The sequence below is a fragment of the Triticum aestivum genome, chromosome 6B (genome assembly GCF_018294505.1).
Source record: "Triticum aestivum cultivar Chinese Spring chromosome 6B, IWGSC CS RefSeq v2.1, whole genome shotgun sequence".
Taxonomy (NCBI): Eukaryota; Viridiplantae; Streptophyta; class Magnoliopsida; order Poales; family Poaceae; genus Triticum; species Triticum aestivum.
This window is the reverse complement of record NC_057810.1, coordinates 546,207,365-546,279,453: the sequence shown is the minus strand read 5'-3', so window position 1 is coordinate 546,279,453 and position 72,089 is coordinate 546,207,365.

Here is a 72,089-nt window from a genome sequence, read left to right as displayed (position 1 = left end):
CGTCACCGGCTGACTCGTCAACGTCGCCGTCCTCCAGCCCGTTGCAGGCTGCTCCGTCGACCTCGGTGGTTCCTGTGTCCCGACCACATACACGCAGTCGCAGTGGCATTTTCAAACCTAAGGAACGTAAGGATGGTACGGTTGCTTGGTTGGCTGCTTGTTTGGCTGCTGCTGTTGCGGATCCATCTTCTGAGCCTCGCTCATATCAGGCTGCCCTGCGCATTCCACATTGGCGAGAGGCTATGGAGCAGGAGTTTCATGCTCTTCTTCGTAACAAGACATGGACTCTCGTTCCTCCACCACCACGGGTAAATGTTATTGACTCAAAATGGGTATTCAAAGTGAAGAAGCATTCGGATGGATCTATTGAGCGTTACAAAGCGCGACTTGTTGCTCGCGGTTTTCGGCAGCGTCATGGTCTTGACTATGAGGACACCTTCAGTCCTGTCGTCAAGCCTACCACTATTCGGCTTCTTCTCTCCATTGCTGTTTCTCGTGGTTGGTCACTTCGTCAACTTGATGTGCAGAATGCTTTTCTACATGGATTTTTGGAGGAAGAGGTTTATATGAAACAGCCGCCTGGTTTCTCTGATCCTGATCGTCCTGACTATATCTGTCGTCTTTCCAAAGCACTATATGGTTTGAAGCAAGCTCCTCGTGCCTGGCATGCCCGCCTTGCCTCTGCCCTTCGTGCTCATGGGTTTGTGCCGTCTACTGCTGACACTTCGTTATTTCTTCTACAGAAGCCAGAAGTCACTATGTATCTTTTGGTATATGTCGATGATATTATCCTTGTCAGCTCTTCTCAGTATGCTGCTGATGCTCTTGTCTGCTCTCTTGGTGCTGATTTTGCGGTCAAAGATCTTGGGAAGCTTCACTACTTTCTTGGAGTTGAGGTCACTTCTCGTGCTACTGGTCTTGTCCTTACGCAGAAGAAGTACTCCTTGGAGTTGTTACAGAGAGCTGGCATGCTGAAGTGCAAACCGACCACCACACCCATGTCGTCTACCGACAAGATAACAGCTGTTGATGGTGAGCTTTTGTCTCCTGCGGATGCCACAGAGTACAGGAGCATTGTTGGTGGACTTCAGTACTTGACGATCACGAGACCAGATATCTCTTATGCTGTTAACAGGGTTTGTCAGTATCTTCAGGCTCCCAGAGATACTCATTGGGCTGCTGTTAAACGCATTCTTCGTTATGTTCAGTTCACCCTGACATTTGGTATGCATATTCGGCCGACTTCCTCTCGGGTCCTTTCGGCCTTCTCTGATGCAGATTGGGCTGGTAGCCCAGATGACAGGCGATCCACGGGGGGTTATGCAGTATTCTTTGGCTCTAATTTGATCGCCTGGAGTGCTCGGAAACAGGCTACTGTGTCACGTAGCAGTACTGAAGCTGAGTACAAGGCTGTGGCTAATGCTACTGCAGAGATTATTTGGGTGCAGTCTTTGCTTCAGGAGTTGGGTTTGTCTCAACCACAGCCTCCTATTCTTTGGTGTGATAACATCGGTGCTACATACCTTTCTGCAAATCCAGTATTTCATGCCCGAATGAAACACATTGAAGTTGACTATCACTTTGTACGGGAACGTGTATCACAGAAGCAACTCCAGATCAAGTTTATCTCATCTAAGGATCAACTTGCAGACATCTTCACTAAGCCTTTACCGCTGCCACAGTTTGAGGCTTGTAGGCGCAATCTTACCCTTCTCAGTTCTTTAGAAAGTGGCTAAGATTGAGGGAGTGTGTTAGACTATGTATAGCTTCTGTACCTATGTACGTATATGGTACATATTGTAACACAACCATTATATATAATGAGATAAGCCACCCCTAGACGGTTGTGATGATTCCCCAAAACTTATTGTCTTACATACCTGTACCCCAATCCGACAGAGGGCGTTCCAGTGAAGAAGATTGTGTGCTTACGGGACCTGCCGAGGATCCTGAAGATGTATACTTAGTACTAGCTTACAAGTGGCATTTAGCTTGTAGCAATACTTGCGACGTAGATTTTTTCGAAAAGGGGGTTTCCCCGGCCTCTGCATCTAGCGATGCATACGGCCCTCTTTATTAACTAAATAGGTGTCCATAAGGTTCGAAAGTCTCAAATCTGGAGATAAAAGGCAGCTCACACAGAGCGCAAAAGGCTAGAAACACATACTAGCCAAGAACAATGCGCCACAACCGGCTGGCTAGAATAAGACAGGTAAACTAATTTCCTATCCCATTACATGACCTCCATCCAAACCGGTTGAAGATATCCCGAGTTACCGTCTCCCATCGGATACACGCAGTAACCAAATGCTCCCTGGCCTCCATCGTAGTGAGTGGCGACCACGAACGGATCAGTGCCGTAGCTCGGAAAATAACCTGCAAAAAATGAACCCGTGATGATCTGTTAAACACCAAATCATTTCCGCACAGCCAGATGGTCCACAACAAAGCGCTAACTCCAACCCGAATATGTCTTGCTAAATTAGTCTCAAACCCATTAAGCCAACTTCCAAATAGCGCATTAACAGTATTGGGTGGAGTGATATTGAAAGTAATGTGAACCGTCCGCCAAAGAACCTTGGCCAGCGGGCAATCAAAAAAGAGATGCTTAATCGTCTCGTCCTGGTCACAGAAACTACACCTAGTAGGTCCTGTCCAATTACGCTTTAATAGGTTGTCCTTTGTTAGAATCACTTGTTTATGAACAAACCACATAAACACTTTTATTTTCAAAGGAACTTTGACATCCCAGACGTTCTTGGAAGTTGGAATGGAAGTCACATTAATGACATCAATATACATTGACTTAACTGTAAATATTCCAGACCTAGTCAAACTCCAGCGTAATTCATCAGGTTGGTCAGAAAGTTGAACCTCCATCAGTCTCCTAACTAAATGGAGCCAAACCTCCCACCGATTGCCCGCAAGCGCTCGTCTAAAGTGAATATTAAGGGGGATAGACTGAAATACCGTCGCCACTGACACCTCACGTCGTTGAGCAATACAATATAAAGACGGATATTGAACGGCCAAGGGTGAATCGCCAAGCCAAGTATCCTCCCAGAAACGTGTAGTAACCCCGTCTCCAAGTACGACTGTAGTCCTATTAAAGAATAATTGTTTGACTTTCATTAGTCCTCTCCAGAAATGCGAGTCAGTCAGCCTAACCGTTACCTGAGACAAGGTTCTAGAATGAAGGTACTTGCTACGAAGGATCTGTGCCCACATGGCGTCAGTCCCAGAGGCAAGCTTCCAGAGCCACTTGCTGAGAAGGCATCTGTTCTTAACCTCAAGATTCTCAATACCAAGCCCTCCTTGGTCTTTCGGTCGACAGATAATATCCCATTTAGCTAGCTTGTATTTCCTTTTAAGTTCATCACCCTGCCAGAAGAAACGTGATCTATAGAAGTCCAGTCTTTTCCTCACACCCACTGGGACCTCAAAGAACGATAAGAGAAACATAGGCATACTCGTGAGCATCGAGTTAATCAAGATTAGTCGTCCTCCGTATGACATGAGTTTACCCTTCCAGCAACTCAGTTTCTTCTCAAATCGGTCCTCAATACACTTCCACTCTCTGTTTGTCAGCCTTCGATGGTGAATGGGAATACCAAGATAAGAGAATGGCAAGCTCCCCAACTCACATCCAAACAATTGTCTATAAGACTCCTGTTCGTCATTAGCTCTACCAAAGCAGAACAGCTCGCTCTTATGAAAGTTAATCTTTAACCCAGATAATTGTTCGAATAGGCATAACAACAGCTTCATATTTCTCGCCTTGGTCAAATCGTGCTCCATAAAGATGATTGTATCATCTGCGTATTGAAGGATGGATACACCTCCATCAACAAGATGAGGAACCAAACCACCCACTTGACCATTGTCCTTAGCCCTTCCTATCAAGATTGCTAACATATCCACCACAATGTTAAACAGGATAGGGGACATTGGATCTCCTTGCCTGAGGCCTTTATGAGTCTGGAAATAATGACCTATATCGTCATTCACTCTAATTCCCACACTTCCTTTTTGCGTAAATGATTCCACTTGCCGGCGCCATGCCTCGTCGAAACCTTTCATACGCAGAGCCTGTTGGAGAAACGGCCACTTGACCTTATCATACGCTTTTTCGAAATCCACCTTAAAAATACTTGCGACGTAGATAGGAATAGAGTAAATTGAGAAGTGTAAGAGCATCTCTAGCCCATCTCCTAAAAGGCTATAGAAGTATAAAGTTTATTTTACTCTTCTAACCGACACCTATCTGAACTCCTAAACTTTATAGTGGAGTGAAAAATTTACTCTGCCTCCTAAAAACACTCGGCCTCGACTACACGGAGTAAACTTTGCGGCCTCTCTACCACCTCCCCACTCCCACTGCTTCATCACCGGCGCACCTCCCAGTGACCGTCCACCACCCCCGCCGCTACCTCGCCGCCTTCCTTGGCCCGCCGCCCTTCTTCCCGGTATGAGCCCTTCGCCGGCCATTGTCGGAATCGAGATGAAACGCCGCCGCCGTCGCCTCAACCAATTCGTCGTATTTCCCTTGGATTTTTTTCCTTGTTGGTGGCCGCCGCATCTGACCGTGCTTACGCACCCTTCCAGGTTATTCCCATGCGTCATTGCCCGCTAGTTTGGTCTAAACGTAGCCGGTCGTCCGGTGCACCACCACCATGTTGCAAGTGTTCGACGGTTTGCCTAGGTGAGTATTTTTCATTTCTTTTTGTTTTGGTTTGTTTCGTACAATTGAATTAAGCCGAGTCGGTTGACTTAAAGATGAAGAGGCTGAGAGAGATAACCTTCGAGGACTCATTGTCATCCGAAGAGGAACAAGACGATGATGACCTCGAAACTGTTCTTGGTATGATTTTCAATTATGATATCGACGGCCGAGGAGAGGATCACAGTTTGACCACACACAACTCAATCGTGATAGAACGGAGGGCATGCCAACATCAGGAGATATTATTTGCTCCTAATTCAACATATCTGAAGAAGTATTTTCACAGGCGCTTTCGTATGCACACAAGTCTTTTTCTCACTGTTCGAAAAGCCGTTAAGAAGTATGACGATTGGTTCAAGCTTAGAAGGAATGCATGGGAGAGATAAGTGCAAGTCCTATGATGAAGCGCGTTGCGGTTGTTTGAGTTTTGGCATATGGGTGTTCGGCCGATGCAATTGACGACTATGTATGCATTGGAGAAGACACGATCTTGGAGGCCGTTCGAAGATTCACAAAAGCAGTGGTTGTTGTTTTTGGACCACAGTACTTGAGGGCACCCAATTAGGAAGACATCGAGAGGCTTATGGCACAAAGTGAAACAAGAGGATGGCTAGGGATGTTTGGATCAGTTAATCGTATACATTCAACCTAGAAGAATTGTCCTACAGGGTGGAAAGGTCAGTACAAAGTCCATTGCAACGATCCAACGATCATTCTTGAGGATGTTGCATCGGAGGATCTATGGATATGGCATTCATTCTTTGTATTGCCTGGCTCTCACAATGACTTAAATGTCCTGTTGAGATCACCCCTATCTGCTAGATTTAATGCAAAATATGCTCATCCTTGCAACTATACGGTCAATGGTCGAGACTACACGATGGGTTACTACCTTGAGGATGGCATCTGTCCTCCATGGGCCATATTTTTTTTAAACGGTTCACATCCAAAAGGCAACAAAAGATCTCACTTCGACGCACGTCAAGAAGCGGCTAGGAAGGATGTGGAGAGAGCTTTCTGTGTGCTTTAGAAGCGCTTTGCAATTGTCTATGGCCCTGCCGAGTACTGGAGCTCTAAGGTTCTATGGCAAATCATGACTTGTTGCATCGTTTTGCATAACATGATCACTGAAGATGAGAGATATATGTTTAAGAACTTTTGGTAGATCACCAATGAAACTCATGTTGGGCCATAGCACGATCCAAATAGGATCTATACATTCCTTGAAGCGCATCGTAGGATCAAGATCCGACAAGTTCATACCTAGCTCCAAGATGATCTTGTTGAGCATCACTGGCATCTTTATAGCACTTCGTAGTTGTGCTTCTACCATGTTATTTTCTTCATTTAAACTATTTGGTGTGTTTGAATCTGAATAATTCAGTTTGTAAACTTTGAGTTCGGTTTGTAAACTATATTCTTGATTTGCATGAACCTTCGTTATTATATTTGGTTTTTATTTGTGTGCTAATATGTAGTTGCAATGTAAACTACAATTGAAATAAGTTGGAAAAAACAATATTTTCTTCCATTATATTTAGGGATCGGCTAGGTCCTGCCAAAAGCTAGTGGAGTAAATTTACTCCACTAAGCTTTACTCAGTGGTTTACTCCTCTATTTTCAGGGGATTGCCTAGAGATGCTCTAAGTACACCATTCGTGAATTTTGAAAGTTAATTTGGGTCAAACTTGCAGAAGAGCATCAAGTGTGGCCTAAAGTGAGAGCATTGACGTTCGTAGAGATGCAGAATTTTTCCCATCCTTAGTTCAGACTTATGAAAAATTACTTCATTTAGTCTAGCTAAAGCGGGCTTGAGAATACCTGAGGGTTCGCAGAAACAAGGGAAGAAATACAAAAGAATCAATAGGGAGGAGAGGGGCGGTCAGAGTGTTGTCACAAAAATTACAGGAAGTAAAAGGAGAGGGGTGGGATGGAAGTTGATGAGCAAACTGTCATGAAGAAGGGCATGGCCGAAGAAATAGTTGGAATAGCCCCACGGAAACCAACAAGACGGGGTTGTCATATCAGCCCTACAGAAAGCGATGAAGATTATAGCTTGGAATTACCAAGGGTTAGAGAACGCCCGTGCAGTTCATAGCCTCCTAGAGCTTGGGAGGCAATTTGTGCAATAAGTATCCAGGCCAAAAGGTTGTGTCTCAAGCCTATTGAAAACCTGGCGACTCACACTTTTGGGCTGGTCTAATGGCGGGAAATAAACATCTTTTCCGCTTTGTATCATTTGCGATAAAAGATGGGTCAGAGATTAGTTTCTTGGAGGACAACTGGCTAGGCAATGCCAGCCTCCGAGAACAATATCCAACTTTGTACCGCATTGTTCACAATAATAATGATACTCTTGCGCAAGTGCTTAGTTCTTTCCTGCTGAATTTTTCTTCAGGTGGGATTTAATTGGTCCTTGTCTTATGTCATGGCAAAATTTGTTATCCTGAATGGATTTGATTAACCTGACATGAGGACGGGGCATGTTTCACTGGAATCTCATCAAAATGTGCCCTTCACAATCGACTCTATGTATTGTGCCCTCACGCACTCAGAGGTCCCAGTGGATAATAACACAAGAAAATTTGGAAGTCAAAGATACCACTAAAGTTAAAATCTTCATGTGGTATCTTCGTAGGGGAGTTGTGCTAACCAAAGAAAATCTCGCCCGTTGCAATTGGCAAGGAAGCGAGAAATGTACCTTTTGTACACCTGTTAAGACAATCAAACACTCTTTTCAAATACCGTCCAATCTATATCCTCCCACAAGTGTTGCCAATATTTTTAGTCATTGGTTGGATGATATTCCAAATAGGTTCAAAATGCTAATAAGTGTCTGAGTGTATGCGTTATTATGGTTGCCATGGCTATGGAGAAATGATTTGGTTTTGAATGTTAAAAACTCTATTCCTTTGCAAGCAATTTTCCGCTATATGCACCGGCTTAGTACATGGTCTATGCAAAACCAAACGGAGTACTCGTTGTTAAGTTGGTGTTTATGCGGCCGAAGCGGGAGGCCATGGAGGTTTTTACCTAACATGAGTAGAAGCATAACCTTTGGATCGGTCCACCACCACCTTAGACATAGGCAAGCGATGGGTAAATCTCTACTACCTAAACGAAACAGAGTGTTCCGTCTCCCGTCTTACATCCCCCACCCCTTCGTCCATCCTCCTCGTATGACCCCCTCCCTCTCCCAAGCTTTCATCTTTGGTAATCAAATAAATCTTTGGTAATAATCAGATCAATCTTTCCTTTGGCAACGCAATGAAGTCTCGGGCGGCAATCAATTTCTTCTTTACTAGAAGTACATGGTAATACAGTGAATGCAGGGAAGGAATAAATCGTGGTAGGTAATCAAGCGAGGAGCCCTGCGGTCGCCTTCCTCTTCTGGTCTATCCATGCCTCCCGTATTGGTGCCCTCCCCACCTTTCGTCCCTCCTCTCCCATGGAGCGTCGTCGCCCCATTTCCTATGTCTTCTTGGACTGGCGCCAGCCGCACCCTATCTCATGCCCTCTCCTATCTCTCCTAGAAATAATGGTGGGGGCGATTGTTAGGGCCCCTATCTGAAGAACCGCGAGGCTACACCATCCTACGACGATGGTGTCATGGCATGGGCCGGCCAAGGTCGACGGCCCAAAGCCATAAGGTGTAACTGAAGACTGGCATGAGAGTTCGAGGCCCAAGTGGAAGAGAAGGAGCAAGCAATACAGAGAGAACATCTATATGAGGAAGTAGAGGAGAAGGAAGCAAGAGTTGATTAGTAAGAAGCAAAACATATTTCTCTTATTTGACAGTAACTCTCCTCCCCTTACCCCTTCTCTGGAAACTCAAATCCTCCCTGAGGAAGATAAATCCTAGCTCGTGCATAACAATTGGTATCAGGAGTCGATTCCTTCCTCGTCGATCCTTGCATGATTGATATGTCTCCAATGTATCTATAATTTTTTATTGTTCCATGCTATTATATTATCTGTTTTGGATGTTTTATATGCATTAATATGCTATTTTATATTATTTTTGGGACTAACTTATTAACCTAGTGCCTAGTGCCAGTTTCTAACTTTTCCTGATTTTTGAGTTTTATAGAAAAGGAATACCAAACGAATTCCAAACGAGCTGAAACTTTACGATGATTTTTATGGACCATAAGAAGCCCACGGATTATCGCAGATGGACCAGAGGAGCCACGAGGCATCCACAAGAGTGGAGGGCGCGCCCCCCTGCCTTGTCGCTGCCTCGTGGACCCCCTGACTTGTCCCCGACGCCAAAAATTCCTATAAATCCAGAAACCCCAGAAAGAAACCTAGATTGGAAGTTCCACCACCGCAAGCCTTTGTAGCCATGAAAAACAAATCGAGAGCCCGTTCCAGCACCCTACCAAGGAGGAAACCATCACCGGAGGCCATCTTCATCATCCCGGCGGTCTCCATGACAAGGAGGGAGTAGTTCACCCTCGGGGCTGAGGGTATGTACCAGTAGCTATGTCTCTGATCTCTCTCTCTCTCTCTCTCTCTCTCTCTCTCGTTCTTGATATGGCACGATCTTGATGTATCGCGAGCTTTGTTATTACAGTTGGATCATATGGTGTTTCTCCCTCTCTATCTTCTTGTGATGAATTGAGTTTTACCTTTGAAGTTTCATTATTATCGGATTGAATACTATTATGGATTTGAGAACACTTGATGTATGTCTTGCGTGCGATACCCATGGTGACAATGGGGTGTTGTAGGATTGAAAGTATGTCTAGAGGGGGGTGATTAGACTACTTGACCAAATAAAAATCTAGTCTTTTCCCAATTTTAGCTCTTGGCAAATTTTAGCAACTTAGCATAAGTCAAGCAATCACAATACAATTCAAGCAAGTATGCAAAGAGTATATGAGCAGCGGAAAGTAAAGCATGCAACTTGCAAGAAAGTAAATGGGAGGAGTTTGGAGGGAGCAAACACAATGTTGACACGGAGATTTTTGGCATGGTTTTGATAGGTGGTGCTATCGTACATCCATGTTGATGGAGACTTCCACCCATGAAGGGTAACGATTGCGCGAGTCACGGAGAGCTCCACCCATGAAGGGTCCACGAAGAAGCAACCTTGTCTATCCCACCATGGCCATCGCCCACGAAGGACTTGCCTCACTAGGGTAGATCTTCACGAAGTAGGCGATCTCCTTTCCCTTACAAACTCCTTGGTTTAACTTCACAATCTTGACGGAGGCTCCCAAGTGACACCTAACCAATCTAGGAGACACCACTCCCCAAAAGGTAATAGATGGTGTGTTGATGATGAACTCCTTGCTCTTGTGCTTCAAATGATAGTCTCCCCAACACTCAACTCTCTCTCATAGGATTGGTTTTGGTGGAAAGAAGATTTGAGTGGAAAGCAACTTGGGGAAGGCTAGAGATCAAGATTCATATGGTAGGATTGGAATATCTTGGCCTCAACACATGAGTAGGTGGTTCTCTCTCAGAAAATGAATGCTGGAAGTGTAGGAATGTTCTGATGGATTTCTTCACGAATGAAGAAAGGGTGGAGGGGTATATATAGCCTCCACATAAAATCTAACCATTACACACAATGTACCAAACTCGATGGGACCGAATCAGAAAACTCGGTCGGACCGATTTAGTTCATAATGTGACCGTTAGATATTTCGGTGGGACCAACATGTCAACTCGGTGGGACTGATATCATTAGGGTTAGGGCATAACGTAGTCTTGATTTGACCGATTACACAAACTCGGTGGGACGGACTGTGGTAATAAGCTAACCAGAGAGTTGGTCAGGCAAACTCGGTGGGACCGATTCACTCATCTCGGTGAGACCAAAACGTTACGAAAAGGAAACGGGGAGTTTGCATTGTGAACTCGGTGGGACCGATCGCTCATCTCAGTTAGACTAAAACATTACGAAGGGAAACATGGAGTTTGCAATCCCATATCGATGAGACCGAGATCCCTATTGGTAAGACCAAAGTGACTAGGGTTTCTAGCAGTGGCAATGTCAAATGAACTCGGTGGCGCCAGATAGATCAAATCAGTGGGGACCAACTTTGACTTTTGGTTTGGGACATATGTCGATATGAGAAAGTGGTTGAGGGTATTTGGAGCATATCACTAAGCATCATGAGAGCAAGCAAGCCATTAAGCAACACCTCATCCCATTTTAATAGTATTGGCTTTTCTATGGACTCAATGTGATCTTGGATCACTAAAAGTAAAATGTAGAGTCTTGATCTTTAGAGGTTGGGCTAATCCTTTGTCCTTAGCATTTTGAGGGGTCCACATTTCTAATCCATTCCATGCCAATCATTGAACTTTTCTGAAATATTCATCTTGAAAAGGAATTAGTTCAATGAGCTATATGTTGTTAATCATTACCAAAACTACCCAGGGATAGTTGCACTTTCAATCTCCCCCTTTTTGGTAATTGATGACAACATGTAGATCAAAGCTTCGACAAATGATAATAAGATTGAAATACATCGTCGCTTTGAGAAGTATGTGATAAGTAAGAGCTCCCCCTAAATTTGTGCATTATTTAAGATTTGCTTTCGAATGCAAATGCACAATTCATGGGTCACTCTTCCATGTCACATACATCTTGGTGGAGCGCTCAAAATGATAGCAATTAAAAGCATGCACTCATCACCAAGCAAAGCGAATGATCATATATGGATATAAGAGATAATACCATCCAAGCAAACATTAAAGTAGCATATGATCAAACACATGATTATACAAGTATCTCACACAAGGACAAAATGTATCAAACACACAATAAAGTTCAAATAGCAAGAGAGACAAAAAAACAACACTCCCTCTCGAAGCCTATGATCTATACATATTTATCCCCCTTTGGCAACAAGTTACCAAAAAGTTCAAATATGCATAGTGATATGTGTCTCTCAGGATTGAGCTGTAGCTTTGGGAGTAGGTTTGGGCTTAGATGTAGCAGCCCCTGACTTGATTGAATCTCCCATAAGCTTTGGGGACTTGGGTGCTGGTGCAGCATCCTCTTCCTCTTCCTCTGAATCCCTTACCATAGTTGATTTTCCAAGAACCTTTGCATGTGTGGTTCTTGCCCTCTTCTTCTTCTTGTCATCTCCAACTGCTTCACCGTCATCTAATTCTATAGTGAATTTCATGGTTTGTCCTGTTGGAACTTTTCTTGGCTTTGATGTTGGGACTCTCCTTGTTGGTGCCTTCTTGTTCAACCCTGGCTTGGTTGAAGCAGCAGTGCCATATTCTTTCTTCATCACCTTCTTCTTTGAAGTGGCCTCATCCTCAACAGCAACATAGTCCACATCCTTAGAGTCTGAGGTTTTCTTCTTCCTTGTTCTGGTGGCTGCCTTGGGTAAGTTACTTGGTGTGCTCCCGCTGCCCTCATCATAGCTGCTTGAGGTACTAGTGCCCTCACTCAGATGCACTTGCTCTTCAGATCTGTTCTGGCTATCACTCTGGTCAGACATCTTGGCAGGCAAACTGACAACAAACCCTGTGAATAGATATAGATGAGGTAGAGTAGATGAGCATCACAAAGTGCAGAGATTTTGCAAAACAAATGAGTCAAAAACTTAGTTTTAGTTCTCTACTGAAATGATCTCGGAGCTACCGAATTGATAAACTCGGTGATACCGAAGCAACATTTGGAACCTAAACTAGTGAACTCGGTCAGACCGAGTCACAGTTCGGTGGCACCAAGATTGCCAGGGTTTCACAAAGAATTGAACTTTGTCACACCGATTTGCAATTTTTTGTCAGACCGAAAACGCATGTGCAATGGCCTAAGCCAAATCGGTGAGACCAATTTCTACGGTCCGGTCAGTCCGAGATGAGTTTAGCGGATACTTAACCCTAAATTTCCGAACCAAACTAAGCTTAAGGAGCTTTTCTCTGGATAGATTGATTGCATATGTGGCAAGAATCATGGCATTGATCTTGTGCTTAGAAGCGGAGGTAAAAAGACAACACAAGGAGACGAAATCATACCCTAGTTCGGTCGGAGTTCGCTACGGTGGCAACGGTGGAGCAGATTGCCATTGACGGAGACACAATCCAGCGGCAGGAGGTCGCTGGCGGCAAGGAGACGATCCGGAGACCCGACGAGGCAGAGCAGGACATGCGCGGGCTGAGGGGTTTTGAAGAAATATCCCAACCCTATCGGTGTGACCGAGTGGAACGATTCGGTGGCACCGAGATGCAGAATCGCAAGCGGTTGCTGCAAATCGGTGTGACCAAAATGTTCAAATCGGTTGCACCAGATGAGAACCTAGATCAACTTAGTGAACTCGATGTGACTGAGGGAGTCCTGGACTAGGGGGTGTCCGGATAGCCGAACTATCATCATCGGCCGGACTCCAAGACTATGAAGATACAAGATTGAAGACTTCGTCCCATGTCCAGATGGGACTTTCCTTGGCGTGGAAGGCAAGCTTGGCGATACGGATATGTAGATATCCTACCATTGTAACCAACTCTGTGTAACCCTAGCCCTCTCCGGTGTCTATATAAACCGGATGGCTTTAGTCCGTAGGACGAACAACAATCATACCATAGGCTAGCTTCTAGGGTTTAGCCTCCTTGATCTCGTGGTAGATCTACTCTTGTAACACACATCATAAATATTAATCAAGCAGGATGTAGGGTTTTACCTCCATCAAGAGGGCCCGAACCTGGGTAAAACATCGTGTCCCTTGTCTCCTGTTACCATCTGCCTAGACGCACAGTTCGGGACCCCCTACCCGAGATCCGCCGGTTTTGACACCGACATTGGTGCTTTCATTGAGAATTCCTCTGTGTCGTCACCGATAGGCTCGATGGCTTCTTTGATCATCAACAACGACGCAGTCCAGGGTGAGACCTTCCTCCCCGGACAGATCTTCGTATTCGGCGGCTTTGCACTGCGGGCCAATTCGCTTGGCCATCTGGAGCAGATCGAAAGCTACGCCCCTAGCCGTCAGGTCAGATTTGGAAGTTTGAACTTCACGGCTGACATCCGCGGGGACTTGATCTTCGATGGATTCGAGCCACAGCCGAGCGCGCCGCACTGTCACGACGGGCATGACTTAGCTCTGCGGCCGGACAGTAACCTGGAGGCCACTCACGAGTCCGCTCCGATCTTCAATTCGGAGCCGGCTGCGCAGATCGAGGACGGGTGGCTAGACACGGCCTCGGGGGCTGCAACCTCTATGGCGATAGAGCCGAACACTGACCTTGTCCCTCATGAAGCTCGTGACTCCGAGGTGCCAGACTCCTTGCCGGACTCCGAACCTCCTGCGCCCCCTCCAATCGAATCCGATTGGGCGCCGGTCATGGAGTTCACCGCTGCAGACATCTTGAGTTCGCTAAAGTATCTCTCGTTATTAGGAGAGCCCTGGCCGGACTGCGGTCAGGACGGTTGGGATGCGGACGACGAAGAAATTCAAAGCCCACCCACCACCCACTTAGTAGCCACTGTCGACGATCTAACCGACATGCTAGAGTTCGACTCCGAAGACATTGACGGTATGGACGACGATGCCGGAGACGACCAAGAACCAGCACCTACTGGGCACTGGAAAGCCACCTCATCACATGACATATATATGGTGGATATCCCAAAGGATGGGAATGGCGAAGGAACAGCGAAGGATGACCCCTCCAAGAAACAGCCTAAGCGACGGCATCAGCGGCGCCGCTCTAAATCCCGCCACAGCAAGAATGAAGATTCCGGCACCGGAGATAATAACACCCCAGACAGTGCGGAAGACAACCCACTCCAGCAAAATTCAGCACAGGAGGACGGAGATGCCAGCCCTCATGAGAGAGCGGCAGAAGAAGAGGTAGGGGATTATATGCCTCCCTCCGGAGACGAGGCAAGCCTCGACGACGACGAATTCGTCGTGCCTGAGGATCCCGTCGAACAAGAGCGTTTTAAACGCAGGCTTATGGCCACGGCAAACAGCCTCAAGAAAAAGCAGCAACAGCTTAGAGCTGATCATGATCTGCTAGCCGACAGATGGACTGAAGTCCTCGCGGCCAAAGAGCATGAGCTCGAACGCCCCTCCAAAAGCTACCCTAAACGCAAGTTTCTCCCCCGATTAGAGGAGGAGGCGTATGAACCCGCATCACCAGTAGACAATACGGCTGACCGACCACCCCGTGGTCGCGACAGAGAGGCCTCTAGGCCCTTCACTAGAACCGTACCCCGGCATCGCTCGAAAAGCACAAGGCCACAGGGGAATGCTCTGGACTTGCGAGATATATTGGAGGATAAGGCAAGACAAGCAAGATCGATCTATGGATCGCGTGGGCGCCCCATGATACGTGACGACAACCGTCGCGACGGACACAGTAAGTCCAGTCGGGCCGAACAAAATAGACAAAACTCTTTTGAGCTCCATCGTGATATCGCCCAGTACAGAGGCGCCGCACACCCACTATGCTTCACAGATGAATTAATGGATCATCAAATCCCCAAAGGGTTTAAACCCGTGAATATTGAATCTTACGATGGCACAACAGACCCCGCGGTTTGGATCAAAGACTATCTCCTTCACATCCACATGGCCCGCGGTGACGATCTTCATGCCATCAAATATCTCCCACTCAAGCTTAAAGGACCAGCCCGGCATTGGCTTAACAGCTTGCCAGCAGAGTCAATTGGGAGTTGGGAAGACCTGGAAGCCGCATTCCTCGATAACTTCCAAGGCACGTATGTGCGACCACCAGACGCTGACAACCTAAGCCATATAATTCAGTAGCCAGACGAATCGGCCAGACAATTCTGGACACGTTTCTTAACCAAGAAAAACCAAATCGTCGACTGTCCAGATGCGGAGGCCCTCGCGGCCTTCAAATATAACATCCGCGACGAGTGGCTTGCCCGGCACCTGGGACAGGAAAAGCCGAAATCCATGGCCGCCCTCACATCACTCATGACCCGCTTCTGCGAGGGTGAGGACAGCTAGCTAGCACGCAGCAACAACCTCAGCAAAAATTCTGGCAGTCCGGATATCAAGGACCGTAATGGCAGGTCGCGTCACAACAAAAACAAACGCCACATTAACGGCGATAATAGTGAAGATACGGCAGTCAATGCCGGATTCAGAGGCTCTAAACCCGGTCAGCAGAAAAATCCATTCAAAAGAACTACTCCGGGTCCGTCCAATTTGGACCGAATACTCGATCGCTCGTGCCAGATACACGGCACCCCCGAAAAGCCAGCCAACCACACCAACAGGGATTGTTGGGTATTCAAGCAGGCAGGCAAGTTAATTGCCGAAAACAATGACAAGGGGTTGCATAGTGATGATGAGGAAGAGACCCGACCGCCGAACAATAGAGAACAGAAGGGTTTCCCCCCACAGGTGCGGACGGTGAACATGATATACGCAACGCACATACCCAAAAGGGAGCGGAAGCGTGCACTCAGGGATGTATACGCGATGGAGCCAGTTGCCCCGAAGTTCAATCCATGGTCCTGCTGCCCAATCACTTTTGACCGAAGGGACCACCCCACCAGCATCCACCACGGCGGATTCGCCGCATTGGTTTTAGACCCAATCATTGATGGATTTCACCTCACCAGAGTCCTGATGGACGGCGGCAGCAGCCTGAATCTGCTTTACCAGGATACAGTGTGCAAAATGGGCATAGACCCCTCAAGGATTAAACCTACCAAGACGACCTGTAAAGGCGCCATACCAGGTGTAGAAGCCAATTGTATAGGCTCAGTTACACTGGAAGTGGTCTTCGGATCCCCGGATAACTTCCGAAGCGAGGAGTTAATCTTCGACATAGTTCCGTTCCGCAGCGACTATCATGCTCTGCTCGGACGTACCGCGTCACGCGGTGCCGCACTCCGCATACCTCAAGCTCAAGATGCCAGGCCCTCGAGGAGTCATCACGGTCAATGGAAACACTGAACGCTCTCTCCGAACGGAGGAACATATAGCGGCTCTAGCGGCAGAAGTACAGTGCGGCCTCTTAAGGCAATTCTCGAGTCCTGCCATTAAGCGACCGAACACGGCTAAACGCGCCCGGAGTAACCTACAACAAGACCACCTGGCACGTTCCGAGCACACGTAGCAGTGCGGCCCCAACCCCAGCCCCTGCAAAACGTCAAGACAGGTCCTTCGCGTACACCATTACGCTCTAAAGATACCATGGGCATGGGGAGAGGGGCACGACCACGATAGGCCCAGAATGCGGCTCAACCACACCAAGGGCTCTCAAGTGTGTCGCTTTTTTTTCTTTTCTTTTTCCTTTTTATTTTTACCCACAGGACTCCGTTCGTCAGAGGCCCTGTCCGGCAGCAGACCTGCCGAACTCACGATGCAACAACCAGGGAAGGAGAAAGGCTACAACGAATATCCAGGTGGTCTCCATTACGAGCATTAAATCTGTTTTATGCACCATTCCGCAGCCTACCCCTGGAAGGGGACATGTTTAATAGTCCCATCCCTTGCTTATCGCACCATTTGTATCGTTCTGCATTTACAGCAGTTTTTCTTGAATAAGTAATGCAGCACCTTTTTGCTTCCAATTGCATTTCTTTCTTATACATATGTTCATTTATGACATGTTGCATTCGTACATTTTGGTAGGGCTAAATACACCAGGGGCTTATGTTTCCCGCATCATGGTGTGATAAGTCCGAACACTTTCACAAGTGCGGCACCCTGAACTTATAGCATTATATGCATCGGCTCCGAATCATGTCTTGGGTCAATAGTTGGGTTTGCCCGGCTCCCATGTTTTGGTACCTTATGTTCCGTTGTATCGGCTAAGGTAGCACTGGGAGAACCACTGCGATTGCGCCCCAGTTGAGCTAGGCAAGCGCCTCAGTGGAGAAAGCTAAAACTGACCGTCATGATGAGGCGAGAGTCGGTCGCTGTTCGAGAGGTTTTTTGTAAGTCCCTAAAGACTTATGCCGCTTAGAGCGAGGAACCGGCTTTGTCCGGCCCAAGCGTGGATAGCGCCCCAAATTCGGCCTTCCGGAGACTAGGGGCTTCGCCGAAATTTAAAATTATAGAATTCTATGGCTAAGTGACAGTGTTCAAGCATTATAAGTCCGGTTGCCTTGTTCTTTGTGTTGAGCGCCTCCCCAGATGGACCCAAAAATGGGAACAAGAGTGCTCAAGTTTATCCCGAACACCCCAGCACTCGTGGCATGGGGGCTGAAGCCGACGACTTGCCATCTCTCAGATTTGATAAACAGCCGCACAGAAGGTAATATTTTAAATTAACAAGCGTTGCTTAGCGCATATGAACTAAGTTTTCAACGCACAGGATAACAAAAATGCGAGTCTACTCAAATATTACATCTTTGGAGCACTCACCCGCAATAATGCGGGCACCCTTCAGGATACTCTTATAATACATCTCGGGCGTGCGATGCTCCTTGCCCTGCGGTGGCGTTCGTCACAAGTTTCTGAGCATCCATCTTGCCCCAGTGCACCTTTGCACGGGCAAGGGCCCGACGGGCACCTTTAATACAGGCGGAGTGCTTGATGACTTCAACCCATGGACACGCATCCACCAGCCGCCGCACCAGGCCGAAGTAGCTCCCAAGCATGGCCTCCTTCGGCCACAGCCGAACTATGAGGCCCTTCATGGCCTATTCGGCCACCTTGTGGAGCTCGACCAGCTGCTTCAGCTGGTCGCTAAGGGGCACCGGACGTCCGGCCTCAGCATACTGAGACCAGAAGACCTTCTCCGTCGAGGTCCTCTCCTCGGCCCGATAGAACGTGGCAGCATCGGACACGCTGCGAGGAAGATCTGCGAACGCTCCTGGAGAGCTCCGAATTCGGGTAAGTAACAGCTAATTAACACTCACATGCTTACTTTGCATGAAAAATGCCTTACCCGCTGCTATTTTCTTCAACGCCTCGATTTCTTGGAGGGCCTTGTAGGCTTCGGCCTTAGCGGCTTTGGCACTCTTAAGAGCCGATGCAAGCTCAGACTCTCGAGTCTTCGAGTGATGCTCCAGGCTCTAATGTTTTTCCACGAGATCCTGGAGCTCTTGCTGTACCTCCGCCACCCGCGCCTCCTGCTTCTCTCGCTCGGTGCGCTCCACGGCCACATTACGTTCGGCCGTAGCCACCGCCTCCTTCAGGGCCGCCACCTCGTTAGTGGCCCCTGCAATACCCACCTTATCCTTGTCATTCTTCTTGCAACCAAAATCCTTTTCTGTAAGGTACAATTTTAATAAGGTGTTGCTCACCTTCCTTGTCCTCGAGCTACTTCTTGGCACGGCCGAGCTCGTTCTCGGACCGCTCGAGGCTTTGCTTCAAAGTATTGACCTCCGCAGTCAATGCGGCAAAGGTCAGCAGCGCAGCCTGCAATCCCATATTGACATATTTTTTATGACTCCTGTGTATATCTTTTTAGATCCTCAGTCCGGCTTTTCTTTCCGAACACCGAACCGAGCATCAGGGGCTACTATCTATGTGTTACGATTTTACATATATCAAAATTCTTACCTCAAAGCCTGTTAGAAGGCTGCTGCAGGCTTCGGTCAGCCCGCTCTTGGCAAGCTGAACCTTCTGAATCACCGCACTCATAACAGTGCGGTGTTCCTCTTCGATGGAGGCGCCATTGAGCGCCTCCAGCAAGCTATCCGGCGTCTTCGGTTGGACGGAGGCTGCCGGCGTCACGGTCTTGCCCTTCTTACGAAGGGGCCGCCCGCCGGACTCTGGAGCCACTATGGGTTCCGTGGCCGAGTCCAGTGCAAAGTCTGGGAGGTTGTTCTGCGACACCTCCGGGGCCTCCTCCTCCTGGTGGGTCCCTTCCCGGGATCCCACCTCAGCATCGTCCGCATCACGGGGGGTGGAGGCGGTCGGAAGAGAATCCATATCCGACGCACCTAAGGACCCACTCGACGAAGCGGGAAGATCATCCTTGGGCGGACTGCAGGGTTGTATGCGGCATTAGAAAGACATTATGTGGCGAAAAGAAAAACCATGAAGTTATTCGGGAGTCCGGATACTTACGATCTCACCAGGGGCTTGGCCCTTGGAGGCCAGTCCTCGTCGTCGTCGCTGGCGTTGGCAGAGCAGTCCGGGGAAAGAGTTTTTCCCTTCTTGGACCCTTCGGCCTCCCTTGTTGGGGAGGCCTTCCTTTTCTTCCCTTCCCCCGCTGGGGGAGAGGCTTTCTTCTTCTCCTCCTCGCCTTTGTGAGAGGAGTCGGCCTCGGAGTCATCATTCGATAACACCTGAAAACGGGAACTCTTCGGAGTGCCCGTGGCCTTCTTTTTGGCCTTCTTCTCCGGCACCACGTGGGGTGCCGGAGCCAGCAGCCCCGTTAAGCGGGCGTCCGTTGGGTCCTCTGGCAATGGGGCCGGACAGATAGTCTGTTCGGCCTTCGTCAGCCAGTCCTGTCAAAGGAAGGGGAGTTTAGATCCCGCATAGAGTCAAACTATGGAAAACAAGCATCCCGTAAAGGACAAAATCGCTTACCTCGTCAGCTGGACACTGCGAGCTGAATCCGCGATCTTCGGTAGCGGATGCGGGGGCCTCGGCACCCTTAAACAACACCTTCCAGACATCTTCGTATGTAGTATCGAAGAGCCCGCTCAAAGTCTGGTGCTGCGCCAGATCGAACTCCCACGTATTGAAGCCCCGTCATTGGCACGGGAGAATACGGCGGATGAGCATGACCTGGACTACGTTGACAAGCTTGAGCTTCTTGTCCACTAGCTTTTGGATGCAGGCTTGGAGTCCGGTCAGCTTCTCCGAATCACCCCATGTCCGACCGCTCTCTTTCCAGGAGGTGAGCCGTGTGGGGATGCCAGATCTGAATTCGGGGGCCGCTGCCCATTCAGGGTCACGCGGCTCGGTGATGTAGAACCACCCCGATTGCCACCCCTTAATGGTTTCCACGAAAGTGCCCTCGAGCCAAGTAATGTGGGACATCCTGCCCACCATGGCGCCTCCGCACTCCGCTTGACTGCCCTTCACAACCTTCGGCTTGATATTGAAGGTCTTGAGCCACAAGCCGAAGTGGGGCTGGATGCAGAGGAAGGCCTCGCACACGACGATGAACGCCGAGATGTTGAGGATGAAATTCGGGGCCAGATCATGGAAATCCAGGCCGTAGTAGAACATGAGCCCCCGGACAAAGGGATGGAGTGGGAAGCCCAGTCTGCGGAGGAAATGGGGAAGAAATACTACCCTCTCATGGGGCCTGGGGGTGGGAATGAGCTCTCCCTTGTTGGGGAGCCGGTGCGCGATGTTGCTGGACAGATATCCGGCGCTGCGCAGCTTCTGGATGTGCCCCTCCGTGACGGAGGAGGCCATCCACTTGCCTCCCGCTCCGGACATAGTTGGAGGAGGTTGAGGTGAGATGTGCGGACTTGGGCGCTGGAGCTCGAGTTCGCGGAGATGGATAAGCCAAGGAGGAAGAAGGCGCAGGTAAAAGGGTTAGATCTTTATCCCCTTATATGGGCGGACAAAAACATGTGTTCCCACCGGCCTGATAAAACTCGCTTATCTCCCAAGCGCCGCAATTAATGGCGCGGTTGGGTTACCCACGTCTGTATTGATGGGAATCCCGAAATAAGGGGAACATGATCTCTGCTTCGACAAGACGTGCCAAGGAAACCGCTTCGCTAAACACGCTGAGGTGGTACAACAAAAACAATTCTAGTAAAGGCTTGGTAGTGGTGTGACGTCACGCCACCAAATACGTTAGCAGATTGAACTTGTGTAATATTATTCTCTCTACGGTGGTACATGGAATTCATTTTGCAGAGCCGGACACTATCCTGGTGTTCACAATCTTCTATAAATTATTCGAAGAAGGAACTCGCCTTGCAATGCCGAAGACAATATGCGCGCCGGACTCATCGTCATTGAAGCCTGGTTCAGGGGCTACTGAGGGAGTCCTGGACTAGGGGGTGTCCGGATAGCCGAACTATCATCATCGGGCGGACTCCAAGACTATGAAGATACAAGATTGAAGACTTCGTCCCGTGTCCGGATGGGACTTTCCTTGGCGTGGAAGGCAAGCTTGGCGATACGGATATGTAGATCTCCTACCATTGTAACCGACTCTGTGTAACCCTAGCACTATCTGGTGTCTATATAAACCGGATGGCTTTAGTCCGTAGGACGAACAACAATCATACCATAGGCTAGCTTCTAGGGTTTAGCCTCCTTGATCTCGTGGTAGATCTACTCTTGTAACACACATCATCAATATTAATCAAGCAGGACGTAGGGTTTTACCTCCATCAAGAGGGCCCGAACCTGGGTAAAACATCGTGTCCCTTGTCTCCTGTTACCATCTGCCTAGACGCACAGTTCGGGACCCCCTACCCGAGATCCGCCGGTTTTGACACTGACAGTGACCAAAATGGATGACTCGGTCATACCGAAATGCACAAAGAGGTTTTGGAAGTTTAAGTCTATGACGAATCAGGGACTCCGAGTTCTCCTCACACAGAGTGGTTCGAATCTGACTTGATCAAACTTTGTGATGTAGCATGAATAGAGTTTGAGACGAGAAAAGGCGTAGATAGCTAGAGAAGGTTCTTAGGCATTCTTTTCCATCCACTTGGCAAAAAGAAAAAGGCCAAACAACCAAAGCAACAAGTGGATGTCCCCGAATGAGTAAAATATGCAATCTGCATGCTCACACAATAAAAATATGGCAATTGAAATATGTGGCAAAGCATGCACAAACACTCTAGCATCTATCAAGCAATTTGCGATGACTAGGTCATCTATATATGAGTATATTGACTTAGGAGTCAAATGAGAACATTTGATCATAGGTCATACTCATCGTTTAAGCACAAGTGGGGTTACCACTTTTACATAAAGCATTGTTGTGTTCACATCTTTGGAGTTGCTTTAGCTCAATTCTTAGAGTAAAGCTCCCCCTAGATGTGAGATCACCCCTAAGAGGGATGGATTAACCTTGGGTTTTGTCGATGATGACTTCATGTAGGTGTTAAAGATGTGGACGCTCAATGTCGATGTAGATCATTCAGAGAAATCCATTGGAGTGAGTTGCACTTTCAATACCTACACGGGTTAGTCCCACAAGGAACAAGCAAGGATATCCATAGACATAGAATGATGTTCACACAAGATGATGTCCATGAAAGCATTAGGTTACCTTGTCCCTTGTCTTACCAGCAAGAGGGTTTGTGACTCCTTGAACTAGTGCAAGATATGGAAGTTGTTTGCACTTGTTCTCGCCAAAATGATATGAGTGAAGTGTGTTGGTGGAGTCACCCTCAAGCACTTCTCTAGTTCTTCTTCTTCGGGATACACATCATCTTGATGGGAATCCTTGGGGTTGTAGTTGTACTTGATGAAGTAGAACTCGATGTAGTCTTGGGAACCCACTTGACCAAGGCCTTGGGAGCTTCTTCAAATGCATCAATCTCTTCTTGAAGCTTGTCCTTGCCTTTTTGCTTGTGGTCTTGTGGTGGAAGATCATCTTGAGCTTGTGTCCCTTAGAAAGAAGTAGGATCATACTTCTCTTGTTGAGGAACAAACTTCGTCTTGGGGTATTGATCTTCCCACTCAACTCCAATGACATTGAACTTTCGTTCAAAACCAACACCTTGATTCTTCCGGTGCCTTCCTTGCTTGCGTACAATTTCCTCAAATTTCTTACTTCTGGCAAGGCTCTTGTAAACATCTTTCTCTATAATTCCCTTCAATAAGCTATTTTCTTGCTCAAGTGTAACTTGGCTAAGATAATCATTAGTGGAATCAAGAGAACTACTAGAAGCAACAATATTGGATTTAGCATGATTATTGTTACTACTAGAAGAAGAATCTTTCTTACTTTTGTTGTTAGATTTAACTTGTGGCATATAAGTAGACAAGAGTAAATGCTTGGCAATGTAAGAAGAACTTTTCTTGCGAAGATCATCATTGATTGCCTTTAAAAACTCATGCTCTTGCTCAAGGTTGAGATTTTCAAAGCGTAACTTCTCATGAGTCTTTAAAAGTTCTCGATGATCTTCCAAGGTATTTTCATGAGCTAACTTAAGAGTGTTTAGTTCTTTAGTTAGACGCTCAATCTTCTCCTTATCATTGTCATTCGTTTTAGCATGATTAATTGACGTTTCATCAGAGTATTCATCACTAGAGTTGTTAACAAGTAAATCATCATCACCTAACAAGTCATCTGAAGGAAATATGCCCTAGAGGCAATAATAAAGTTATTATTTATTTCCTTATATCATGATAAATGTTTATTATTCATGCTAGAATTGTATTAACCGGAAACATAATACATGTGTGAATACATAGACAAACATAGTGTCACTAGTATGCCTCTACTTGACTAGCTCGTTTATCAATGATGGTTATGTTTCCTAGCCATGGACAAAAGAGTTGTCATTTGATTAATAGGATCACATCATTGGGAGAATGATGTGATTGACTTGACCCATTCCGTTAGCTTAGCACTTGATTGTTTAGTATGTTGCTATTGCTTTCTTCATGACTTATACATGTTCCTATGACTATGAGATTATGCAACTCCCGTTTACCGGAGGAACACTTTGTGTGCTACCAAACGTCACAACGTAACTGGGTGATTATAAAGGAGCTCTACAGGTGTCTCCGAAGGTACATGTTGGGTTGGCGTATTTCGAGATTATGATTTGTCACTCCATTGTCGGAAAGGTATCTCTGGGCCCTCTCGGTAATGCACATCACTATAAGCCTTGCAAGCAGTGTGACTAATGAGTTAGTTGCGAGATGATGTATTACGTAACGAGTAAAGAGACTTGCCGGTAACGAGATTGAACTAGGTATTGGATACCGACGATCGAATCTCGGGCAAGTAACATGCCGATGACAAAGGGAACAACGTATGTTGTTATGCGGTTTGACCGATAAAGATCTTCGTAGAATATGTGGGAGCCAATATGAGCATCCAGGTTCCGCTATTGGTTATTGACCGAGAATAGTTCTAGGTCATGTCTACATAGTTCTCGAACCCGTAGGGTCCGCACGCTTAACGTTACGATGACAATTATATTATGAGTTTATGAGTTTTGATGTACCGAAGGAGTTCGGAGTCCCGGATGAGATCGGGGACATGACGAGGAGTCTCAAAATGGTTGAGACGTAAAGATCGATATATTGGACGACTATATTCGGAGTTCGGAAAGGTTCCGAGTGATTCGGGTATTTTTCGGAGTACCGGAGAGTTACGGGAATTCGCCGGGGAGTATATGGGCCTTATTGGGCTTTAGGGGAAAGAGAGAGGAGAGGTTGGGCTCCCCCCAAGGCCTAGTCCGAATTGGACTAGGGGGAGGGGCTGCGCCCCCTCCTTCCTTCTCTTCTCTTCCCCCTTTCCTTGACTCCTACTCCTAATACTTGGAAGGGGGGGAATCCTACTCCCGGTGGGAGTAGGACTCCTCCTTGGCGCGCCCTCCTTGGCCGGCCGCCCCCTCCCCCTTGGCTCCTTTATATACGGGGGCAGGGGGGCACCCCATGACACACAAGTTGATCTTCATGATCGTTCCTTAGCCGTGTGCGGTGCCCCCTCCACCATATTCCACCTCGGTCATATCGTAGCGGTGCTTAGGCGAAGCCCTGCGTCGGTAGAATATCATCATCGTCACCACGCCGTCGTGCTGACGGAACTCATCCCCAACACCCTGCTGGATCAGAGTCCGGGGATCGTCCTCGAGCTGAACGTGTGCTGAACTCGGAGGTGTCGTACGTTCGGTACTTGGATCGGTCGGATCATGAAGACGTACGACTACATCAACCGCGTTGTCATAACGCTTCCACTTTCGGTCTACGAGGGTACGTGGACAACACTCCCCCCTCTCGTTGCTATGCATCACCATGATCTTGCGTGTGCGTAGGAAAATTTTGAAATTACTACGTTCCCCAACAGTGGCATCCGAGCCTAGGTTTTATGCGTTGATGTTATTTGCACGAGTAGAACACAAGTGAGTTGTGGGCGATACAAGTCATACTGCTTACCAGCATGTCATACTTTGGTTCAGCGGTATTGTTGGATGAAGCGGCCCGGACCGACATTACGCGTACGCTTAGGCGAGACTGGTTCTACCGACGTGCTTTGCACACAGGTGGCTGGCGGGTGTCAGTTTCTCCAACTTTAGTTGAACCGAATGTGGCTACGCCCGGTCCTTGCGAAGGTTAAAACAGCACTAACTTGACGAACTATCGTTGTGGTTTTGATGCGTAGGTAAGAACGGTTCTTGCTCAGTCCATAGCAGCCACGTAAAATTTGCAACAACAAAGTAGAGGACGTCTAACTTGTTTTTGCAGGGCATGTTGTGATGTGATATGGTCAAGATGTGATGCTATATTTTATTGTATGAGATGATCATGTTTTGTAACCGAAGTTATCGGCAACTGGTAGGAGCCATATGGTTGTCGCTTTATTGTATGAAATGCAAATGCCCTGTAATTGCTTTACTTTATCACTAAGCGGTAGCGATAGTCGTAGAAGCAATAGATGGTGTAACGACAACGATGCTACGATGGAGATCAAGGTGTCGCGCCGGTGACGATGGTGATCACGACGGTGCTTCGGAGATGGAGATCACAAGCACGAGATGATGATGGCCATATCATATCACTTATATTGATTGCATGTGATGTTTATCCTTTATGCATCTTATCTTGCTTTGATTGACGGTAGCATTTTAAGATGATCTCTCACTAAAAATTATCAAGAAGTGTTCTGCCTGAGTATGCACCATTATGAAAGTTCTTCGTGCTGAGACACCACGTGATGATCGGGTGTGATAGGCTCTACGTTCAAATACAACGGGTGCAAAACAGTTGCACACGCGGAATACTCAGGTTAAACTTGACGAGCCTAGCATATAACAGATATGGCCTCGGAACACGGAGACCGAAAGGTCGAACGTGAATCATATAGTAGATATGATCAACATAGTGATGTTCACCATTGAAACTACTCCATCTCACGTGATGATCAGACATGGTTTAGTTGATTTGGATCACGTGATCACTTAGATGACTAGAGAGATGTCTGTCTAAGTGGGAGTTCTTAAGTAATATGATTAATTGAACTTAAATTTATCATGAACTTAGTCCTGGTAGTATTTTGCAAATTATGTTGTAGATCAATAGCTCGCATTGTTGCTTCCCTATGTTTTGCTTGCCTATGTTTTTATATATGTTCCTAGAGAAAACTATGTTGAAAGATGTTAGTAGCAATGATGCGGATTTGATCAGTGATCTGAGGATTATCCTCGTTGCTACACAGAAGAATTATGTCCTTGATGCACCACTAGGTGACAGACCTATTGCAGGAGCAGATGCAGATGTTATGAACGTTTGGCTAGCTCAATATGATGACTACTTGATAGTTTTGTGCACCATGCTTTATGGCTTAGAACCGGGACTACAAAAACATTTTTGAAACATCATGGAACATATAAGATGTTTCAAGAGATGAAATTGGTATTTCAGACTCATGCCCGTGCCAAGAGGTATGAGACCTTTGACAAATACTTCGCCTAAAAGATGGAGGAGAATTTCTCAACTAGTGAGCAAGTACTTAGATTGTCTGAATACTACAATCGCTTGAATCAAGTGGAAGTTAATCTTCCAGATAAGATAGTGATTGATAGAGTTCTCTAGTCACCATCACCAAGTTAGTAGAACTTTGTGATGAACTACAGTATGCAAGGGATGACGAAAACGATTCCTGAGCTCTTCGTGATGTTGAAATCAACAAAGGTAGAAATCAAGAAAGAGCATCAAGTGTTGATGGTTGACAAGATCACTAGTTTCAAGAAAATGGCAAAGGGAAAGAAAGGGAACTTCAAGTAGAATGACAAGCAAGTTTCAGTCCCGCGAAGAAGCCCAAAGCTGGACCAAAGCCTGAAACTGAGTGATTATACTGCAAAGGAAATGGTCACTAGAAGCGGAAATGCCCTGAATATTTGGTGGATAAGAAGGATTGGCAAAGTGAACAAGGGTATATTTGATATACATGTTATTGATGTGTACTTTACTAGTGTTTATAGTAGCCCCTGAGTATTTGATCCTTGTTCGGTTGCTAAATATTAGTAACTCGAAATAGGAGTTACAGAATAAACAGAGACTAGTTGAAGGGGAAGTGACGATGAGTGTTGGAAGTGGTTCCAAGATTGATATGATCATCATGACACACTCCCTATACTTTTGGGATTAGTGTTAAACCTAAATAAATGTTATTTGGCGTTTGCGGTGAGCATGAATATGATTTGATCATGTTTATTGCGATATGGTTATTCATTTAAAGTCAAAGAATAATTGTTGTTCTGTTTACATGAAAAAAACCTTCGATGGTCATACACCCAATGAAAATAGTTTGTTGGATCTAGATCGTAGTAATACACATATTCATAATATTGATGCCAAAAGATGTAAAGTTGATAATGATAGTGCAACTTATTTGTGGCACTGTCGTTTGGGTCATATCGGTGTAAAGCGCATGAAGAAACTCCATAAAGATGGATTTTTGGAATCTCTTGGTTATGAATCATTTGATGCTTGCGAACCGTGCCTTTTGGGCAAGATGACTAAAACTCCGTTCTCCAGAACAATGGAACGAGCTACTGACTTGATGGAAATAATACATACCGATGTATACGGTCCAATGAGTGTTGATGCTCGTGGCGGGTATCATTATTTTCTGACCTTCACAAGATGAATTGAGCAGATATGAGTATATCTACTTAATGAAGCACAAGTTTGAAAAGTTCAAAGAATTTCAGAGTGAAGTGGAGAATGATCGTAACAAGAAAATAAAGTTTCTGCAATTTGATCGCGGAGACAAATATTTGAGTTACGAGTTTGGTTTTCAATTAAAACAATGTGGAATAGTTTCACAAACTCATGCCACCTGCAACACCACACCTTAATGGTGTGTCCGAACGTCATAATAGTACTTTATTGGATATAGTGCAATCTATGATGTCTCTTACTGATTTACCACTATCGTTTTGGGGTTATGCATTAAAGACAGCTGCATTCACTTTAAATAGGGCACCATCAAAATCCGTTGAGACGATGCCTTATGAACTGTGGTTTGGCAAGAAACCAAAGTTGTCGTTTCTTAAAAGTTTGGGGCTGCGATGCTTATGTGGAAAAGTTTCAACCTGATAAGCTCGAACCCAAATCGGAGAAGTGCGTCTTCATAGAATACCCAAAAGTAACTATTGGGTACACCTTCTATCACAGATCTAAAGGCAAGTTATTCGTTGCTAAGATGGATCCTTTCTAGAGAAGAAGTTTCTCCCGAAAGAAGTGAGTGGGAGGAAAGTAGAACTTGATGAGGTAATTGTACCTTCTCCCTTATTGGAAAGTAGTTCATCACAGAAATCAGTTCCAATGATTCCTACACCAATTAGTGAGGAAGTTAATGATGATGATCATGAAACTTCAGATCAAGTTGCTACAAAACCTCGTAGGTCTTCCAGAATAAGATCCGCACCAAAGTGGTATGGTAATATTGTTCTAGAAGTCATGTTGCTAGACCATGATGAACCTACGAACTATGAGGAAGCGATGATGAGCCCAGATTCCGCGAAATGGCTTGAGGCCATAAAATCTGAGATAGGATCCATATATGAGAACAAAGTGTGGACTTTGGTTGACTTGCTCGATGATCAGCAAGTCAAGTTAAATAAATGGATCTTCAAGAGGAAGACGGACATAGATAGTAGTGTTACTATCTACAAAGCTCGACTTGTTGCGAAAGTTTTTCGACAAGTTCAAAGGTGTTGAATACGATGAGATTTTCTCACTCATATCGATGCTTAAGTCTGTCCGAATCATGTTAGCAATTGCCACATTTTATGAAATCTGGCAAATGGATGTCAAAACTGCATTCCTTAATAGATTTATTAAAGAAGAGTTGTATATGATGCAACCAGAAGGTTTTGTCAATCCTAAAGGTGCTTACAAAGTGTGCAAGCTCCAGCGATCCATCAATGGACTGGTGCAAGCATCTCGAAGTTGGAATATACGCTTTGATGAGTTGATCAAAGCATATGGTTTTATACAGACTTTTGGAAAGGCATGTATTTACAAGAAAGTAAGTGGGAGCTCTGTAGCATTTCTGATATTATATGTGCAAGACATATTGTTGATTGGAAATGATATAGAAATTCTGGATAGCGTAAAAGGATACTTGAATAAAAGTTTTTCAATGAAAGACCCCGGTAAAGCTACTTACACATTGAGCATCAAGATCTATATAGATAGATCAAGACGCTTGATAAGTTTTTTCAATGAGTACATACCTTGATAATTTTTTTGAAGTAGTTCAAAATGAAACAGTCAAAGAAAGAGTTGTTGCCTGTGTTGCAAGGTGTGAAGTTGAGTAAGACTCAAAACCCGACTATGGCAGAAAATAGAAAGAGAATGAAAAGTCATTCCCTATGCCTCAGTCATAGGTTCTATAAAGTATGCTATGTTGTGAACCAGACCTATTGTATACCTTGCTCTGTGTTTGGCAAAGGAATACAATTTTGATCTAATAGTAGATCACTGGACAGCGGTCAAGAATATCCTTAGTGAGGACCAAGGAAATACTTCTCGATTATGGAGGTGATAAAAGAGCCCGTCGTAAAAAGTTACATCGGTGCAAGCTTTTACACCGATCCAGATGACTCGAAGTCTCAATCTGGATACATATTGAAAGTGGGAGCAATTAGCTGGAGTAGCTCCATGCAGAGCATTGTAGACATAGAATATTTGCAAAATACATACGGCTCTGAATGTGACAGACACGTAGACTAAACTTCTCTCACGAGCAAAACATGATCATACCTTAGTACTCTTTGGGTGATAATCACATAGCGATGTGAACTAGATTATTGACTCTAGTAAACCCTTTGGGTGTTGATCACATGACGATGTGAACTGTGGGTGTTAATCATATACAGATATGAATATTGGTGTTAAATCACATGATGATGTGAACTAGATTATTGACTCTAGTGCAAGTGGGAGACTGAAGGAAATATGCCCTAGAGGCAATAATAAAGTTATTGTTTATTTCCTTATATCATGATAAATGTTTATTATTCATGCTAGAATTGTATTAACCGGAAACATAATACATGTGTGAATACATAGACAAACATAGTGTCACTAGTATGCCTCAACTTGACTAGCTCGTTTATCAATGATGGTTATGTTTCCTAGCCATGGACAAAAGAGTTGTCATTAGTGATATGCTCCAAAACCCTCAACTACTTCCCCACATCCACAAATGACCTAAACCTAAAGCCAAAACCGGTCACACCGATTCTTTCTATCCGGCGCCACCGATTCCAAAAGTCATAGCAACTGCCACAAACCCTAAGCAAATCGGTCTTACCGATAGGGATCTCGGTCTCACCGAGATGGGGTTGCAATCTCTCTGTTTCCCTTCGTAACGTTTCGGTCTAACCGAAGTGAGCGATTGGTCCCACCGAGATTGCAATGTAAACTCTCTGTTTCCTTTTTGTAACATTTCGGTCTCACCGAAAAGAGCAAATCGGTCCCATCAAGTTTACCTGACCAACTCTCTGGAAAGCTTATTACCAAATCGGTCTCACCGAGTTTGTGTAATCGGTCTCAACGAGATTATGTTATGCCCTAACCCTAACCGAATCGGCCTCACCGAGATGCATGTCAGTCCCACCGAAAATCACTAACGGTCACTAGGTTTACTAAATCGGTCCGACCGAGTTTGACGATTCGGTCCCACCGAGTTTGGTAAATTGTGTGTAACGGTTAGATTTTGTGTGGAGGCTATATATACCCCTCCACCTCCTCTTCATTCATGGAGAGAGCCATCAGACTAAACCTACACTTCCAACTTACCATTTCTGAGAGAGAACCACCTACTCATGTGTTGAGGCCAAGATATTCCATTCCTACCATATGAATCTTGATCTCTAGCCTTCCCCAAGTTGCTTTCCACTCAAACCCTCTTTCCACCAGATCCAAATCCTATGAGAGAGAGTTGAGTGTTGGGGAGACTATCATTTGAAGCACAAGAGTAAGGAGTTCATCATCAACGCACCATTTCTTACTTCTTGGAGAGTGGTGTCTCCTAGATTGGCTAGGTGTCACTTGGGAGCCTCCGACAAGATTGTGGAGTTGAACCAAGGAGTTTGTAAGGGCAAGGAGATCGCCTACTTCGTGAAGATCTACCGCGAGTGAGGCAAGTCCTTCGTGGGCGACGGCCATGGTGGGATAGACAAGGTTGCTACTTCGTGGACCCTTCGTGGGTGGAGCCCTTCATGGACTCGCGCAGCCGTTACCCTTCGTGGGTTGAAGTCTCCATCAACGTGGATGTACGATAGCACCACCTATCGGAACCACGCCAAAAACATCCGTGTCTCCAATTGCGTTTGAATCCTCCAAACCCTTCCCTTTACTTTCTTGCAAGTTGCATGCTTTAATTTCCGCTGCCTATACACTCTTTGCATGCTTGCTTGAATTGTGTGATGATTGCTTGACTTGTCCTAAAATAGCTAAAATCTGCCAAACTATAAAATTGGGAAAATGTTAAGTTTTTATTGGTCAAGTCGTCTAATCACCCCCCCCTCTAGACATACTTCAAGGTCCTACAATTTCCCTAAGTTTGATGGGACCGATTATCATGCCTGGCTTGATAATTGTGAGCTATATTTTGAGATTTATGATGTGTTGGAGGCAATGAAGGTCAAATTTGCCTCTCTAAACTGTGTGGGTAACGCGGCGCTTTGGCTCAAAATGATCCAGACATGCAAGGAGTTTGCAACGTGGTTGGAATTTTGTACCACGGTGCGAGAGAAATGGGGGAGAGAGAAGCATAAATTTCACATGAGGCAAATGTTGTTGTTGAGTCAAGTAGGCACGGTAGAGGATTACATTGCAAAATTTGACACACTTAGACACCAGATTCTGTTAGCTAATCCCTACACTCATGAATTTTTTTGTGGAGCGTTACACGGTGGGCCTGCATCCTGATATCCGTGCTGCTATAGTTTTACATTGCCCTGAAGATGTCGATACTGCTAGCTGTTTGCCCTTGTTGCAATTACTATAAAAAATGAACACCCCATGCCAATAGTCGACGAACTCTTGGATGAGTTGGCCGGTGTGTGCTGGTTTATAAAGCTGGATATGCTGTTAGGTTGTCATCAGATTCGTATGGCAGAAGGGGAAGAGTTCAAGACAACCTTCCGCACCCACCAAGGTTAGTATGAGTTCTTAGTAATGCCATTCGGGGTCACCAGCGGCCAAGCAACATTCCAAGGAGTTGTTAACTTCACTTTTGATGATCTTTTTGTTGGGGAACGTAGCAGAAATTCAAAATTTTCCTACGAATCACCAAGATCTATCTATGGAGAGACTAGCAACGAGAGAGATGGGAGTGCATCTACATACCCTTGTAGATCGCTAAGCGGAAGCGTTCAAGAGAACGGGGTTGAAGGAGTCGTACTCGTCGTGATCCAAATCACCGGAGATCCTAGTGTCAAACGGACGGCACCTCCACGTTCAACACACGTGCAGCCCGGTGACGTCTCCCATGCCTTGATCCAGCAAGAAGAGAGGGAGAGGTTGAGGAAGACTCCGTCCAGTAGCAACACAACGGCGTGGTGGTGGTGGAGGAGCATGGCAATCCTGCAGGGCTTTGCCAAGCACCGCGAGATATGAGGAGAAAGAGAGGTAGGGCTGCGCCAACAGGAGAAGAACTTCGTGTGTTGGGCTGCTCCTTTGCCTCCACTATATATAGGGGGAGAGGGGGGCTGCGCCCTCACCTAGGGTTCCACCCTAGGGGCGGCAGCCAGCCCAAGATCCCATCTGAGGGGCGGCCAAGGGGGAGAGAGGGGAAACTTGCCCCCCACGTTAGGTGGGTGCACGCCCCTCCCCAAACCCTAGGCGCCTTGGGCCCTTGTGGGTGGCGCACCAGCCCACCTGGGGCTGGTCCCCTCCCGCACTTGGCCCATGCAGCCCTCCGGGGATGGTGGCCCCACTTGGTGGACCCCCGGGACCCTCCCGGTGGTCCCGATACGTTACCGATAAAACCCGAAACTTTTCCGGTGACCAAAATAGGACTTCCCATATATAAATCTTTACATCCGGACCATTCCGGAACTCCACGTGACGTCCGGGATCTCATCCGGGACTCCGAACAACATTCGGTAACCACATACAAACTTCCTTTATAACCCTAGCGTCATTGAACCTTAAGTGTGTAGACCCTACAGGTTCGGGAACCATGCAGACATGACCGAGACGTTCTCTGGTTAATAACCAACAGCTGGATCTGGATACCCATGTTGGCTCCCACATGTTCCACGATGATCTCATCGGATGAACCATGATGTCGAGGATTCGATCAATCATGTATTCAATTCCCTTTGTCTAGCGGTATTGTACTTGCCCGAGATTCGATCGTCGGTATCCTGATACCTTGTTCAATCTCGTTACCGGCAAGTCTCTTTACTCGTTCTGTAACACATCATCCCGTGATCAACCCCTTGGTCACATTGTGCACATTATGATGATGTCCTACCGAGTGGGCCCAGAGATACCTCTCCGTTCACGCGGAGTGACAAATCCCAGTCTCGATTCGTGCCAACCCAACAGACACTTTCGGAGATACCCGTAGTGCACCTTTATAGCCACCCAGTTACATTGTGACGTTTGGTGCACCCAAAGCATTCCTACGGTATCCGGGAGTTTCACAATCTCATGGTCTAAGGAAATGATACTTGACATTAGAAAAGCTTTAGCATACGAACTACGATCTTTGTGCTAGGATTAGGATTGGGTCTTGTCCATCACATCATTCTCCTAATGATGTGATCCCGTTATCAACGACATCCAATGTCCATGGTCAGGAAACCGTAACCATCTATTGATCAACGAGCTAGTCAACTAGAGGCTTACTAGGGACATGGTGTTGTCTATGTACCCACACATGTATCTGAGTTTCCTATCAATACAATTATAGCATGGATAATAAACGATTATCATGAACAAGGAAATATAATAATAATAACCAATTTATTATTGCCTCTAGGGAATATTTCCAACAGTCTCCCACTTGCACTAGAGTCAATAATCTAGTTCACATCGCCATGTGATTAACACTGATGGGTCACATCGCCATGTGACCAACATCCAAAGAGTTTACTAGTGTCCTAAACTAGTTCACATCACCATGTGATTAAGACTCAATGAGTTCTGGGGTTTGATCATGTTTTGCTTGTGAGAGAAGTTTTAGTCAACGGGTCTACAACATTCAGATCTGTATGTACTTCACAATTCTCTATGTCATATTGTAAATGCTGCTTCTGTGCTCCACTTGGAGCTATTCCAAATGGTTGCTCCACTATACGTATCCGGTTTGCTACTCAGAGTCATTCGGATAGGTGTTAAAGCTTGCATCGACGTAACCCTTTACGCCGAACTCTTTATCACCTCCATAATCGAGAAACATTTCCTTATTCCTCTAAGGATACTTTTGACCGCTGTCCAATGATCCGTTCCTGGATCATTCTTGTACCCCTTGACTGACTCATGGCAAGGCACACTTCCGGTGCGGTACACGGCATAGCATACTATAGAGCCTATGTCTGAAGCATAGGGGACGACCTTCGTCCTTTCTCTCTCTTCTGTCGTGGTCGAGCTTTAACTCTTAACTTCATACCTTACAACTCAGGCAAGAACTCCTTCTTTGACTGATCCATCTTGAACACCTTCAAGATGATGTCAAGGTATGTGCTCATTTGAAAGTACCATTGAGCGGTTTTTGATCTATCCTCATAGATCTTGATGCTCAATGTTCAAGCAGCTTAATCCAGGTTTTCTATTGAAAAACACTTTTCAAATAACCCTATATGCTTTCCAGAAATTCTACATCATTTCTGATCAACAATATGTCAACAACATATACTCATCAGAAATTCTATAGTGCTCCCACTCACTTCTTTGGAAATACAAGTTTCTCATAAACTTTGTATAGACCCAAAATCTTTGATCATCTCATCAAAGCGTACATTCCAACTCCGAGATGCTTACTCCAGTCCTTAGAAGGATTGCTGGAGCTTTGCATACTTGTTAGCGTCTTTCAGGATTGTCAAAAACCTTCTGGTTGTATCACATACAACCTTTCCTCAAGAAAACTGTCAAGGAAACAATGTTTTGACATCCTATATGCAAGATTTCATAAATAATGCAGTAACTGCTAATCCAATTCCAACAGACTCTTAGCATCGCTACGAGTGAGAAAGCCTCACCGTAGTCAACTCCTTGAACTTGTCGGAAAACATCTTTAACGACAAGTCGAGCTTTCTTAATGGTGATACTTACCATCATTGTCTGTCTTCCTTTTAAAATCCATCTTTACCCAACGGCCTTACGACCATCAAGTATTTCTTCCAAAGTCATGGATCCTCTCTCGGATTTTATGGCCTCGAGCCATTCGTCGGAATCCGGGCCCACCATCGCTTCTCCATAGCTCGTAGGTTCATTGTTGTCTAGCAACATGACCTCTAAGACAGGATTGCGTACCACTCTGAAGTAGTACGCGTCCTTGTCGACCTACGAGGTTCGGTAGTGACTTGATCCGAAGCATCATGATCACTATCATCAGCTTCCGCTTCAATTGGTGTAGGTGCCACATGAACAACTTCCTGTGCCCTGCTACACACTGGTTGAAGTGATGGTTCAATAACCTCATCAAGTCTCCACCATCCTCCCACTCAATTCTTTCGAGAGAAACTTTTCCTCGAGAAAGGACCCGTTTCTAGAAACAATTACTTTTGCTTCCGGATCTGAGATAGGAGGTATACCCAACTGTTTTGGGTGTCCTATGAAGATGCATTTTTATCCGCTTTGGGTTCGAGCTCATCAACCTGAAACTTTTTCACATAAGCGTCGCAGCCCCAAACTTTTAAGAAACGACAACTTAGGTTTCTCCAAACCATAGTTCAAACGGTGTCGTCTCAACGGAATTACGTGGTGCCCTATTAAAGTGAGTGCGGTTGTCTCTAATGCCTAACCCATGAACGATAGTGGTAATTCGATAAGAGACATCATGGTACGCACCATATCCAATAGGGTGCAACTATGATGTTCGGACACACCATCACACTATGGTGTTCCAGGCGGTATTAATTGTGAAACAATTTCCACAATGTCTTAATTGCGTGCCAAAGCTCGTAACTCAGATACTCATCTCTATGATCATATCATAGACATTTTATCCTCTTGTCACGATGATCTTTAACTTCACTCTGAAATTACTTGAACCATTCAATAATTCAGACTTGTGTTTCATCAAGTAAATATACTCAACATCTACTCGAATCATCTGTGAAGTAAGAACATAACGATATTCACTGCATGCCTCAGCACTCATTGGACTGCACACATCAAAATGTGTTACTTCCAACAAGTTGCTATCTTGTTCCATCTTACTGAAACCGAGGCTTTTCAGTCATCTTGCCCATGTGGTATGATTTGCATATCTCAAGTGATTCAAAATCAAGTGAGTCCAAACGATCCATCTGCATGGAGTTTCTTCATGCGTATACACCAATAGACATGGTTCGCATGTCTCAAACTTTTCAAAAACGAGTGAGTCCAAAGATCCATCAACATGGAGCTTCTTCATGCGTTTTATACCAATATGACTTACATGGCAGTGCCACAAGTAAGTGGTACTATCATTACTATCTTATATCTTTTGGCATGAAAATGTGTATCACTACGATCGAGATTCAATAAACCATTCCTTTTAGGTGCAAACCATTGAAGGTATTATTCAAATAAACAGAGTAACCATTATTCTCCTTAAATGAATAACCGTATTGCGATAGACATAATCCAATCATGTCTATGCTCAACGCAAACACCAAATAACAATTATTTAGGTTTAACACCAATCTCGATGGTAGAGGGAGCGTGCGATGCTTGATCACATCAACCTTGGAAACACTTCCAACACATATCGTCAGCTCACCTTTAGCTAGTCTCCGTTTATTCCGTAGCTTTTATTTCGAGTTACTAACACTTAGCAACCGAACCGGTATCTAATACCCTGGTGCTACTAGGAGTACTAGTAAAGTACACATTAACATAATGTATATCCAATATACTTCTATCGACCTTGCCAGCCTTCTTATCTACCAAGTATCTAGGGTAATCCTGCTCCAGTGGCTGTTCCCCTTATTACAGAAGCACTTAGTCTCGGGTTTAGGTTCAACCTTGGGTTTCTTCACTGGAGCAGCAGCTGATTTGCCGTTTCATGAAGTATCCCTTCTTGCCCTTGCCCTTCTTGAAACTAGTGGTTTCACCAACCATCAACAATTGATGCTCCTTCTTGATTTCTACTTTCGCGGTGTCAAACATCGTGAATACCTCAAGGATCATCATATCTATCCCTGATATGTTATAGTTCATCACGAAGCTCTAGCAGCTTGGTGGCAATGACTTTGGAGAAACATCACTATCTCATCTGGAAGATCAACTCCCACTCGATTCAAGTGATTGTTGCACTCAGACAATCTGAGCACAAGCTCAACGATTGAGCTTTTCTCCCTTAGTTTGCAGGCTAAGAAAATCGTCGGAGGTCTTATACCTCTTGACGTGGGCACGAGCCTGAAATCCCAATTTCAGCCCTCGAAACATCTCATATGTTCCGCGATGTTTCGAAAACGTCTTTGGTGCCTCAACTCTAAACCGTTTAACTGAACTATCACGTAGTTATCAAAACGTGTATGTCCGATGTTCGCAACATCCACAGACGACGTTTGGGGTTCTGCACACTGAGCGGTGCATTAAGGACATAAGCTTTCTACTGATCGCATAATCGCTACTGTCAACTTTCAACTATATTTTCTCTAGGAACATATCTAAAACAGTAGAACTAAAGCGCGAGCTATGACATAATTTGCAAAGGGCTTTTGACTATGTTCAGGATAATTAAGTTCATCTAATGAACTCCCACTCAGATAGACATCCCTCTAGTCATCTAAGTGATTACATGATCCGAGTCAACTAGGCCGTGTCCGATCATCACGTGAGACGGACTAGTCATCATCGGTGAACATCTTCATGTTGATCGTATCCTCCATACGACTCATGCTCGACCTTTCGGTCTCTTGTGTTCCGAGGCCATGTCTGTACATGCTAGGCTCGTCAAGTTAACCTAAGTGTTTCGCGTGTGTAAATCTGGCTTACACCCGTTGTATGTGAACGTTAGAATCTATCACACCCGATCATCACGTGGTGCTTCGAAACGACGAACTTTCGCAATGGTGCACAGTTAGGGGGAACACTTTCTTGAAATTTTAATGAGGGATCATCTTATTTACTACCGTCGTTCTAAGCAAATAAGATGTATAAACATGATAAACATCACATGCAATCAAATAGTGACATGATATGGCCAATATCATTTTGCTCCTTTTGATCTCCATCTTCGGGGCTCCATGATCATCATCGTCACCGGCATGACACCATGATCTCCATCATCATGATCTCCATCATCGTGTCTCCATGAAGTTGTCTCGCCAACTTATTACTTCTACTACTATGGCTACCGGTTAGCAATAAAGTAAAGTAATTACATGGCGTTTGTTCAATGACACGCAGGTCATACAATAAATTAATACAACTCCTATGGCTCCTGCCGGTTGTCATACTCATCGACATGCAAGTCGTGATTCCTATTACAAGAACATGATCAATCTCATACATCACATATCATTCATCACATTCTTCTTGGCCATATCACATGACATAGCATACCCTGCAAAAACAAGTTAGACGTCCTCTAATTGTTGTTTGCATGTTTTATGTGGCTGCTATGGGTTTCTAGCAAGAACGTTTCTTACCTACGCAAAACCACAACGTGATATGCCAATTGCTATTTACCCTTCATAAGGACCCTTTTCATCGAATCTGTTCCGACTAAAGTGGGAGAGACTAGCACCCGCTAGCCACCTTATGCACCAAGTGCATGTCAGTCGGTGGAACCTGTCTCATGTAAGTGTACGTGTAAGGTCGGTCCGGGCCGCTTCATCCCACAATACCGTCGAAACAAGATTGGACTAGTAATGGTAAGCATATTGAACAAAATCAACGCCCACAACTACATTGTGTTCTACTCGTGCAAACAATCTACGCAATAGACCTAGATCATGATGCCACTATTGGGGAATGTAGCAGAAATTCAAAATTTTCCTACGAATCACCAAGATCTATCTATGGAGAGACTAGCAACGAGAGAGAGGGGAGTGCATCTACATACCCTTGTAGATCGCTACGTGGAAGCGTTCAAGAGAACGGGGTTGAAGGAGTCGTACTCGTCGTGATCCAAATCACCAGAGATCCTAGTGTCGAACGGACGGCACCTCCGCGTTCAACACACGTGCAGCCCGGTGACGTCTCCCATGCCTTGATCCAGCAAGGAGAGAGGGATAGGTTGAGGAAGACTCCGTCCAGCAGCAGCACAACGGCATGGTGGTGGTGGAGGAGCGTGGCAATCCTGCAGGGCTTCGCCAAGCACCGCGAGATATGAGGAGAAAGAGAGGTAGGGCTGCGCCAATAGGAGAAGAACTTCGTGTGTTGGGCTGCTACTTTGCCTCCACTATATATAGGGGGAGAGGGGGGGCTGCTCCCCCACCTAGGGTTCCACCCTAGGGGCGGCGGCCAACACGAGGTCCCATCTGAGGGGCGGCCAAGGGAGGGAGAGGGGAAACTTGCCCCCCAAGTTAGGTGGGTGTGCCCCCCTCCCCAAACCCTAGGCACCTTGGGCCCTTGTGGGGGGGCGCACCAGCCCACCTGGGGCTGGTCCCCTCCCACACTTGGCCCATGCAGCCCTCCGGGGATGGTGGCTCCACTTGGTGGACCCGCGGGACCCTCCCGGTGGTCCCAGTACGTTACCGATAAAACCCAAAACTTTTCTGGTGACCAAAACAGGACTTCCCATATATAAATCTTTACCTCCGGACCATTCCGGAACTCCTCGTGATGTCTAGGATCTCATCTGGGATTCCGAACAACATTCGGTAACCACATACAAACTTCCTTTATAACCCTAGCGTCATCGAACCTTAAGTGTGTAGACCCTACGGGTTTGGGAACCATGCAGACATGACCGAGACGTTCTCCGGTCAATAACCAACAGCGGGATCTGGATACCCATGTTGTCTCCGAGATGATCCATGATGATCTCATTGGATGAACAACGATGTCGAGGATTCGATCAATCCCGTATTCAATTCCCTTTGTCTAGCGGTATTGTACTTGCCCGAGATTCGATCGTCTGTATCCCGATACCTTGTTCAATCTCGTTACCGGCAAGTCTCTTTACTCGTTCCGTAACACATCATCCCGTGATCAACCCCTTGGTCACATTGTGCACATTATGATGATGTCCTACCGAGTGGGCCCAGAGATACCTCTCCGTCACGCGGAGTGACAAATCCCAGTCTCGATTCGTGCCAACCCAACAGACACTTTCGGAGATACCCGTAGTGCACCTTTATAGCCACCCAGTTACGTTGTGATGTTTGGTGCACCCAAAGCATTCCTATGGTATCTGGGAGTTGCACAATCTCATGGTCTAAGGAAATAATACTTGACATTAGAAAAGCTTTAGCATACGAACTACGATCTTTGTGCTAGGCTTAGGATTGGGTCTTGTCCATCACATCATTCTCCTAATGATGTGATCCCGTTGTCAACGACATCCAATGTCCATGGTCAGGAAACCGTAACCATCTGTTGATCAACGAGCTAGTCAACTAGAGGCTTACTAGGGACATGGTGTTGTCTATGTACCCACACATGTATCTGAGCTTCCTATCAATACAATTATAGCATGGATAATAAACGATTATCATGAACAAGGAAATATAATAATAATAACCAATTTATTATTGCCTCTAGGGCATATTTCCAACACTTTTGTGCAAAGAGGTGTTACTCTTTATGGATGACATATTGGTTCACACTAAAACCCCATCACAACATATTAAGTTTGTAGGATCAAAAGTATGTCTAGAAGGGGGTGATTATACTACTTGACCAAATAAAAAAACTAGCCTTTTCCCAAATTTACATCTTGGCACATTTTAGCAACTTAACACAAGTCAAGCAATCAACCTACACATGCAATTCTAAGAGTATAGAAGCGGAATGTAAATCATTGCATATGAAGGTAAAGGGGAGGAGTTTGGAGGGAGCAAACGCAATGTAGACATAGAGATTTTTGGCGTGGTTCCGATAGGTGGTTCTATCATACATCCATGTTGATGGAGACTTCAACCCACGAAGGGTAACGGATGTGCAAGTCCACGGAGGGCTCCACCCACGAAGGGTCCACGAAGAAGAAACCTTGTCTATCCCACCATGGCCATCGCCCACGAAGGACTTGCCTCACTAGGGTAGATCTTCACGAAGTAGGCAATCTCCTCGCCCTTACAAACTCCTTGGTTCAACTCCACAATCTTGACGGAGGCTCCAAAGTGACACCTAACCAATCTAGGAGACACCACTCTCCAAAAGGTAATAGATGGTGTGTTAATGATGAACTCCTTGCTCTTGTGCTTCAAATCATAGTCTCCCCAACACTCAACTCTCTCTCACATATTTGGATATGGTGGAAATATGATTTGAGTGGAAAGCAACTTGGGGAAGGCTAGAGATCAAGATTCTTGTGGTAGGATTGGAATGTCTTGGTCTCAACACATGAGTTGGTGGTTCTCTCTCAGAAAATGAGTAGAGGAAGTGTAGGCACGTTCTGATGGTTGTCTGTCAAATGGAGAAGGGGGTGGAGGGGTATATATAGCCTCCACACAAAATCTAACTGTTACACACAATTTACCAAACTCGATGAGACCGAATAGTGAAACTCGGTGGTATCGATCTGGTTCAAAATGTGAATGTTAGGGTTTTTTGTGGGATCGACAATATCAACTCGGTGGGACAAATGCGCTAGGGTTAGGGCAAAACCTCATCTCGGTGAGACCAATCACATGAACTCGGTGAGACCGATTCCAGTGATAAGCAAAAGAGACTTGGTCACACAAACTCGATGGGACCGATCGCTCATCTCGGTTAGACCGAAACATTACAAAATGGAAACAGAGAGTTTGCAATGCCAACTCGGTGGGATCGATGGCTCACTTCGGTTAGACCAAAACATTATGAAGGGAAACAGAGAGTTTGCATTCCCATCTCGGTGAGACCGAGATCCCTATCGGTAAGACCGAACTGATTAGGGTTTGTGGATATGGCTATGTCAAGTGAACTCGATAACGCCGGATGAATCAAATCGGTGGGGCCGAGTTTGACTTTAGGTTTAGGACATATGTGGAAATGAGAAAGTGGTTGAGGGATTTTGGAGCATATCACTAAGCATTTTGAGCAAGCAAGCCATTAAGCAACACCTCATCCCCTTTTAATAGTATTGGCTTTCCTATAGAGTCAATGTGATCTTGGATCACTTAAAATGAAAAAGGTAGAGTCTTGAGCTTTTGCCAATATGTGTCCTTAGCATTGTAAGGGGTCCACACCTCTAGTCCATGCCATACTAATCATTGAACTTTCTGAAACAATGATCTTGAAAGAGTATTAGTTCACTGAGCTATATGTTGTTATGAATTACCAAAACCACCCGGGGATTAGTTGCACTTTCATAGTTGCTCAAGGAGGTTTTTCAGAAACTGCAGGAACATCAATTTGTTATCAAACAGTCCAAGTGTGTGTTTGCAGAGCAAAAATTGGAGTACTTAGGGCATATTATTGGGGCAGACGGTGTGGCCACCGATCCATCCAAGGTAGTAGCAGTAACTGCTTGGCTAGTTCCTAAGAACTTGAAAGAGTTGCATGGCTTCCTAGGGCTAACAGGGTACTACCGCAAATTCATTCAGGGCTACGGAATCATCAGCCGTCCTATGGCAGAATTGTTGAAAAGGGGGATAATCTTCCCATGGACTCCGCAGGCCGACAAGGCATTTAACTTGTTAAAAAAGGCAATGATCAGTGCACCGGTGCTGGCAGTCCCAGATTTCTCAAAGACATATTTTCTCAAAACTGACACTTGCAAGGCTGGAGTGGGTGCATCGTCACGCAACAAGGACACCTATTGGCATATTTGAGCAAAGCACTTTGCCACAAGAATCAAGCTCTTAGCACATATGAAAAGGAGTGCTTGGCCTTGCTAATGGATGTGGAAAAGTGGCGCCCGTACTTGCAACGTCAATGCTTTGTCATCTGCACCGATCATCAAGCATTGCGACATCTGTCAGAGCAATGATTGAGCACCGGCATTCAACACAAGGCCTGTATAAGTTGATGGGCCTCGACTACACTATCCAACACAAAAAGGGAGTGACAAACACAGCATCAGACTCCCTGTCTTGCAAGCCACACCCAGATCTGTCGATGGCAATTTCAGCACTAGTTCAGGCATGGTTAGAGTAGCTGGTGGAAGAGTATGTATATGACCCCCACGCGACCCAACTACTGACTGAATTGACCACCTCACCAACCAATCGGCAAGGATTCACCCTGTCTCAAGGCATGCTCCATTACAAAGGCCGCATTTGGGTGGGATCCAACAGTTTAGCTCAACAACACATCATGAAAAGCTTGCATGATAGTGCGGGCGGAGGGCACTCCGAGGTACCAGCAACCTATCAACGAATCAAAAAGATGTTTGCATGGCCAAAGTTGAAGAAAATGGTGACTGAGTATGTACAACAGTGCGAAGTGTGCCAGCGAGCTAAAGTGGAACATTGTTGTCAGCCAAGACTGCTGCAACCTCACGATATCCCACCACACCTGTGGCACACCCTCGGTTGGATTTCGTGGAAGGGCTGCCCAGATTGCAAGGAATGGATGTGGTATTGGTGGTGATCGACAAGTTAACAAAGTATGTACATTTCATCACCCTCAAGCATCCCTATACAACACAACAAGTGGCTCGGGTATTCTTCGATCAAGTATATATTGTCTAAATGGTATGCCATTCGGATCATCTCTGATCAGGACCTGTTCTTTACAAGCACATTCTGGCAAGAGTTGTTCCACCTCTTAGACACAATTTTGAACATGAGTTTAGCCTGACATCCGGAGACAGAAGGCCAAACAGACAAACTGAATCAGTGTATGGAAGTGTTCCTCAGGTGCTTCCCGGATGAGGGAGTCCTGGATTAAGGGGTCCTCGGATAGCCAGACTATGTAAAGTGGGCCGGACTGTTGGGCTATGAAGATACAGATAGAATACTCTCCTTGGCGTGGAAGGCAAGCTTGGCGATCGGATATGAAGATTCATTTCTCTGTAACCGACTTTGTACAACCCTAGTCCCCTCCAGTGTCTACATAAACTGGAGGGCTTAGTCCGTAGAGGCAATCATAATCATATAGGCTAGACTTCTAGGGTTTTAGCCATTACGATCTCGTCGTAGATCAACTCTTGTAATACTCATATTCATCAAGATAAATCAAGCAGGAAGTAGGGTATTACCTCCATAGAGAGGGCATGAACCTGGGTAAACATCGTGTCCCCTGCCTCCTGTTACCATCAACCTTAGATGCACAATTCGGGACCCCCTACCCAAGATCTACCGGTTTTGACACCGACATTGGTTCTTTCATTGAGAGTTCCACTACGTCATCGCCAAGAGGTTTGATGGCTCCATCAATCATCTACACCAATGCAGTCCAGGGGGAGGTTTTCCTCCCCGGACAGATCTTCGTATTTGGCGGCTTCGCACTGCAGGCCAACTCACTTGGCCATCTAGAGCATATCGACAGCTACGCCCCTGGCCATCAAGTCAGGTTTGGAAGCTTGAATTACGTTGCCGATATCCACGGAGACTTGATCTTTGACGGATCCGAGCCCATGGCAGCCGCTCCCTACCACCATGATGAATATGACCTAAATCTACCATCGGACCATGCACAGGAGATAGCACTCGAGACTGATCTGGCCCTAGATCCGGAGCAGATTGCGTCATCCGAGGATGGGAAGCTCAACCCTACCGCGGAAGCCGTAGACTCGGCGGCGTTAGAGCCGCACACAGATCCAACCTCGAGCGGGGCATGTGTCACCGGAACCTCGGATTCGTCTCCGGCTATAGGTTCCGAACCGCGTGCATCCGCGCCCATCAAACCTGATCAGGCGCCGATCATTGAATTCAGTTTTGCGGACATCTTCCGGCACTCACCTTTAGGTGATGTGCTAAACTCATTAAAAGCCCTCTCCTTATCAGGGGACTCTCAGCCGAACTATATCCGGTTTGGGTTGAAGGCTGACGACGGAGAATTCCGCTTCCCACCCACCACCCACTTCATAGCCACTGTCAAAGACTTAACCTACATGCTCGATTACGACTCCGAAGACATCAACGGTATGGATGACGACGCCGGAGAGGAGCAGGCACAAAAATCACTGCTTACAGGGCGCTGGACAGCCACCTCCTCATATGAAGTATACATGGTGGACACACCCAAATAAAACAACAACGACAATGAGAAGGATCCAGTCGAGGATGAGCCTCCTGAGATACTGCCAAAGCACCGGCGTTAGCGGTGCCGCTCTAAGCCACGCCGCGGAAAAGACAGTAATACCGGCACAGGAGAAAACAATACTCTCGACGATGCCGAAGACAATGAATACCCCGTTAAGCCAACCTCCGAACAGGGAGAATGGGAAGATGGGCGAGTTAGCCCTGATGAACAGGCCATGAACGAAGACTCAAAGGACAGTAATTACCTTCTGCTCTCCGAGGACGAGGTGAGCCTCGGCAACAAGGATTTTATAGTGCCCGAGTAACCTCTCGAGCAGGAGCGCTTCAAATGCCGGCTAATCGCCACTGCAAGGAGCCTGAAAAAGAAGCAGCAGTAGCTTCAAGCTGATCAAGATCTGCTCAACGATAGATGGACTGATGTCCTAGCAGCCGAACAATACGTCCTCGAGCGCCCAAACAAAGGTTACCTGAAGCGCAAATTGCTACCCCAATTCAATGACGAGGTGCTAGAGCCCGTCCTACCAACACATAATGCGGCTAACCGATCACCACGTGGCCAGGACAAAGCGGCAACTCAAGCCGAACACCAGCCCGCACTACCTCGCCGTAAAAACAGAAACACAACAGCTCGGGAATACACATATGACCTGCGGCATGACCTGGAAAATAGAGCAGGCCAGACTAGATCGATCTATGGATCACGGGGGGGTGCCCCGATGCGCGATGATGGCCACCCGGCCGAACGTGACAAATATAACCACGTCTGGGCCGAAAACCGCAGACAAACTCCATCCGAGCTACATCGCGACTTGGCTCGATATAGAGGCGCCGCACACCCCATTTGCTTCACTGATGAAGTAATGGAACATGAATTCTCGAAAGGGTTTAAACCCATGAACATTGAATCATATGATGGGACAACAGACCCCGCGCTATGGATTGAGGATTTTCTTCTCCATATTCATATGGCCCGCGGTGATGATCTTCACGCCATCAAATATCTCCCGCTAAAACTCAAGGGACCTGCTCGGCACTGGTTAAACAGTTTACCTGAAAACTCAATTGGCAGTCGGGAATACTTGGAAGATGCCTTCCTTGACAACTTCCAGGGTACATACGTCTGACCTCCGGATGCCGATGACTTAAGTCACATAGTTCAATAGCCCGGAGAGTCAGCCAGGAAATTCTGGACTAGGTTCCTAACTAAAAAGAACCAGATCGTCGAATGTCTGGATGCCGAAGCCCTAGCGGCCTGTAAACATAACATCCGTGATGAATGGCTCACCCGACACCTCGGCGAAGAAAAGCCAAAGTCCATGGCAGCCCTTATGACGCTTATGACCCGCTTTTGCACGGGCGAAGATAGCTGGCTAGCCCGTAGCAATAACAATGCAAGCGAACCTGTCACTTCTAAAGCCATAAATAGCAATGGCAAGCCTCGACGCAATAGACACAAGCGTCAAAACGACGGTGACAACACCGAGGACATGGCAGTCAACGCTGGATTCAGTGGCTCTAAGTCGGTCAGCGGAAGAAGCCATACAAAAGAAACAATTCGGACCCATCCAGCTTGGACCGCATACTCGATCGTCCATGTCAAATCCACGACACTCCTGATAAACCAGCCAATCATACCAACAGAGAGTGTTGGGTTTTTAAACACACCGGCAAGTTAAATGCCGAGAACAAGGAGAAGGGGTCGCAAAGCAAGGACGATGACGAGGAGCCCTGGCCATCGAACACAGGGGGATAGAACAAGTCCCCCCCCCAAGTTAAAACGATGAACATGATATACGCTACCCATATCCCCAAGAGGGAGCGCAAGCGCGCGCTCAGGGATGTCTACGCGATGGAGCCAGTCGCCCCAAAGTTTAACCCAGGGTCATCCTACCCGATCACCATTGATCGCAGGGACCATCCGACCAGTATCCGTCATGGTGGTTCAGCCGCACTGGTCCTTGACCCAATCATTGATGGATTCCATCTTACACGAGTTCTCATGGACGGCGGCAGCAGCCTGAACCTGCTCTACCAGGATACAATGTGCAAAATGGGTATGGATCCCTCAAGGATCAAGCCCACAAAGACCACCTTTAAAGGTGTCATACCAGGTGTAGAGGCCCGCTGTAGGGGCTCAATCACACTGGAGGTGGTCTTCGGATCTCCGGATAACTTCTGAAGCGAAGAGTTGATCTTCGGTATCGTCACCTTCTGTAGTGGCTATCACGCACTGCTTGGATGAACCGCATTCGCTCGATTCAATGTGGTTCCACACTATGCTTAGCTCAAGCTCAAGATGCCCGGACCACGCGGTGTCATAACAGTCAATGGAAACACGTAACACTCCCTCCATACGAGGAGCACACTGCTGCCCTCGCAGCAGAAGCACAGAGCGGCCTTTTCAGGCAGAACCTTAATTCGGAAGCCAAGCTCCCGGACACTGTCAAACGAGTCTGAACTACTCTATAGCAGGACAGTCCAGCTCATCAAGAGCTTGACTAGCAATTCGGCCTCCATCCCAGTCCCGACCAAACTGCGGCATTCGTACCGCGCGTACATAACTACGCACTCAAAATACCATGGGCATAGACGGAGGCACAGCTAGAACATGGTCGATAATACGGCTCGACCTTCCCTGGACCCACATACTTTCACTTTTTCTTTTTTTTAGGTTTCTTTTTTCCAGGCAATTCCTAGTGGCCTGATTGTCGGACCTATCAAGGGATGGATACACCAAGGCGGTAAGAAGCATTGACGTATAAGGGAATTTCCAGGTGGTCTCGTTAAACAATCGTTATGCCTGTTTTAAGAACCCGCACGCAACTCTCCCCTGGTCGTGGCATGTTAAGTAGCCTATTGCTAATCGCACTACTTGTACAAGATACACTTTGACATATTAATCAAACTACAATGGAAAAAGATTTGCGGCCTAATTTCTGCAACATTAGCCTATTGCTTCATTTTTCTTTTTTGATATTCATATCAGTTGCACCCGTACACTCTGATACGCCTTAATTCACCAGGGGCTTCATTACGCCCCCAATACGGCAACAAAGTTCGAACACTTTTTACAGTATAGTTCGGCACCCTGAACTTATAGCATTATATGCATCGGCTCCGAATCATGTCTTTGGTCAATAGTTGGGTTGCCCGGCTCCTGTGCTTACTACCTTACGTTCCGCTATATCAGTTAGGGTAGTAAAGGGAGAACTACTGCGATTGTATCTTGGTTCATCCGGATGAGCACCTTAGTAGAGAAAGCTGAAAACTGACTGTCATGATGCGGCGCGAGCCAGTCAGCTGTTCGAGAGGTCACAAATCTTTAGCGTTTTCTTCCGCATTACGCGATGAATCGGTTTTTATCCGATCAGGTGTTTACAACACCCCAAGTTCGGACTTACAAACACTAGGGGTTGTGCCTAAATTTCTATTGTCAAACTCCTATGGCTAAGTGAGGGTGATAAAGCCACATAGTCCGATTGCCTGGTTCGTTGCGCTAAACACCTCCTTTAAGGACCAAACTTTGGAATAAAGAGTGTTTAGATTCATCCCAAACACCCCCGTACTGCCTATGTGGGGGCTGAAGCCGACGACTGGCCAACTCTCAAATTTAACAAAACGGCCGCACAAGAGGTAAACATTTAAATAACAAACATTATATGGCTCTGTTTCATAATACATAACAGGATAACATGAATGTATTCATGGAAATATAATATCCTTAGCACATTGCTCCGCCACAATGCGGGATCCCTCCAAGACATTGTCAAAATATAGCTCGGGCGTGCGGTGCTCCTTGCCTGCGGGCGGTCCCTCAATCAAAAGCTTCACGGAGTCCATCTTCACCTAATGCATCTTGACTCGGGCAAAGGCCATTTGCACGCCTTCGATGCAGACCGACCGCTTGATGGCACCAAGCCGAGGGCAGACATTGACCAGCCGCTTCACGAGCCCGAAGTATTTGTTGGGTATGGATTCAGCAGGCCATAGCCGGATTATTATATCTTTCATGGATAGTTCGGCCACCCTATGCAGTTCGACCAGCTGTTTTAGCTGATCGCTAAAGGGCACCGGATGTTCTGGCGCAAGGTATTGCGACCAGAACAGCTTCTCCGTATAGCTCCCCTCTTCGGCTCGGAAGAACTCCGCAGCGTCTGAAACACTGTGCGGCAGATATGCAAATGCCCCTGGAGAACTCCAAATCCGGGTCAGTAAGAGGAACCTTTTCTTCACATATTTGCTCCGCATAATAAAGGCCTTACCCGTCGCGATTTTTCTGGCCTCCTGGATTTCCTGGAGGACGCCCTGGGCTTCAACCCGGCATCGTGTGTGATTTGGCGGACCTTGGTAAGTTCGGACTCTTGATCCGCAATGTTGCGCTTCAAGGACTCGCATTTCTTCACGGCGTCCTGGATCTCCTGCTGGACCTCACTGACCCTGGCCTCATGCTTCTCACGGGCGGCTTGTTCCTCGGCCGCCCTCTCCTCGGCCTCGACCAACGCCTTCTTAAGGGTCTCCACCTCGGTCGCCGCTCCTAACAAATATCATGGCACCTTAGTCAGCACAGATCATTCATCCTTCGTGAATATAGACAAGGTTATTGCATACCTTGGTTGTCCTCCAGTTGTTTCTTCACGCGGACGAGCTCTTCCTCGGCCCGCTCCAGACTCTGCTTCAGTCCGGAAACCTCAGCAGTATGAGATGTCGTAGCCAGTAACGATGCCTGCTTGTTTACATTGACTCATCTGGTTAATATCCTACGAAACTTGTTTGATCCTTTGTCCAGCTTTTCTTTTCGAACACCGGATAGTGTCTTAGGGGCTACTGTCTATACTGTGACATTCTTTTTACATAATTGCGTTGCTTACCTCAAAGCTTGTTAGAAGGCTTGTGCAGGCTTTGGTCAGTCCGCTTTTCGCGTACTAGGTCCTCTCAACCACCGTACCCATAAGGGTACGGTGCTCCTCGACAATGGAAGCGCCTTGCAGCGCTTCTAGTAAAGTATCTGGTGCCTCTAGATGGACAGAGGTCACTGGTGGAATAGGCGCACCTCCTTCTTTTGAGAGAGGCTGCTTGCCTGATTCCGGAGCCATATGGGTCTCCGGAATTGTATTCGGCTAGGGGCCGAATTGGATGTGGCCCCCATCGTCAGTATCCATGGGGATTTTCTCCCCCATGTGTTCGGCGGCTGAGGTTTCACCCTCCGGCACCACCCGGACGGCCTCCTGAGTCTCTCCCTGGCCGGGCACCCTTCGGGATAACACCTTGGTGCCATCCATGGCCTTGGGAGAGGAGGCCACTGGAAGGGACCCGCTGTCCATCGCCTCTGGGTCTAGCGAATCTCCCGAAGATGAGGACCGCTCAGGGTCAGACCGAGCCGGATTGCAAATGCATGATTCAATATGTTAAGACTATGAAGTAGAGAGGCCGGATATATGAATGTGCCCAAGTTTTTGAGTACTCACGATTTGGCCAGGGGGCTTGTCTTGGGGGCGCCGTTCTGGGCTGCTGTCGACGTCCCACACAGAGTTATCCATGAGGGAACCCTTCCTCCTCTTGGACGCCTCTGCCTCCAGATTTGTGGAGGCCGCCCTCTTCTTCCTTCCCCCCTCAGGGGGGAAGTTGCTTTCCTCCTCCTCTTCATCTTCGGTGGCAGAGGAGTGAGTCTCGGTGTCTTCGGACGCCACGTCCAAAGCACCCTTGCGACGGAGACCACCTCTGGTCCCCTTGGCCTTCTTCTTGGCCTTCTTCTCCGGCGCTTGATAGGGCGCCGGGACCAGCATCTTCGTCAGAAGAGGAATTGTTGGGTCTTCGGGCAGCGGAGCCGGATAGTGAATCCGCTCTGCCTTCTTTGTCTAGCCCTGAGAGGATCAGTAGGGAGGCTTAGGTGTCCTCCTCGAATATGCAATCAAAGGATACACCTTGAAAACATGAAAAAAACTTACCGGACTAGCAGGATGGGCCAATTCGTGCCCATGGTTCTCGGTCGTATCCGGCCACGTCTCATTGGCCTTGAAGAGCACCTTCCAAATAACTTCGTGTGTAACACCGAAGAAATGTTGTAGGGTCTGGTGCTTGGCCGGATCGAACTCCCACAAATTACAAGTTCGGCCTTGGCATGGAAAGGATCCAGTGAACTACCATCACCTGGATCATGTTGACAAGCTTGATGTTCTTGTCCACCATGCTTTGGATGCGCGTCTGCAGCGCTGTCAACTCGTCCGACACAGCCTAGTCCAGGCCCTTCTCTGGCCAGGAGGTGAGTCGCATCGGGGCTCCGGACCAAAATGTGGGAGCCACGGTGGTGCCGCGCGGCTCTGTGATATGGAACCACAATTTCTTCCACTCTTTGACGGTCTCCATGAAGGAGCCTTTGGGCCATGTGACATTGGGCATCTTCCACACCATGGCGGCTCCACACTCTGCATGTTGGTTGCTCACCACCTTCGGCTTCACATTGAAGATTTTTAACCACAATCCGAAGTGGGGAGGGATGTGGAGGAAGGCCTCGCACACGACAATGAATGTCGAGATGTTGAGGAAAGAATTTGGGGCCACATCATGAAAATCTAGCCCGTAGTAGAACATGAGTCCGCGGACGAATGGGTGGAGAGGAAATCCTAGCCCGCGGACGAAGTGGGGGATAAACACCACCCTCTCATGGGGCTCCGGTGTGGGAACGATCTGTCCCTTCGCTAGAAGCCGGTGGGCGATTTCCTTGGCCAAATACCCAGCCTCCCGGAGCTGCGTAATGTCCTTCTCCTTGACGGAGGAGGCCATCCACTTGCCCTGCGCTCCGGATCCGGACATGGTTGGAGTGCATTTTTGGGGCGAAAAAGATGAGAACTTGGGCGCTAGAGCTCGAGAATGGGAAAGGCAGAAAGAGAAGGCATGGGTGAAAGGGGTGAATCCTTATCTCTTTATAAAGGCCGTGAATATAATGCGCCTCCCCACTCGCCTTAAAACTCGCCTATTCCACAAGGGCCGTGCAGGCGGCACGGTTGAGTTACCCACGCCCGTATTGATGAGAATCCCGCAATAAGGGGACACGATCTCTGCTTTGACAAGACATGCCGATAAAACCGCATCTTGAAATATGGAGCGGTAGGCTAAAAACGGTTTGAATAATGGCCGGGCAGCGACATGATGTCACGCTACAAAATTTTGTCAGTGGATTGGACTCGTGAAATACTATACTCTCTACGGTTGTGTGTGGTACTTGTTTTGCAGAGCCAGACACATTTTCTGTATTCGAAGGACGCTTTGGAGTATTCCGAGAAGGAACCCGCCTTGCAATGCCGAAGACAATCTACGCGCCGGACACCTCGTCATTGAAGCCTGGTTCAGGGGCTACTAAGGGAGTCCTGGATTAAGGGGTCCTCGGACAGCCGGACTATGTAACGTGGGCCGGACTGTTGGGCTATGAAGATACAAGACAGAAGACTCTCTCCCGTGTCCAGATAGGACTCTCCTTGGCTTGGAAGGCAAGCTTGGCGATCAGATATGAAGATTCCTTTCTCTGTAACCGACTTTGTACAACCCTAGTCCCCTCTGGTGTCTATATAAACCGGAGGGCTTAGTCCGTAGAGGCAATCATAATCATATAGGCTAGACTTCTAGGGTTTTAGCCATTACAATCTCGTGGTAGATCAACTCTTGTAATACTCATATTCATCAAGATCAATCAAGCGGGAAGTAGGGTATTACCTCCATAGAGAGGCCTCGAACCTGGATAAACACTGTGTCCCCCGCCTCCTGTTACCATCGACCTTAGACACGTAGTTCGGGACCCCCTACCCGAGATCCGCCGGTTTTGACACCGACAGCGGATGCGCCAACCAAATGGGTGTGGCGGCTTCCGCTAGCAGAGCACTGGTACAACACCTCATTCCATACTGCCATAGGTCGATCCCCATTTGAAGCTCTCTATGGGTATGAGCCCCGACCCTTTGGAGTTGAGCAGTCAGCAACGCACACAGAAGTGGCTGAGATGATCAAAGAACGGGAATCCATCACTACAAAAAAAAGACACATCCGTGACATTTTGGGCCGAACGAAATTTTTTCCTGTCATACATATGACACTTCTATGACGATAATTATGACAAAACCCAGTATCATCATAGATGTGGTGGGCTCCTACTTTTGTGACAAAAAATCATGACAGAAAATGGGCTTTTCGTCATGGGCGGGACAGAGACGCAGCTGCATGACATTCTTTGGGCCGTCCATGACGGAAAAACCCGTGGTAGAAGCAAGGTGGAGGAATATTTTGGAGAGTTGCCGGTTACGGTGGGAGGTCGGGGGCCGAGCGATGCGTGTTTCTCTCGTACACGTACGCGCGTGTGTGCGAGGCGTTGGCTCTAACTGAACCCGAGCGAGGCGTTGGTCTCTAACTGAACCCGAGCGATTGCACTGCAGGCTACGCATTACTGAACCCGAGCGATTGATTGATGGCTGTTAACTGAACCCAATGGAGCGATTCCATCGCTACTACTGCTAAATGAAGCCGATCGATTGGATGAATAGTGAGCGTTGCAGGGGGGTGGATGAACAGTGAGCGGTGGTGTTGCCTCTTGATGAACAGGACCCCGTGGTGTGGAGGGCTGGATGAACAGTAGACAGTGGAGGGGTGGCCGTGGAGGGGTGGTTGAACAGGACCCCGTGGTGTGGAGGGCTAGATGAACAGTAGACGGTGGAGGGGTGGTTGAACAGTAGCCAGTGGAGTAGCGCGCGGTGGAGGCTGGATGAACAGGAGCCCGTGGAGGCTGGAGGAGGTCGACGGTAGCCCGTGGAGGCTGGAGGAGGTCAACGGTGGAGATGAACAGTATCCCGTGGAGTCCCGTTTTGCGGTACGCCACATCCCTCCCGATGAACAGGACCCCCGTTTCGACCGTAGGATGTCCGTTTCGTCCGTTTTGCGGTACGCCAGACCCCTCCCGATGAACAGGACCCCCGCTTCGACCGTAGGAGGTCCGTTTCGTCCGTTTTGCGGTACGCCACACCCCTCCCGATCAACAGGACCCCCGTTTCGACCATAGGAGGTCCGTTTCCTCCGTTTTGTGGTACACCACACCCCTCCCGATTAACAGGACCCCCGTTTCGACCGTAGGAGGTCCATTTCCTCCGTTTTGCGAAACGCCACACCCCTCCCGATCAACAGGACCCCGTTTCGAACGTAGGAGGTCTGTTTCCTCCGTTGTGCGGTACGCCAGACCTCATTTCCATCGCATGTTCCATCCAAGCCCTCCCGATGAACACGACCACGCATTCTGTTTCGACCCAGCCGGTTGGCTCCCCATGAACACGACGACAATGTTGTTTCTCCGTTCCGCCCCAGCCATGTACGTATGCGCGAGTAGGCGTTCGAGACCCTGCCCGTATGTACGTACGTGGCCTTATTTTCTTTCTTGCACCCTCGTCGATGTACGTACGTGTACATGCTACGTGCACGCCTCTACTACGACACGTGCGCGCCTCTACTACGACACGTGCATGCCTCTACATCGACCAGTATGTACGTACACTTTCGCGACCAGAATGACAATGCTATGTACGCTTCGACCAGGTGGGTCCCGACTGTCAGGCACTTCCTTGCCTGCGAAGATGTAGCCGATAGCTCCCAGCAGTCAGGGGGGCGAATCGTTTTGGGTTTTGTTTTTTCCCGGATGCACTTCCTTGCGTGTGAAGGTGTAGCTGGTTGGTCCCAACAGTCAGGAGGGAAATGTTTTTTTCGCTAAATACGGTGGCCGTCCGGTGGGTCCCTGCTGTCAGGTGGAGGAATCATTATTTTCTGTGTAATAAGGAGGCACTTCCTTGCTGCGGCCGTGGACCCAGCTGTCAGCCCCTTGACGTATAGTCCACGTTCGATGGAAGTCGTTCCTTGACCACGTTTACCACGCCGTGCCGAGAGCACCAGGGCGGTGGACGATGGCGAGGCCTAGGAAGGGGACGACGCGGAGCCGGTGAAGACGCGGCAGTGGATGCCCACGCGGAGAGGAGTATGAGTATTCACTCATTCGGCTGCGGTGTGAGGCTGCCTTCGCCGCAGGGCCTATCCTAAGGTGGGAATAGTAGGGGGCGGTGAGGCCTCCGAGGCAGCACAGCCGGGCATGGGAGGCAGGAGCAGGCGGCACAACCGGCGCTGCTTTGGGCGGCTGGAGCAAGAAGACCAGAGGTTGAAGAAGCACTACGGCCGTTGGATGGACATCGTACGGTCACTGAAGCTAGAATCGTTTATATTGACTAAGTTGACAAAGCCCTTGGTACGCTCCAACTTAGTAGGCCCACAGGTCAGCCTCCAAAACGGTGCGCCCCAGATGTCAGGGGAAGGAATCATTTTTTGGGCGGCCGAAGCTAAGAATATCCGAGATTGAAGAAGAAGCACGACATCCGTTGCCTAGATATCCAACGGCCACTGCTGCTAGAACCGTGTGTTGACTATAATAAGTTGACAAAGCCTTGCATACGCGTCACTTATTTTTTTTAGGGGACGCGTCACTTAGTAGGCCCACAAGTGTGTGGCAGAGAACTTATAGCCCATTTCCGTTTTGTAAGAATGTACAACCCATTTTTGAATTCTAATGGATTTTACAACAGCCCATTTATAGTTTGTTAAAAGTACAACCCATTTTCTAGCTAGGACAACAATTAATAATTTCAACCAACCGTTGAAGACAGAATTCAATAAAATTTCCCACATTTTGATGGGATCTGAAATATTTTTATCCTGAAATTTCTAGTCGGATTAAATATAAATTTGTATTACGTAAAAATCCAACAAAACATTGCGCGCGCAACAATGAAAATTTAAGATTTTCAAAATCCATAAATAAAATTTTATAAACTAATTTCGTGTTGGGTGCATTTTTTTATAGTTACTGCCCAGTTTTTATAATTACATCCCTTTATTATTTTTAAAGCCCATTTTCCTGTTAAGCCTAATGCATCCCTCCTAGGAAAGATTTGCAGCCCAGCGGGGCGGAGAATAACAAGTTGACCTTGCCTGGGTATTCCTCAAAAAGACGTATAGCTGGGCTAGCCATTTTCATCTTGAAAAAAGTAGTATCTGGGCTGGATATCTGGCCTGGGCTAGACGGGCCACAGCCTGCCCAGTTAATACCCTGCTCTCCTCTGAACAACAACGAAATCATCGCCAAGAAAAACTCTGCAGTGCTCACGCCTCAAAAACACAAATACTGCTCGAGTTGCTTGGTCCCAGCTGTCGGCCGCACCTTGTGCAATTCTCTCGTTTATATTGACTACATAGGTTGACAATGGTGTGCGACCGTGATGTCAGGAAACCAGGAGAAATCAAAAAATATATAGTTGTACATAATAAGGAGGCACTTGTACGTACGGCTATGGCCCTAGTGGGTCCCTAGTGTCATCCAGTCAAAATAAAGTCATCTCCTGAATCCTCATGTTTGTTGACCATGTTAACAATGCTTGGCGCCACGGCGAGCGCAACAACTCGAAGGACAACGAGAGGGCCTCGCGGGCCCTACGGAGGTCTGATACAGCGCCCGCTGCTCATTCAGGAAGCCAGGATCATCGGACACCTATGAGCACCTTCGAGAAACTGAGACGACATGAAATGGTAAGGCCGCGCTTGGGAGCTCTGGTTTATTTCAAACCTGTATTAACATACAAGTGTAATTTACTCGTCATCGGAAGGCCCGAGGTCTGTAAGTAAAACCGGCGGGTTACGCGTGTAATTTGAGAGACCAGTGTATATTTTACGAGCACTGCTATATGGACGACATTACCAGACGATACATGCACGACGTGCGTATCATGCCATCCATGGGCAAGGCTGAAACAGCAGCTAACGGCTGGATTAGCAATCGTCCGAGTGTCGTTCAGCGTTTTTATCGTGTGTGAAGTACTTCCGATATTTTACTAGTCGAAATCGACCAACCAAGCGCCTTCGCCCGAGACCATCTGCTTTAATTTACAAGCGTCAGTTTTACAAGCGGTTTTGGTTGGAAAACGACGATCCAATCACGGCCTAATATCATGAGTTGGTCGGAAGATCATATGGTTTCACGTCTAACCTACCCGACATGTCGTATAGGCTATGAATGAAACATCAGACGATGAACTTCTTACGCACGGAAACAACAGAAGAGGATGATCTTCTTAACAAGCAAATCACTGGCATTAGATCGACATGCAAAACAATACGAAGCATTATTCTCAGGAGGCACGGTGAACAGCTCGTGATGCCGCATGCCACAACATTCCAAGCTCAACTTTGCAATCAAACACAAGGCCTGGCATTACATAGACAATATTCAGAACAAACTCTTAACACAGGAATATCTCAGCAGAGTAACTATTTACTTCTAAACTGAACACAGGAATAGGAAAAAACACTCGACGCTGCTCACAGCAAGGGCGTCCCACTCAAAAATATCAAATGCATGTCTTCTGGCTAACATCAATGAGCAAATTTTGACAAGGTTTTCCAATTCCAATATATTAAACTAACGTCTTCTTGCTAACATCAATGATTAAACTTTGACAAGCTTTTCCCATTCAAAATATGTAATGCCTATGATCGTGTCCTGTCGTAGCTTCTTGTACTTGTTTGGGCACTTTTTGCCCAGGGCACTCCACGTGTTGTTAAATTGCCAATGGTCTCTGTAGACTAGTCATGTCACCGGTGTCTAACAATACTCTGTAAAGCTTCTCGATCATTCCTTCTGTAATGTACAACAGCCAGTGACTGCTTCTTTCTACAAAGTGGAGCGACCAACTGGACCCAGTAACGCAGCAGTTTGCCTTGGACACATTGGCTCCTTTTGTGCAGTTCAACTAAAATCAAAGTCGGAATAAAACCGAGCTTTAATTTTGATATCCCTGTAAGCAACAATAGGTATAAGGGAAACAATTACTGAGAAATAACGGTTTATGACTTGTCTTAATGGGAAACAAAGCAGGAGAGAAGCAATTCTCCATCAGTGTGATTCATTCATATTGACTGAGACATTATCTTAACAATGCCTTGTTTCAACATGTATAAAGAACGACAAAGCAGAAAAGTACCATTCCTAAAACAATGCAACTGATTCATTTTTAAAGAGACATTATCTTAACAATACCTTGGTTAAACATGTAGAAAGAACTACAAAGCAGGATAGTACCATTCCTAACAAGTGTTGCAGTTTTGAACTAAGATTCAGTAGTTAATTAATTCTGAGAGTGGCATTGCTTAATTTTACCAGCGGCATTAGATTAACGAAAAGCATAAACAGTTCCAGGGGAGAGTGGGCGCAACAACAATATGTGCTTCCATCTACTTATAAAGGGGGTGATGCAGAGTTTGTTGTAACAAAGCAACAAGCATCATGTCTGGGTTGGTCCCATTTTTGTTCACTACTTAATGGGAAAAGACAGCAATACAATAGCTTCAATTCAACATTTATTTAAAACAGTACCAATACAGGTAGCACAACATCTCAAAGCACACTGCACAATCATGTGGATGAAGGCCTGTACTGACCTTTCATGAGAACACCAGGATAAAATACGAATCAGCTAACACGAATAGGAAATCCAATCTCCTTTTGTGCAGTTGCACTGAAATCAAGCAAAGTGTTTCGCGTAGCGAAGCAAAATGTCGCAATAGCAACAAGTTGAATAGATATCATGTGGTTGAGACCAAGATTTGAAACAACTCGACAGGAACACTGGAAACAAATCTCGGATCTCCTTTTGTGCAGTTCCACCAAAATTAAGCAAAGTCACCGGTGTGACATTCAAGTTGAACTGCACAAAACACTCTTAAAACATAAGTGTTTCGAGTAGCGAAGCAAAATGTCGCAATAGCAACAAGTTGAATCGATACCCCTGTTTTAACAGAGGCAAAAAAGGAAACAATTACTTGCCGATAAAGGAGGATGAAACAAACGGTGACAGAAAGAAGCATCTAACTTATCTTGGATGGAAAACAAAGTAGGATAGTAGCATTTCTAAAACGGTTGCATTGATTCATATTAACAGAGACACTCTCTTGAAACAACATTCGTTAAAAAATGTAATTTACTTTTAACAGTGGCATTACTTCAATTTTCCGGCGGCATTCTTAGATTAACAACAGCAAAATAGCTGTATGGGACATGCTAGCACCATGTGCGTCCACACGTATAAATGGGTGATGCAGAGTATGTAGCCAAGCAGCATATCTGTGTTGGTCCCATATTTGTTCTCTTTGAACTTTTTTCCTATGTGAGGGCAGCAAATCTAGTCCTGCACAAACTACCCGACCCCCCCCCCAGTTTCTTTCCCTTTTCAACAAAGAGATCGGTTCCTTACAGATGTGTGTACTGGGTTACCCCCTTTTTCCCTTTTCGACCAACAAAGCGGCTGGATAGCCAGTCTATACTACTTTTCCTCCCTCCTTTCCTCATTGAACCACGTCCTAGATTCATGCTCCACCCCACCGCACCTTTCTTTCCTCTTTGAACCAAGACCTAGATTTGACTACAGATCAAAAAAAGATCCACATGCAGCTAGAGCAATGACGGTTTCAGAGAAACTTGTACCTTAGGGTCGTCGGGATGTGGCAAGGCGTGCGGCGGGAGGCCGGATCTGCCCACACTATGTACGACAGTGAGGAAGAAGGGGTCGGTGGCCCTCCCGCACAGGCGCTGGGTGAAAGAGAACAGCGCAGCCGGCAGTGGATTGCCTCCCTCGCCGAAGGCGATAGAGTTAACGCTGCACCTCCTCCCCTTCCCGGTGCGACGGGATACGGACGCCTCCTTCACCAGCTGTGAGGGGGAGAGAGAGACAAGAAGCCAACGTAATCTTGTTTAGATCTGGTGAAGAGGGTGAGAGACTGTGAATATAGCAAACCCTAGCAAATGAACGCTGAGCCTCCAGCGTGCAACATATATGTATTGCAGCGAGCGTGTGGAGAGTGCAGACCCTATCTTGATGGGAACTAAACCAGGATACCCGAGAAAAAAAGCATTTCTTCATTTAACCAGTGATAGTACTACCACCATATGGACAATGACTGCACAACCACCATGTACTTTTTGTCGAAAAAACATGTATACCTCCACCAAGGCATAAATCAGGACAATTTTTTAAGGGTCTCTCTAGGACACATCTAGATGTCTAAGTTGATGTCCACTTTGTTTGTGGTCTATTTGTTTTGTCCTAGTTTTCTTTGTTTCTTGTTGCTACATTATATACTTGTGGGAGCTTAGATGTGATATCCTTAAATAACATCTAGATGTGAATTAGACAAACTGATTTTCTAACGTACCAAGAAAGAAAACTCGATCAAAAACACGCCCCCGCTTCCAGGTCGCGAGAGTCGTCGCGCACACACACATAGACATAGACATGCATATCCGTGTTTACGTAAAATTCCATTTCCATCTCCATCTCCAATCATATTTGTCCAACTGTCACATTATTTACGTTGTTAATTATATACGCAGCAATATTAACGTACATCATCTCTTGTTTGCGCACATCCAGACCGCTGCCATGGCCGGTCCTGACCAACCCGAACCCTCTTCATCACCCGCGTGTGCTTCTCGCCCGAAACGGTCAGTGCCACATTCATGCCCGGCCAGAGTGGACGCGACCTCTCACTGGCGCCGGCATTGAAGCGGCGTGCCGGCCGAGAGAGCGTCGCCCGCGCCGCTTCCGGGTGCACGCGACTGCTCCGCGTTCAAAGGTCGCAATAGCCGGCTACAACATGCATGTAAAAAGTTCTTGGGAGTCCGTGCTACAGCTAGCTGTCCTCCCCCAACTCGTCAATCTCTTCCAGTAGTGCTAGTAGTACTCCATGGCGCGATCCATTGACAAGCAGGCGGGAAAGTTATCGTATACTCGGTTTGCGGTGAGTGGCATGTCGAGCGACCTAGTGGGGTCGAGCCGTGGAGGAGGGTGAAACACGAACACGATAGACGTGATTTAAATGTTGATTTTGCTCGATGGCGTGATCCAACGAAACGAAACGTTGGTTTCTCTCCGTTTCCATTTTTTCTCCGGAAAAACGGAAACTTTCCACTCCATTTTCATTCCTATTCCAAGGTTGCCCCGTTACAACATTCCATCAAATACAAAGGAAAACTAACACGCATGCTGATGCATCTCAATGATTCACAGATCATAGCCAATATTTACTTCACAACTAAAGAAAAAAGTTGTGAGAGCGTGTACGAAAGAAAAACTACTGATGGGGTCACTACGACTTAAACCCTAAACCCTAAACATGATTTAATTCCCTGGCCAGGTAGAACCTGTCGAAGGAAAGACGGCTGGCACCCTCGGATCATACGATGCTTTTGTGCAGTTCCACTAAAATCGACCTGAGCATCCCTGATGGCAAAGATATTGAAGAAGTGTGATTAGAATAATAGTACTGGCACTAGTTCATGAGACATAAACTCATCACAAGTAGAAGCCGGTAGAAGTAGAGAAAGATCGACATGGAGATGGAGCTACGGCAGTGGAGCAAGCCGGCTCCAAAAGGAAGATGGACTACCTGGGACGTCGGGCTGTACCTAGAAGGGCGGTTGGGACGCGGCATCGGCCCATACCGCGGTGACCCCCGATTGGGACGCACCGACTGTGGGTTTTCTCCCTCGCCGATGTCGACCGCGTCTACGCAGAACATTGTTCCCTTCCCCCAGCTGCGGGATCAGGCCCGTCGTTCTATGCTTGTGAAGAGAGCAACCTTAGCAAGCAGGCTTGTAGCTTAGGCTCCTGCTAGTGTATATATAGTGGTTTTCTTTTTCTCTCCATATCAACCACTTTATATTGCGTACGTGTCATTCAAGAGTGAAATGATGGTTGCTTCTTCCGACTAACTTACTGTGTGATTTGACTGCTCCTTAGTGGCCCCTACACGTACTCCCCCTACGTGTATGCAACAGTCACACGTACACATGGACGCAAAAACGCGCGCGACGCCCTAATGCATGCATGTCCGAGCACACGACGGAACACACACGGTCACGCTAAGTGCTCAACCTACACGTGCATGCACACACATACTCAGTCAGGGTGAGCTAGTGACCGTATAAACACCGGAAAATATATATATTGAGCGCAATGAGCATATTATGAAGTCCACTGACCGTATTTTTAAAAATATATAGTGACAGACAGTATATTTATCTCGTTTGAAATTAATCCATATTAACCGGAGAGCGGGCAGTATGGACTAGCATTACTTGCGTGCGGTAGCTCGCAGGACAAGGAGAAACTTTTGACTAATGCAAGCTCTCCCTCGCTCAGGCGGTGGACGTGCAACAGTTAATTCGGTGTCAAATTGCCAGAAGCATACACTATACTACTAATGCTACTATTGTTCGACTTCCCGAATAGGCGAACAGCCAAGCGCAAAGTTTACTAGTACTAGTACTACTAATATAGTCTATAAAGGTATGTACTAGTACTAGGAACCGGATGGAGGAGCGTCTGCACTCTTATTATAATTTTAAAATGTGATTAAGCAATCTTCAATGCATTTAGTTCTCTTCGAGGGTTCTCGCATGTGATAATGGAAGTTGATTGCATGGAACACTCGCCACAATTCTCGCTTAATTCTGGCTCATATCCTGTTACAAATAGTAGCTCTCGGTAATATTTCCTCTTTTTTTGTTATTCAGCATGTAAACAGGTCAGCAAACCTTGCGGCGCATCTTCATGCGAACCGTGCTTGCTGCACTTTGAATGTGGCCGAGAGCTGGCTTGATGAAATGCCTCGCTTCCTACTTATTTTTTTGCGGGGTACCTTGCTTCCTAGTGACCAGTGTCTTGGCTAATCGTCCTAAGAATGCTTATATATGAATAAAGCTCTCTCATTTACCCGCAAAAAAGATTAAGCAATATTAACCAGAAAGGAGGGAGTATGGACTAGCACTACTTTTTGGTGTGTCCCGTCAACTCGCAGAACGAGGAGAAGCTTGCAGGACAAGGTGAAGCTCGCTTACGCCTTTTGACTAATGCAACCTACCCTCGGTGGACATGCATCAGTCCATTCGGTGTCAGATTGTCAGAGGCATACACTGTAGTACCCAACATGCGGAGTACCATCATTGTTCGTCTTCACGAAGAGGCGAAGAGCCAAGCGCAGTAGTACGAGTAGTACTACTACTAGAACCGCATGGTGGAGCGTCTGTACTCTTATTTTTTTATCTCTGATAAAGTACACGTTTATTCCGGAGAAGGGCGGAAAACGGACAGCCCAACATGTAATGAATGATATCGATCAACCAACCATGCTCGAATATATCTTGGCCTCCGTGCGAGCCCGTCTGTGTGTTCTAGCTCCTCGTCTCTCTCAAGGAACGGCGGGTTGGCTCTTTGCCGTCAATTGAGATCGGTTTGCTCACACTCCTGTCCCACATGTCAGTGATATGCCAAGAGGAGGTGCGTTGACCGACTGGCCATACGCGTACTTGGTTTTGCACCTTCATACTACTCCTCCCTCCATCACAGTTTACCGGGCGCGCTTCATTATGATGCATTTCTCTCAATGCATTTCCAGCACCAGAGAGACTTTAGATGTGTTTGGTTTAATGCTCAATTAATTAGGGCGTCGTAACCGCAATCAAGTCCACAATTTTCTATCCATGTACTCTGTACTACTACGGAGTGGAGTACGTGCATGCATGTGTGTACCTGGGCTGGAAGCACTGCATGCATGTGTGTACGCATTATTCCTCTAGTAATTGACGCCGTGCTATAAGGCTGGTCGTAATGATAGTATCATAGCTATGATAGTATCATAGCTAGTATCATGCATGCCAACTAGGCAATTTTGATGATGTGTCATAGCATTAAATGAAGAAAAAGAGGGTGTAGTATCATATCATGATACTGTGTCATATTAAATGTTATGCTATTTTGTGTCATGCATGGCAATAAATAGAGTACAACATGATACTAATATATTCGATACTATGCATTAGGAAGGTAGTATCATACACTAGTATCATATGCATGATACTAGTGTATGATACTCCCCATTACAACCAGCCTAACTACCAATGCTATTTTTCAGGCCGATCGCTAGTTGCCTTGGTCCCACAGATTCATTTCCTTTTTTCTGAAGCGTGCTGTATAAACAGTGACGGATGGAGTAGTATGAGCGGATTCAAAGAAGAGCGTATTGATGGTTGCTTCTTCAGAGCAACTTACAGTGGGAAAGGTGGGGCTTATGATTTGACTGCTCATTACTCACTATTAATGCGGCGCAACGACCGGGCTGAGTCTCCCATGCGGTTGTGCACTACCCCCTGGGTTCTTAAATATACTCCAGAGTATTTGTCTTTCTAGAGATTTCAACGAGTGACTACTCAAATATTTGTCTTTTTAGAGATTTCAAATGGACTGGCACATACGGATGTATATAGACATATTTTAGAGTGTAGATTCACTCATTTTGCTCCGTATGTAGTCACTTGTTGAAATCTCTAGAAAGACGAATAGAATATTTAGGAACGGAGGGAGTACACATACGAAGCAAAATGAGTGAATCTACACTCTAAAATATGCCCGTTTGAAATTTGTAAAAAGACAAATATTTAGGAACGAAGGAGTATAATTTTGTGCATGGCACATGGACCCGGATGATGAAGAGGCTTCTGGCAATGCTATCAAGCTTCCATCATTTGTTTACATAATTGACGTACTATACAAATAATTTTCCAGCGACATGAAATTGTACAATGGTGTGAGCTTTCAGCTTTTGTTTCGCGTGTCTTGCCATCGATGCTCTTTCGGAAACAATAAAAAACTAACTCCCTTGCTAATGCATGTCAATTATTAGCAGATCAGAGCTAATAATTACATCACAACTGAAAACAGAGTTGTGAGAAGGTGTTACATTAAAATTGATCCATGCTTTCATTGGCAGCAACGTCCCCCAGCTCTGTCTAAATCAACAAGGCATGTTGGGAAAAAAGTAGCTGTCTGGAGCATGCAACATTCCGATCATTTTGTGCAGTTCCACTAAAATAGAGCTGAGCGTCCCTGTTCCAAAGATATTAAGTGTGATTACGATAATAGAGGACTGCTGATGAAACAATAAACACACAAATAGAAGCCGGTCACCTTTGCAGTCTCTCTTAAGACTAACTAGTTGGAGAAGATTAGGCTCGGAGTTGGATGAGGAGGATAGAGCAAAACCAATCTCCCTTTGTGCAGTCGCACTGAAATGTAGAGACGTTGCCCGTGTGACATTTTAGTACAACTGCACAAAACACTCTTAAGAAAAAAGTGATTTGTGCAGTTCACCAAAAGGTCGCAATAGCAACGAGGTGAAATGGATAGCCCTGTTTGCAAAAAAGAGGTAGAAAGGAAACAATTACTGGCCAATAACAGTTGATGACACATGCGACGACAAAAAAGAAGCATATTCCTTGCCCTAAGGGAAGATAACAACACGGTTGTGTTTGTCTAAAACGGTGTGAGGACGAGAATGCAATATGGAAAGTACGCTGGACGAGCTACGTTTTGGGCAAAGAACTATGGAAGATCCACATGCAGCGACGTGGGAAGACGGGCAGTGGAGCAAGGCCGGAGGGGATACCTGGAGGTCGTCGGGATGTAACTAGGTGAGCGGCGGCGGGCGGAATCTGCGAGCAGGTGGCGTAGGCCCTGCCGCGCCGGAGCTTGGTCAGAGAGAACGACGTGTACCGCAGATCGGGACGTGCTGCCTCGGCGCCGTCGAACGGAGAAACGATGCACTTCCTCCCTTTCCCCCGGCGGACGGGATGCGGCCGGATCAGTGACCAACGGTGAGAGAGAGAGAGGCCACCGCACTCCCTTTCCCCTGGCGGACGGGATGCGGCCGAATCAGTGACCAACGGTGAGAGAGAGAGGCCACCGCACTCCCTTTCCCCCGGCGGACGGGATGCGGCCGGATCAGTGACCAACGGTGAGAGAGAGAGGCCACCGCAGCCTTGTGTGAGATACTCTGAAGAGCGACAAACCAGGCACGCAAGGCTCCATTGTATATAGTGAGCGGACTACCTTTTTCTCCATAAAAATTGTTTTATATTCTGTGTACGTGCCATTGAGCGCTATAACTTTATTTAAAAATAACGCGGCAACGCGTCAAGTCGAACTTTGTTTCGTGCAGGCGTGGTACACGACCTCCCTAGGTAAACAACCGCTACAGTCGTTTAAATTAGCATGTGGGCTGCCATTTCATAAAGAAAGAGCTCCACCGTGTACCCGCGTGGGTGTGGCTGGGCACGAAGCGTGAGTACGTGCACGGTGCACCTATTCTCTTCTTGTATATGTACACCACCTACGTGGGGTTGTGTGAGAGAGATACAAACCTAGAGAGATATAGTGTGTGGGTTCTTGAGAGTTTTTTTGGGGGGGGGGGTCAATCAAAAAATGTAACATATGCAATGTGTGTGAAATAGAGTCCTGGATATAACATATATATAGAGGGGGCGATCCACGAGAAGAGAGTGGAGGTATCACCGGCTTGAGGTGTCCATAGAATCGAAAAGAGGGATGATGTGTGTGTGTGTGCGCGCGCGATCGATAAAGAGTGCCATCGAATTTGTGTGTGCCCACGTCAAAGATATAGAGTGGCTGGCCTACTGGAACGTGAGAGGGGACATGTGCAGTTTGTCTCTGTGGCATGGATACCTACCTGCAGCGCTCGACTATCGGTGTGTGGTGGGGGAAGAGGGAGGCCCAATTAACTATAGAGGTACAATGGCTGGTATATGTGTGGAGGAGGAGAGAGGCCTACCTCATGTATTAAGGAGATCGATCTGCCTCATGTATTAAGGGAGATCGATCGGCATCCATGCATATGTGCAGGAGAGGAATAAGGTTGGGAGAGAGACAGAGCTAGAGTGTTGGAGGGGGTGGTAGTGGAGTTGCTTCTAACAAATGGTGGGATAGGCTTGCTAGACAAACGGAGGGCACGCCCGCAATATCAATAAGAGAGGAGATGGCTGCTTGTTGTCTGTGCACGTGCGTGTGAGAGACGGGTCAGGAGGCATGCACGAATGATGAGGGGGGACGATGTGGCTGTGGTAAGCAGACATAACTACATAGGAAGATCAATCGCCCTTTGTTAGAGAAAGGAGAGACATAACTTGTGAGGTACGTCGATCGATGGGGGGGTAGTTAAAGTCGATCCAGGTATATGTTGGGAGATCGATCGGTATACATGCATGTGTGTGTTAGAAGCAAACGAGGCACGAGGAGAAGGATAGAGATAGAGGGATGCATGTAGGAGGTGGTACGAGAGGCATACTATATCGAGCGGGGAGGAGTGTGCGAGTACGAGAACGATGAAAAGAGTGGTGGGAGTGAGGCATGGACGGTGACAAGAGAAGAGGGGAAGCTTGTGTTTGTGCTAGGCACACCTGGCTAGAGAGGCATATCGATCGATGTGTGCCGTAAAGAAGGAGCTGGGGGGCCTACACACACCATGGGTGAACGACCTAAAGTGAAAAGACGAATTTGCGCGATGGAGCTAGAGAATGCTGAGGGAGGGTGAGAGGGATGCGGGCGTGTGCATGCACAAGAGAAAGTTAGCGCTAGCTACAAAGATAAGAGGGTTGTGTGGGTGTAAAAGACGAATAGAGATCATATATACTTCATTATAAAAAGCGAATTCGGATATTTGAAGAATTTATCATAGTGTTTTAAACCGACGCATGTGTGAATATATATAACGGTGATACACATGGTGTGTTTATGAACATGTTATACTACATTTAATATATTTTATCTCTACTCTTATAAAAAACGGAGTTGTTGATGATGGTGTGCCTGCCATCCTGCATTATAGGCCGTCCGATTTATATCTGGCGGATAGCAAGGAAACTATGATGGTTGAAGTTGGCAACAATCATGATTGTAGATTCTTATTGAAATAGAGAAACGAATTCAAATTTAGTTCGAATTGCAGCGGTAGTATAGACATTTGGAATGCACTAAAATGTTGGTATGAGTAGGTTACATGCATTATACAGCAAGCGAAAAAATTTAATCGGACATAACATGGATTCATACTCCCTCCTTCCATCTATATAGGGCGTAATGAGATTTTTAAGACCGCCTTTGACTATTGACAAGATTAATAGTACATGACATGCACAATGTGAAAATTATATCATTGAAAGAACCTTTCACAGACGAAGTTAACGGTGTGCTTTGTGTAAGTTGCATGTCATATATCATTGCTCTAATATTTGGTCAAAGTTAGCATCGAAAAACGCATTAGGCCCTATATAGATGGAAGGAGGGAGTAGCTTTGAATAGCATTTGTATAGTAAAACGGGGCAAGACTCTCTCTTTGTGTGGTGTGAATAGTTTTATTTTTTTCGTTTTCTTTTTGGTTGAGGGAAGTGCGAATTGATTTGGTACGTACAAGTACAATATTACTACACGTTAGGCTTGTCCCTAAAATTCAACCCGCGTCTTGTTATATCCCGAAAATTCAGATATCGTGCTCCCAAAACTGGCGCCTTCACAACCCGCGCCTTGCTATCCCGAAATTACAACGCGCGCGAAAACTCCCTCCAGCTGCCAAATCCCGACACGCGAAATCCCCCTTCTAACCCTGAGCCGAAAGGGCCGCTAGTTCAAATCGGTGGGGGGTACTTTTGTAACACACCCTACATTTTGGACAAGCGCGTCCCTAAGTCATGCTTCACCCCCTCCCATCGCCCCCTTTTCGCCATTCGAAATCCCAGGCCGCCATAACCTCTCCGCTCCAGCCGCGAAACCCCACCCTCCTCCGTCCGCCACGTCACCGCTGCCCAGCCGGAGCCTCTTCCCCGACGACGTCGTCCACCGCAACAGCTCGACGTCCCTCGTCCACCTCCCCGGATGAGGATCCGTCGTCCATCTCGCCGTCCAGCCGGTTCAGCCGCCCCGTCCTCCACCTCCAAGGAGCTGCTCCGACGATCGCCTCGTCTATCGCGGCTGCTCCATCCCCACAGCGCCGCCTTAACCTGCTCCACCGGAACCGCAGCATCCTCACCGACTCCTCGGACGAAGCCGAGGCCTACTCGGCGCCACCAAAGAGGTTGTACACTCATTGCATCGCACCTTCTCCTTAACTCGACCTCCCGGCGCCGACGGTGCTCCATCCCGCACCCCCATGGAGCGGCTACCTTGAAGCCGGCGCCGCGGGCGACATCTCCACGGCGGCTCTCCCCCAGTGCGAGGCCCCTTCGGCGGCGGCGTCCATACCAGCCGGATCTGCTGCTGCTGCTCCGGCTCTCGCTCGCTCGCTCGCGCTGCTGCTGCTGCTCTGGCTCTCGCTCGATCGCTCGCTCGCTCGCTCGCCCAGCTGCTGCTGCTGCTCTCCCCCTCGCTCGTGCTGCTGCTCTGCTCTGATTAAGCCCCACTTCAGTCGACTGAATCGACTTTTGGGTCAGTCGATTTTCAGGGGTTGGGGGGGGGGGCTCGCCGGAGTTAAGGAAGAACCACCCGCAGCAGGGACGGGGGCTCGCCGGAGAGGTACCCCACTATCTATCTTAGGGTTCAGGGTGGGGCGGGGGGCCTAGAGGGCTGGCTGGGGCGGCGGTGGCGAGTTGTTTCGGGGCGGCGAGGCGGCACTGGGGCCAGCGGTTCGGTCGGTGGTGGCTGGCGGCTCAGGGGGGTGCAAGTTAAAGATGAAATGCAGGCCCTCCCTAAACTACATGTCAAGTGCCTCTCTGCTACCATTGCGTTCAGTTTCGACAGTAGCATTCAGATTCCACAGTAAATTTCAGTTTCGACAGTTAAGTTCAGAGTCAACAGTTTTTACCTCATCTGTTGTAGTCAGGTGGTTTTTGGTGATGTTAATTTTACATCCATTTTACATCATCTATTGGAGATGCTATTAGAATCCCACTTGAGATTGACGATGTCGGTCTTGTGCTGCTTCAGCCTTGACGTCTTACGGCTCACCGGAGCTGCTCCAACGACAGAACGATCCATCACAACAGAGCAGTGCCCTGGACGTCGTCTACAGATTCCTCAGATCTTCCTCCACACCTCTGACAGCCACCTCTGCCTCAACTGCTTCAGCGACCAACCCAATGATGCCGAGGTCGACACGGCTACGTCAAAGAGGTTGTACACTTGTTGCATCACTTATTACTATACATTCACGTCGATCCATTAGGGCTATTTTGGTTCAAAGGAAAAACATAGCAATAGGGAATTTTCCAATGGCACTCTACTATTCAATTATTCATGCATTTTGTTGAAAGGAATGAAGCAAAACATCCACCTGGACCTACTTTTCAAAATCCTATGCATGAAAACAAGACCAAGTGCATTAGTGCCAGAATAACATTCTAACTGTACACGCTTTCATATGGTTTCTCTTTATTTTGGCCATGTTTCTTTGCATTCCTCTGCTCTTCCAATTCCTGTAAACCAAACACCCAAGTTGACAGAAATCATGTGTTTACAAATGCTCTGTTTACCATGTGCATTTTCCTATCATATTCCGGTGTTTTTCCTATCCCTGCGTTTTAAGAATCATGCAAGCCAAATGAGCCCTTACATAATTACTTCAGTTACAGGTACGTGTCGAAGGGAACTTTGTGTGGTTTGTCCTGCTCCTGCCGCGATGTCGTCCACCTCACCTGAGCTGCTCCATCGACAGAAGCATCCACCAAACCAGACATCACGGCTCCTGACCGTCTTTCGCCGCCTCAGATCTCCTTCCCTGCCGCCGGCACCCACCCCAACGGCATCACCATCATCGACTCAGCAGATGAACCAGAGGAGTACACGGGTCCACAAGAGAGGTCGCACTCTTTTGTTTCTGCTTATGTTATGCATTGCTTAAACTTACCTGCTACTTTATCGTCCTGTTCAGCTCTTGGACTCCAAACTCAGGTCCAAATTAATGTTC